Source organism: Chanos chanos, chromosome 14 (assembly GCF_902362185.1).
Source record: "Chanos chanos chromosome 14, fChaCha1.1, whole genome shotgun sequence".
Classification (NCBI taxonomy): domain Eukaryota; kingdom Metazoa; phylum Chordata; class Actinopteri; order Gonorynchiformes; family Chanidae; genus Chanos; species Chanos chanos.
In genome coordinates, this window is record NC_044508.1 from 11,790,934 (window position 1) to 11,843,623 (window position 52,690).

General features: G+C 41.0%; 2 protein-coding genes across 4 annotated transcripts; one reads left to right on the forward strand and one right to left on the reverse strand.

Moving 5' to 3' along the window:
* Positions 1–2,712: 2,712 nt before the first annotated feature.
* stk25a (serine/threonine kinase 25a) lies at positions 2,713–8,650 on the forward strand. 2 transcript variants are annotated; one of them, XM_030791314.1, is made up of 11 exons: positions 2,713–3,051; positions 4,820–5,050; positions 5,285–5,341; positions 5,467–5,575; positions 5,858–6,015; positions 6,214–6,399; positions 6,736–6,881; positions 7,106–7,214; positions 7,305–7,376; positions 7,740–7,876; positions 8,337–8,650. In XM_030791314.1, the coding sequence occupies exons 1-11, from the start codon at positions 3,022–3,024 to the stop codon at positions 8,374–8,376; spliced, it is 1,275 nt and encodes a 424-aa protein (XP_030647174.1). In that variant the 5' UTR covers positions 2,713–3,021; the 3' UTR covers positions 8,377–8,650. The 2 variants fall into 2 exon arrangements, with proteins under 2 accessions (XP_030647174.1, XP_030647175.1); XM_030791315.1 differs by lacking the exon at positions 2,713–3,051 and having other exon boundaries at positions 4,862–5,000.
* Positions 8,651–11,332: 2,682 nt separating this feature from the next.
* On the reverse strand, positions 11,333–51,616 carry farp2 (FERM, RhoGEF and pleckstrin domain protein 2). 2 transcript variants are annotated; one of them, XM_030791322.1, is made up of 28 exons: positions 51,573–51,616; positions 49,794–50,030; positions 37,431–37,535; positions 33,043–33,085; positions 32,870–32,948; positions 32,538–32,635; positions 32,202–32,316; positions 30,831–30,978; positions 30,648–30,743; positions 30,324–30,487; positions 30,046–30,114; positions 29,861–29,918; positions 29,332–29,587; positions 21,448–21,629; positions 21,043–21,132; positions 20,784–20,917; positions 20,308–20,389; positions 19,452–19,689; positions 19,087–19,217; positions 18,611–18,679; positions 18,402–18,491; positions 17,723–17,743; positions 17,076–17,158; positions 16,648–16,766; positions 16,032–16,195; positions 12,220–12,327; positions 11,880–12,031; positions 11,333–11,423 (listed from the first exon to the last, which is right to left on the reverse strand). In XM_030791322.1, the coding sequence occupies exons 2-28, from the start codon at positions 49,992–49,994 to the stop codon at positions 11,333–11,335; spliced, it is 3,186 nt and encodes a 1,061-aa protein (XP_030647182.1). In that variant the 5' UTR covers positions 49,995–50,030; positions 51,573–51,616. The 2 variants fall into 2 exon arrangements, with proteins under 2 accessions (XP_030647182.1, XP_030647181.1); XM_030791321.1 differs by lacking the exon at positions 17,723–17,743.
* Positions 51,617–52,690: the final 1,074 nt, after the last annotated feature.

Sequence of the window (52,690 nt, forward strand, 5' to 3'; positions counted from 1 at the left end):
AAATATAAGTTGGTTGAGAAAGGTCTGTAAAAGAAAATAATGATGAACAGCTGATGAGGACAAACTCCTCTTCCACCCCCACAGAATAAAAAAAAAGATGTGACTGTGTCTCCAGGAAACAGATCAGTAAAAGTATTGAGTGTATCACTGTAACACAGACAACTCTCCTCTTCCCATTCCTCCCAGCTTCAAGCAGTGTTATCTTTGGGGAAGGGCAATTTCCTATTCACTCAGTGGACTACTATATATATATAGCTTTGTCATGGTTTATCACTGGCCAACACACACAGATACAGACCACTCCCCAGAGGCATCTCTAAGGCCGAAAATATGGGACGCTGATAGTTTTAGCATGTAGTGGAGAGAAAATAAAAGTCTGAATGAGGTTCACAATGCCAGGAATACGAAATATTTATTTGGAAGAATCAGTAATATGATGTGTAATATAATAAGGTTCCAAACGCCTCTGAAATGTATAAAATAACAAAACATAGTTCATGGCTTAAATGTAATGTAGCATGTTCCTGAATGGCATAGACCTAATGAAGATCAGTAACCTTTGTTTAGGAGGACTCATCTGTGTACAAATACATGAAGTATATATTTGGTTATCATTTTGTTATCTGTTATCTTATCTTATCTGACATGTTCAAGTCAACTGCACATTCTTCAACTCTGCTGAATGTTTAGAATGTACACAAACTCTTACCTGCTATTCATAGAATAAGAATAAAATTCTTACAGTGTTATAGTGGACTATTTATAGACCGCTATCTTCTTTCATATAATATTTGTTTTTCACAAATGAGGACAGATACAGTATCCAATAAATATGTAAACATGTTGAGAACATATCAGTGTCTCACAGTGACTGTGTCACACAGAGAATGATTTAGCTATAGGTAAGGATTGAATTCACATTCTATATTGGAAATGGAATACCTTGAATTTCATACATGAGCTCTAAAATAAAACTGACAGTAAAAACTGTATCTAACTCACAGATTCATTGAGAAATTAGAGTCATTACTGAAAAATATCATGAAGGCTGCATGAAGTTTCATAAATTTTTTGGCCTAAAAACACAGCTGGAGTAAGTTGTCCTCTGATGACTTAATAGTCTACAAAACATGTCTTCATAATTTGACTACATAACTTGCCTTCAAATGACTTAATAGTCTGTTACACAAATCCATAATTTTAGTTGTAATAGATGGATTCTGATTGTGTGATTTATATAATTTATTATGGTTACACATTTGTCTTAGAGACAAACAAGACTTTCCTGGCTGTTGTCTAGGAAACCAGAGGAATGGTCTGTGTGTGGGCATACAAAGTACTCAATTCATGAATGAGAGAAAAATGACACAAAGTACGGCCCACTTCAAATCTGCACAACTTCTAATCAAAATCAAATGGATCAGTTTACCAGCTGAGGCTTTGAAATGTATCAGTTATATGTGACTGATGCTTTTAAACAAAACTAGGAAAAGGAATTTTAGCTCTAGACCACCATAAAATGATATAAAGGCTGTGTCTACATAATTAATTTTCAAAGCAGATTGCTTCCAACAGTGGGGGGGGGGGGGGGGGGGGGGGGTGTCCTACCAGAGTGTACTATGTGAAAAGATGTTTAGCCATATCACACTCATGTAAAAATTAGACAAATTTGTGCTTTACTGATTACACTGTGCAGAGTGAAAAAATATGTGTCCATAATGTGTTACAGTTGCATATGTGTTACAGTTGCATAAGTGATGGTTTCAGTGCATGGAACTCCAAAGAAACATGCATGAAATAACAAGTCATCCACACATTTCCTTCTTTGCGGAACCTGATTGAACACAAACAGGCGGAACCTGATTGGACGAGAACAAAATCTGTTAAAACATAAGCACCACACCCTTTTCATCCCTGGGGGAAAAGCAGCATTGGTTTCCTCAAAACAACAAACTCTCAAGGCTTGTTAAGGAAGGAATGCCTTCTCTAGGACTCACCATTGCCCCTCATATCATTTGCAGTTTTTCACTGGGTGTTACATTCTCCTGCACACATTGACTGAAACCTCTACTTTCTACATATGAGCTTCACTGGTCCAAGACACCTTCTATACAAACACCAGGGGAGAAAATGAATATGTTTAAAGGCTTTTGTGGTGCCACTAAAGCACAAAAGACCAGAGGTCTTTAAGTGCAGTGCCAGAGGTCCAGAATAGTGCTGTTTTTGCAATCACACATCTATCTCCTAGGTTAAAAAAAAAAAAATCCCATTATGATTTTGTTTGTCCAATGCTGCAACCTACAGGACTGATAAGGTACTGTACTTGGTACGTGATTGTGTGGTGCATTGTTTGGTTGCATATTCGAAAAATCAAATTCTGGCTGAGCTTCTCAGCGTAAAATTAGTCAAAGGAAAACCTGATCTCGGATATCATTTTCACGCTGAGAATTAAAATTTATATAGTCTCTAAATAGGTAACCAGCTGATATGTGAATCTATTTTCCGAATAATTATATTGCAGTTTGATAATGAAATACAAATAATAGTTCGGTCGAATGATAGAAAAATAACCGTTGTTGTAACGTGCATAAAAGAGTGACGGCACGAAGTTGAAATACAGTACCCAGAAGTCTACGTAAGTTTAGCTATATTCTTGCGCATGCGTCCAGTGATCTCTTCTTCTCTTGCATAAAGTAATGTAGGTGGCTGAGATGAGGGAGTCTCCCTCTTGTGAAAATAAAATACAGCCGTTAGAGAAGAAACTCCGCTGACAAACACAGCGAATGGATATAAATGTATGCGGGCCCGCCTCATATTAATGTTATGGAGCAGCCGCTGGAATGGCTTTGTTAGAAGATAACTGAATAGCGTCCTGTGTATGTATGTTTGACAGTGGAGAAGTGTTCGTGTGAAGGGGTCTCTGACAAAAAGAAGAGGAATTTTTTTCTAGAAGCCTGAGAGACAACCCCCAGACCAGACGGGAAGGGCTTCGGTTACCTCTGCTCTGGCTTAGCGGCCAACATGGCACACCTTCGGAACATTCGGAACCAGGTAATACGTGTGGTTGTCTTCTGTTTCTGATGGCGAGAGAACGGTCCAGGCGCGAAAAGGGAGACACTGTGGTGTCTCTCTCTGGTATGGGAGTTTAGACCACCCCAGTATTGTCCAAGCAAGTCAGTGCATTGTCCTGTTGTCACCCGCTAAGCTAGCTTTATTAACCAAGTTACGAGAACTTAGATGTTCTACGTTACTGAAAATTGCCGTTTGGACAAAAGATAATTTCTTTGTAGGCTGTGCAACGGGAAATATATCTGTTCCGAAACAAAATGAATAGCATGAATTGTGAGTGCACCGTTACTGGTACAACTTTTATACTATTTGAGAATGGCATTGAAAAGACAGATAACGGTCTTGTATCAGTACCCTAATAACGATGTGTAGCTGAATTGGGGGTCTACGACTTTAAATTGTATAGTCGTTGAACACCGAAGTGATGACGAGGTTGAGATTACAATCTTGAGGAGGTTTGTGTTCAGGTGTTGCCATGGTAACAGCCACCGTGGAAATGGGGGGGGGGGAAAAGTTGTTCATCAAAAAGTGGTGACCATGGACTATAGTTCTTGCGCTTCGCCGTGCTTGATAGTATCAGTAAACCATGGCCAGGTGTTAATAGTTAGATTATACAGGGCGTCACTACTGTAACACAACCTTAGAAGTGAGGTCGTCGTAGTAGATCTTTGCCCTGAATTGCAGTGACACAGCTGGCAGGTATATGGTGTTTAAAGTATAGTATCTGAAATGATGTCTGGGTAGTGTAAAGAAGTGGACACAGGCAATCTTAATGTCTCAGTGTGACATATACTAGTGTATGTTTATTGTAGGTCTCACAAACTGATGGAACAGGGCCAACAAAGTGAAACTGGCACATTTTCCTTAATGCCCCCCCCCCCAAATAAACCATTTGATATAAAAAATGACTCAGAAAAGGAACTGTTTGGATATAAGGGCCATTTTGAAGTTAACATCTAGTTATTATCTCTCTAAGATGGATACTTGGATAATCAACTTAAATTTTACTCTAACATTACATGATAGGAAAGGTCTGTACCTTCTTAGCACCGTTTTACGTCATCCTGGGTGTGGTGGATGTCAGATAAACCATTTAGACAGCTCGGTGTCGATTTTTTCCCTCCAATTTCATGTAAATCTAAGCACATTCGTATACCGAATTAGATTATTAGGCTATAGCTGAGTGGTTGCCTCATATGTTGTCTTGTTTCACATGACACATGCATATAAAATTATTTCAGATCACATAAATATAATTCTACAAGTCTCATTTTTGTTGAAACTAATTTAATCTCGTCTAAAATCGTTGAAAATCATTACTTTGGTTCCAAAACAAGCATCAAGTGGAGTTTCATAACTGGAGGATTTAGCAGGATGAGAGTGAAGTCAAAAAATCTTTACAGTTTTTTCCAACTATTTTTCCCCCAAATGAGTTATCATCGCTTGAATTAGCATAAGTGCAGTGGAATTCATTGACAGCTCTGGGTGAACCTGTTGCCTGGTAACTGCCAGTTTGCATTTTAAAAGCTGGGACATCACATATTTGAGGGCCAGTCACCATTGGTTTGAGAGGACTGTTTTGCTCGTTTCCAGTAAATATAATTAGCTGTTATTGCAGTGAATTGGTTTGACTTTTTTTCTGTTATTCCCATCTGAGAATCATTTTTCAGTTATGCATGAGAGAATGTTTTAAAGTTCACCTGGGAAAGACTAATACGCATGACAGAGTTTTCATGTGTGATTTCAATAGAATACACGTCTGGATCCTGAAGAGTACTTCACCAAATTGGAACGCATTGGTAAAGGCTCTTTCGGAGAGGTCTACAAGGGCATCAACAATCGCACCAAGGAGGTGGTAGCCATCAAGATCATCGACCTGGAGCAAGCTGAGGATGAGATTGAAGACATCCAGCAAGAGATCACTGTACTCAGTCAGTGTGACAGTCCCTTTGTCACCAAATACTTTGGCTCGTATCTAAAGGTCTGTACCAAGACTGCTTGTATGCCTTGCCTTTTTCCTTCGACATGCCTGGGCAATTACTAGGCCTATATATTTTCAAATCTTATAGCTCAGTTCATCCTCATTAGGGCAGTCTTTCTCAGTCCTCCTGTTAACTGCAAATCCACATGCAACAGTGTGGCATTTTCAGTAATGCATGTCTGCAGCCACACTTATCTGGCCGGACATTATTAAGTGAGTCTCTGTGTTCTTTAGGGTACCAAACTATGGATCATCATGGAGTATTTAGGGGGCGGCTCAGCTCTGGACTTGGTGAGTGGATGTTTTGTACATCTCTGCATTGACTGGACCCTGATCATTCATTCGTAGAGTGTGTGTGTGTGTGTGTGTGCGTGCGCGCAGTGTTCAACTCAGGTCTGTTTTCTTTGTGCATGCAGCTGAAGGCAGGGCCTCTAGAAGAGGCTTACATTGCCACCATTCTGAGGGAGATCCTGAAAGGACTGGACTACTTACACTCAGAGAGGAAGATTCACAGAGACATCAAAGGTCGGCGTCTTAAACAAAACAAATCTTTACTATAAATTCCGGTTTAATGGCAGTGAAGGACATCTGCATCTTTCCAAATGAAAAACATGATTTTGAAGCATCCAACATGAAACCTCCAGCAGTTTAATCGTTTGCAGTTCAAAATCTTTGAGTTCCTTCAAAAGTCACCTTTGAATACATCAAGTCATTTACCACTACCAAGCAGAATCAAAGCTTCTAGGCATGTCTCCGCATGCTAATGATCTTCGTGTTTTTTTTTTTTTCCCCCCCTCTCTCCACCAGCTGCCAATGTGTTGTTGTCAGAGCATGGAGAGGTGAAGCTTGCAGACTTTGGAGTAGCAGGCCAGCTTACAGACACCCAGATAAAGAGGAACACGTTTGTGGGCACCCCATTCTGGATGGCTCCGGAAGTCATCAAACAGTCAGCATACGACTTCAAGGTACAGCTCTCATTCTCTTCTCTCTCAGCTCATGGGTTTTTTTTCCATCGAGCTGACAAGTGACATACTTCAGTGTTGGTTATCAACATCTGTTTAGTGCTGAAGATTCTGTGGCGTGGTGAAATTAGCCCCATAAAATATTCAGACAGTAACAGATGGCCAAAGCAGTGAGCACTTTCTCACTCTCTCTCCTTCTAGGCTGATATCTGGTCATTGGGCATCACAGCTATTGAGCTGGCCAAAGGAGAGCCCCCGAATTCAGACCTGCACCCTATGAGAGTGCTTTTCCTCATCCCCAAAAACAACCCGCCTACACTTGAGGGCTCCTACAGCAAACCTTTCAAAGAATTTGTGGAGGCTTGTCTCAACAAAGACCCTCGATTTGTGAGTATTTGGCAAGGTGCTGCATTCCATAAAGGGGATAGTCCACAAAAAAGTCTGTTTTAAATGTTTTTTTACATCAGTGCAATGCTCATCATTTTCAAGAGCTTTTTCAGATGTGTTCTGTAACCATCGGTTAGCTTAGCATCTCTGATAACTGGCAGTGGTGTAAATACAGAGCGATAAGATAGTTAAAGACAACTTTAATTTGAATTTTGTTGTATTGCTTAAAAACAATGGTTGGCCATCATATCCAGTCCTTTGACCTTTGTGACATTTCACTGTGGAGCAGTTCAGCTCCATACCTCTGGAGAAAGAGCTAACTGGTGGTTTCCACAGAGACCAACAGCCAAAGAGCTGCTGAAGCATAAGTTCATCACCCGATACACTAAGAAAACCTCCTACTTGGCCGAGCTTATTGACCGGTACCGGCGCTGGAAGTCTGAAGGCCACGGGGATGAGTCCAGTTCAGATGATTCTGACATGTACGTGATAAAACCTCTAAAGTGTTAGCCTTTGTTCACACACATGTGAAACTGGTGCAGAACTGAAGCCACTTTTTTATGTCTGCTCCAGTGCTTGTCATCTCAGCTGTTATGACTCACTTTCAGTGTCTGACTGTGTAGCGGGTTAATGGTTAAACAAGACCGCCAAATGAAGTGTGTGTGAGTGTGGTGTATCTTATGACTGCCTTTGTGGATTTGTTCAGGGATGGAGAGGGAGATGACCGGGACCAGTGTCCCATGTGGACTTTCCCCACAGTTCGACCCAGCTCAATGAGTAAACTACAGAGAGGCCTCAACCATTCAGAAACTAAGGTAATGTTTTAGCTGTGTCCCATACAGTAAAAACACAGCTTTTATTATATTCAGCCATGTAACTACACTACTGTGTTTTTTCCCTCACAGACAGCAGATGCAGTGAAGAGGCAGCCAAAGTCATCGTCACTCACAACACTGATTGTGCCCATCTTTAGAGAGGTATACCAAACAACTGTACTCACACTACTCAACACTAACACTACTCATGTGATCTGTACATGTATACTGGTCGTTAACGCAACACCAGGCTGGTGGACTCTTTGGTTCTCACAATTCAAAGATACAGACTAGAACTCAAATATAAGAGACCTTTCACATACTGTTGTTTAATGTTAAAGGTAAGGTTGGATAAAAACAATTTAACATGAATGATAATCTCTCATGGTCTTAGTGCCCAGCATTTTAGAATTTAACCCAGTAACAAGCGGACTATAAATTCTCTGTAAAGCTAATCGACAGCTGTGCAAGTCTGCGGCGGGCACAGTGATGTTAAGGTCCGCTGAGTGTCTGTGTTGTGTTCAGTTAAAGGAGAAGCGTCGTGTTAGTGGGGGGAGTGTGGGAGCTCTAGAGGAGCTGGAGAATGCCCTTCATCTGGCTGAGGAGTCCTGTCCAGGCATCTCGGACCGAATGCTCACACACGTGATTGACAGAGTGTGCAGGTGAGGAACATGACACCGTCACTGTGGTCGAAACTATGAAGCGTCAGCTTGATCTTGGATTTGTTCATATGTTTTATATGTATAGCTTATTTTTTATGTTACATAACTCTGCACAGTGTACACAACCTAATTATTCTGCACCTGGTCGTACAGCTTGTAAACTAATCAAAGTGACAGTGTATATTTATGACATAGATGACTTTGTTGTTTGCACTTATTTTATTAATAGAGAGGTGTGAGATATGGCCACGTTATTTTGCCTTATTTGACTATTTAAACTAATTTTTTATTAATATTTTTTTAATCAAAACTGCTGTGGATGGTAGAACACTGAAGCATTGTGTTTACATCTGTTTGAGGGAGTTGGCTGGAGTGGGTGTCCAATCAAAAGTTGCAAGGGTGAGGTCTCTTTTTTTCGGTTCAGCGAGTCTGATTTCCTGTTCTGTTCACACCCCTCTAGGTTTACACTCAACGGGAACACTGTATCCTCCTCTCGATGAGACCTGATTGGCTGCCAGGCTGGATGCACTTGCTCCTGTTCTTTAGTGTTTACCCTGCTCCCTGTGTCCTCTGTTTTATTTGCCTGACCATGCTAGACCTGGATACAATCCAATGCCACATATCTTTTAATTAGAGCTAATGATAAAATATTTTTTACTGTTTTCTTTATAGAATAATGAATGTTTTAAAACAACAAAAAAAATAAGGTCTGTGTATTTCAAAAAAAGGTATGTTACACTTCGTCATGTTCAATAAACTGCACGCATACATGAAGCTGTTACGCTGTTTACTTAATGAAGGGCTTTTTGGAAAAATCCCTTGTACAAGAAAGAGAATTCAAAACAAAGGTGGAACATAAAGGGAATCCAAAGAACCACACACCCTATATTGTCTGTTAATGAAAGACTAGCATACTTGTCATACAAGTTCAATTTTATTTGTTGTTATCCTTTTAATGCAATAACATGGAACTTACTACATGCAGGGCAAAGCTCCATCAACGTGCTACATAATAAATAGGAGTAACGTCAAATTTTGAAAAAGAAGATGGGCTTTTTTTTTTGGTTGCCTCAGTAAGAGTGCACCAAATGGTTTGGATAAGCCCTGTAACAGTTTAGGAAAGACGTATCCCATATCTCCCAGTGATAGAGACAAAGAAAACAAGAGAAACAGAAAGAAAGTGAACAGCTTCCAGTCTTCAAACAAAATGTACAAAGCAATGAGACCATAGGCCAACCCAGTGATACAGAGGAATACAAAAGCCAGTCAGTCATGAACAGTAAACCCGCAGGTCTGTAAACCTTTAGTTTGCCCTCACAGAGCAAGATATTCATGTACTGATCCTGCTTGATAAATGACTGGTTATTCTCAGTCTTTTATTAATATGTTGTTCCTGATGAGTTGTTTTAAGTAATTTTGTATCACTTCAACAATGCATCAAATGGAGTCAGGTTGTTCATTAGAAACCCACAGCTGTTTTTATATGGATGTACTCATAAACATTAATCTCCCAAAACAATGTAACTGTGTGAACCACCATGCTCCTATATCTCACACTTCAAAAAAATCTCAAAAATCAATTAAAGAACAAAAACAAAAAAAAACACTCAAACTTCCCTCAGCTGAAATAAACTTAGTAGATTTGAACAAAGATCAATTCCATGCTCAATACTGTTAAGAAGAGCTGTCGATAGTGTTGCATAATGGTGTCCAAGGTCTCTTTTTGAAATGAAAAACGGGACCTCTTGTTTCAGTTACTGCTGTATTTGATCTAATTTAAGGACTCTATTTTTCTTGTGGTTACTTCACCCTTCTTCTTTGACAAAATGTTGAGTGAATTAGATTAGTGAAATGTTAATGGGTCCCTCTAGTGGTGGCAAAACATTTTACAATAGAAACCCGTCCCTCAGATAGACTCATAAAATAATTGCTTCAGCCTTCAATTAAATGGAGAAACGTGCATTCACATGCTGTTTGTCACAACTGAAACATTACACGTGAATTTAATTAAACTGACTAGTCCCTTTCTGGTCAGTCTGGAACACTGTTAACACTGAATCTAAAATATGCAACTGTTAACTCACTTAACGTTTCCAAAAATACCCAGACGGTTACAGTCAAAGGCTAATACCGTTAAGCACTGAGAGAAAAAAGTGCAGACCAGAAAACAGAACTTAATGGTGAGGCCGGGAAAATCGCAACCACAGTAAAAAAAAAAAAAAAAAAAAGTAATAAAGCATCCAAGTCCGTAACAGAGAGCTATGAAAGCAAATATCACATGGAGGTCTACATCTCATTCCAATGTTCCAGACTGTTGCACGACAGATTCTAGAATTTTCTGTTTGGCTGCTTTACCTGACCCACTTTAACATCTTACAAGCTCCTCACAAACCCTCAACGTACCCCCTCCAAAACCATCTTGCTATAATTTTCATGCTGAGAAGCATGTTTCACTGTGCCCCCCCACCCACTGTTTCACTTACTGTGGCAATCAGAATTTTCATATCCCAAACCTTCACTAATAACCATTCATACAACCCCTGTGGTAATGCAGCCACATGTATGTTTATTGACCTTACTGTGTGTCAAGAGCGCTACAGTGTTGGTCTCTCTTCTTTCATGTTCAAACAACGGTTATAACCAAATTTCATTCTACCTAATGGGAATGCAGGTTAAACACCTATGACAAAGATTAAACAAACAGATGTTTGATTCGTGTACCCTCTGTGGAACCACTGTCACTGACAGAGCTCCTCAAAATACAAACAACTGTTTACGTCCCTTGTACCTGTTTGACAGATCCTCTTTTTTTTCTCGCCTTTCAGTCAACACTGCTTTACAAGTTCTAGTAAATTTGAGAAGCTGGATGATCAAACCCCCTTCAGCTTTACTACAATATACTTCATCTCTGAAATGGCCATCCATTGGTCATCACCTTTAAAAAAAAAAAGAAAAAAAAGAAAGAAAAAAAAAAAAAGTGACAATATGAACTCAAGTATGATAAGAATAATAATACTCATGAGTGGTCTCCTCAATCCCCTCTCCGGCTCGTTCATAAACAGTGCACAATTTCAGTAAGAACAAGGGATGGAGTGGCATTGATGGCTGTTAGACTGTTATAGTACACATCCTGCTCCCAAACTTCATAAGCCGTCCGAAAGCGAATCCATCTGCGAAGGCTGAGATGTAGAGTGAGAGGATGAGCGCAGAAAGAGAGAGAGAGTGAGAGAGAACGTCTGCCGTCTCTTTCAGTCGGGAGAGTCGCTGAACAACCGCTGTGAACAGAGCTCTCCTGGGGGACTCTAGAGTCGATAATCAAAATGCTGATAATAAAGGAGCCAAAAAAAAAGAAAAAAAAAAAATAGACAATAAAATAAAATAATGCCGTATTCTCCTGGGAGTCCGTGAGGCCCCGCCTCCAGCTCCAGAAGTTCCACCTGACGCGAGATGATTCGCTCAGTTCCCGTTCATCTGGGCGGGACTTTTGGGTATGAGCATGCTCATACGACCTGTAGTGCTGGCTGCACTCTTTATTACCTCCATCCACCTGCACAAAAACACCACAAGTAAACCGACGCAGGGTTTTGTAGTCTCAGTAGAATTAAGACTGAAAATTCATTTCCGTTTGTGAATAATGCTATGATGTTTAGTATTGTTTTGAGCATTGGCACTTTCCGACTTCCTCTGTTATTTCAAATTTCTGAGGCAGGTGCAAGACAGACACTTACAGGTTATGTCCTGAAAGTGATCTTGTTTGAATTACAGTCGTTTCTGAGAAGTTTTTTGCATACAAAGAGTGCTCTAAACTCTTTGTCTAGTAACTCATACATTCTGTGAGTTAAAGCTAAAACATATACAACTGATAAAAACCGATTGCTGTAATGTATGTATGTATGACTATATGCATGACACTGGAACATAAGATGTTTTACTAAACGTGCTATGACTGAAAAACACACACACACACACACAAACACAAAGCATTGTGGGATGGGGATTTTACCTCTCAAAAGTATACTCGCTTTCAGCTCTGAAGAAGTAAACATGAGATTTAAACTGCAGCTTGAAGACATACTCTTTATGGATGCTATCAGATTCCCCTGGTGTGCTGACCGTGTAACCTAGCAACGGGAGACTGGCCAGGGGAAAGTCATCCTGAAGAGAGAGAAAGAGAGAGAGAGAGGAAATTAAATCTGTTGAAAGGGCCTGTGGAAGAGTAGATCCTGATTCATTTTAAAACCCCAACAGCAACTTCTAGACCAAAACAATGAAATGGATAAATTATTTTCTTTGTTGTTTGTCCTTCCAATAGTGAGCTGTGAGTACATGAATAAAGCAGGTACCTGATGGGTCTTATAGAAGAAAAGACAGAAGTTGGTGAAGACTACCCAAAGCTTCTGCCATCCATTGCTGTTCTTGAACTTTCTGAGAAGGTAACCCGACAACTGGTTCTGGAAAAAGAAAAGAGAGATGAGGGGGTAAAAAAAAAGAACACAGACCCAGACCTGCTGAATACTAATGTGCTCACTGGTAAGCTATGAATGAGTCAAACCATTTTCTGACCTCAGCTGTGAATACTTTTTTCGTCGGATAAAAACTTTTGTTTTCTTAACCAGGGAGAGTATGAAAAAATTCTTGACTGAGTGAGTGTGTCTCTGGTATTAAGGGTGAATATCTCATATTGCTTATATTGGCACAACTCACACACTGACCAATCCAAAGCCTTCACTCCCTGCTGCGGCTTTGTTATTACTGAGGGCTGAGTAAACAGCTAAGAATCTAACCAGACTGCACAGTCCTAAAAGGTAGGACCCCCCTTCAAAATACACAAACCACTCCGAATGGTCAGACTATATCTAACATGTCTCTCGCAAATACTTATTCAGTGGTTACAAACTCTGACTAAAACAAATTATATTGGTGAAAATGGGACATCGGTATTTGAAAGACTTGTCTTCTTTTTCTTTCCTTTGGAGAGGGACACGTGGGGGTTAGGTAGGCTTTGTAGCCAAAATGCCAGAACAAGCTGACATGACCTCTAGTCTTTGGGAAGGCTGTATCCCACTGGTACCTGGTTCATGCGGAGGTAATCAGTGAGAGAGAGGTTCTGGTTTCGGTACCAACACACATGAGTGATGGTGTTGGGTCTCTGACCCTGACCCAGCAGATAACGAGGGGGAAGCTCTGGGGAGGCAGCAGGAGAGCTGAACACTGAGATGCAGGCGTGGAGACAGAGCGTTAGAAAGAAGGAGAGAAAGCCAAAGGAAAAACGAGAAAAAAAAACAAACATAGGAAATGGTAGAAGTAAAGAAACAAAAGAAAGGAGAGACACAGAAAATGTGTTAGCTTGTCACCATTTCAGTAGAAGACTGAGGGGGGGGGGGATGTGTTAAAGATTTAAGTTTTGCAAAGTCACAGCAATTGGGTGTTAGATAAAGAAATGCATTCCCGTGAAAAAAAAAAAAAAAATCCTAAAAGACAGCTTTGTTTCTCTGAGATTCTAAGAAACAGATATTATAAACTTATTCCATAAAACTGAAGAGTAGAAAGAGCAGAAACAAATGCTGAAATAAACACACATAAGTGGAAAACGAGAGGGGAGAGGGTTAGATAAGGACAGAGGGGAAGAGGATAGTAGTTCGGGGCAACACATGAATGCTGGAGCTCTGGACCATGCATGAGTCAGATGTGTGAGTAAGCAGAAAGCTGACCGTATGGGGACTTTGGGGGGGGGGGGGGCACGTTGGTCCACGTTTGTGTATGTTAGGCACTAAAATGCTATCTTTATGCTTTGTATTTGTGCATGTGCTGGGCACAGAGCCTGCAGTCTTCATGGAAAGCTGATGTATGTGTTTCTGCATATAATCTATAATTTTACAAGTGCTTCATTACTGTACTATCTGTCTGAACGTGTGACCACTAACACCTTGGTTGAGCTGGTTTGTGTGTGTTGGGTTTCTGGTGTTAAATGACACTTCCTCCATGGCTAGGCTCTGTGTGTGTGTGGTGTGTGTGTGTGTGTGTACCTGTACAGCTATTCTTGTGAGGATCAGTTTGAGTTTTAGACCTTGGGAGTGAGGACATTTTGGGAAAGTTTTGGTTGGTTCCCACTACTTCAAAGGGCTGTTTGAGGGTTAAGACTTGGTTTTAGGGTTCAGGTTAGAATTAGGGTTAGGTTAGGGTAGTGGTGCGCCGATCCGATACTCAGTATCGGTATCGGTCCGATACTGGCCAAAATCACTGGATCGGATATCGGAAAAAAGTAGACTATAATCTGATACGATCCATTAGCCTAAACTATCACGTAAATGCTTAACTAAACTGTGAGTGACATGCCGTAAGGAGAGACAGACATTCTAAAACGCTTAACGTAAAAAGGTTTAACGTGGCTTAGAATAGCGTCCAATGATCACCTAATTTCACTCGGACATGTCATCAACACTTCCACTGGTCAAAAAATCAAAACCGAAATCCTGTGAGTATGGACGTTTTCTTACATTAAGCATTTTCCTCTCCATTGACGGCCATAAGGAAAAGGCTTAACGTGGCTTAATGTTCCAAAATCCAAAAAACAAAACTAAAATCCAAGGAATATGGTAGTAAGGCCGTTACGTTCAGTGCTGTCCTCTCCATTGCTGTCCATTATGCAAAGGAAAAACCTACCCGGCTTTATACACCAAAAGTACGATCAAAGAGGACCAAATTTCTCTCACACATCTCTTGTCAATCTCTTCTTGAAAATCAAAACAGAAATACAAGGAATAATTGAATTAACTAAATTAACGTACGTTAAGTGTTTTCGCTCCATTGATGTCTACTATAAGGAAAAAGCTTAGTGCAACTAAGAAAGAGAGTACAACTCCAACTGGCAAAGGCTACCGCTAAATCACACAAACACTAAGAACTGGACCTTGTGCTATTCATCAAAATGTAAGGGTGATCCAAAGTACAGGGACGAGCACATTTTGTGTGTTATTTGTAGGCGGTGGTTTCACCGTAAGTGCATAAGGTCAGCTGATCGTTTAGTCATTGCCAACTACCACAAATGTCTTGTGTGCTCAAACGTAATCAGTAGATGTGGCATTTTGGCTTGGAACACTTCCCAATACATACTATGTGGGTTGAGGGGACATAAGAAATTTGGTGATCACTGATCGCTGTTTTGGGACATTAAGCCTTATAATGGGAATCAATGGAGAGGAAAATGCTTAACGTGAGGTAAAAACCACACTTCTAGGATTTCGGTTTTGATTTTTTGACAGGAGGAAGTGTTTTGGACAAGAGATGTCCAAGAGAAATTTGGTGATCACTGATCGGCATTTTGGGAATTTAAACCCCGTTAAGCTTTTTCATGTTAAGCGTTTTAGAATAGCCTAGAAGTGGCTGAATTCATTGTGTGAGAAAAGGTTTAAATAAAAAGAAGCAGCAGTATTGCATAATTGAGCCATGTCGTGGGCTATGTATTTCTCTCTTTAGGGGAGTAGAATATTTGTTTCACAGTTTGATCATGATGTTTTTTAGATGGCTTGGTTAAGCAAAGTGCATCCAGACAAATGTATTATTAACAGCTTAGTTGTTTAAGAGAGGGAAAAGGATCGGATTGGTATCGGATTGGTACTGGTATCTGCAGATACTCAAGGTTGCAGTATCTGTATCGGACATGAAAAAGTGGTATCGAGCCATCCCTAGGTTAGGGTTAGGGTAAGGGGCTAGGGAATGCGTTCTGTCAATGAGTGTCCTCACAAAGTTAGAAGTACAAGTACGTGTGTGTGTGGCTTCTTGGTTCAGAGGGCACTACGTCAATGGCAGGGCTGTTTGTGTTGGGCGGGTGTTTGTGATTTTTAGGCTGGTAGGGACAATACCTCTCCAGCGAGACAGTTTGTGTGCATGTGTGTGCGCATTTCCTTGGCTTGTGGTCGCTTACCTCCACAGCTAGGCTGGTTTTGTGTGCACGGGTGTGCATATGTGGCTTTTTGATTTAAGTGTGGCTACCTTCTGGGCTAGGTTGTTTGTGTCTGGTACTTGGCATTGCCACCCTGCCTCCATAACTGGGCTGTTTGCGTGTGCATGTGTGTGTGTGTATATATATATATGTGTGTGTGTGCGTGTGTGTGTATGTGTGTGCACGTGTGGTTTCTAGTCTCGGGGGCGCTACCTCCACGGCTAGGCTGTGGTCAGACATAGACACGCTGGTGTTGCGGTGCCAGCACACATGCATGGTGGTGTTGGCACGGTGGTGTGTCTGTTTATCCAGAGAACAGCGAGAGGAGTTCAGATCATCCTCTGACTCCTGCTCCAGAGAAACCTCATCAGATGACCCTGCCACAGCCAAGGAACAGGAGGAGAAAAGGGTTGGGGATGACAAGGAGGGAAAGGAGAGGAGAGGAGAGGAGAGGAGAGGAGGAAGGGTAACAAGGGAAGGGTAACAAGGGAAGGGTAACAAGGGAAGGGAAGTAGGGAAAGGGTTAACTAGGTGTGGAGCTATGGGAGCACTTTACATTCATCACTACGATATTCCAAAGGAGAATATACTACCACTCATATACCCCGACCCACACACAATTCCACAATGAATCCCTTTAAAATGGATGAAACTTAACACAGAGTGACACAACCTAGACAGAAAATCCAACTAATCAGAGATATTACAGGGTGAACAGGTCCTGTGATGTACGGCTAACTGGCTTTAACCCATCTAACTTACTGTGACACAAGTCTAAACCCGTATAGGGAGAAATGAGTCATGTGACTGTATGTACAGGAGCTCTTACTGTTGGACCGGTCACATAGGCCAGGGTCAAGCAAAACATCAGACTTCTCCTGAGATTTCTTTGCCATGTCAATTGCCATATTCAGATCCTCAATCCATTTATTCATCTCCACTTTAGAGCTGAAAGAGAAAGAGAGAGAGAGAGAGAAAGAGAGCGAGAGAGAGAGAGAGCCAGAGAGATACTTATGACAAAAAGGTTAGGACAGTTAGACTACCCAGATAAGGATAGTGGCAGTTTTCAGCTTTTCTGTATGCCTGATATTCTTTATAAAGTCATCATAACTCAAGTAATTATTATTGAGATAGACATATCCATCTGTAAATGCACAAAAATCTACAGTGCTTAATATGGCATTCAGCTGAAGCGTTATGACACCTTTATGAGACTACTGCCTTCTAACAGCTCTAGTCAAAAGCTCCTCCTGTTACCTGGCAGCAACAACAATGGTCCTCTGAGCAGAATAGATGGTAAAGCAATGGGGCACCGACCACTCATTTTCACTCTCCTCCACCTGTGTGATCACACACACACACAGACAGACACACACACACACACACAGACAGACATACACACACACAGACAGACATACACACACACACACACAAAGTTATGAACGCTTACACTGTGCTTGGTCATTTCTGCAAGACACCGCGGTGCTGGAGAGAACAGGAGGGATAAGCATGAAAGAAAACAGGCCACAAGACGGCTCTGCCAAACACTGCTACAAGAATATCTATATTTGGAGCTTCTGACAACTTGGTCCTCACGACTATATTTGCCTCTTCACTATCTAGTGGGTTTCTAAGGAGGTGTGTGTGTGTGTGTGTGTGTGTGTGTGTGTGTGGTGTAGTGTGTGTGCGTGTGTGTGTGGTGTAGTGTGGTGTGTGTGGTGTAGTGTGTGTGCATGTGTGTGTGTAAGTTAATAGACTGTATAGGACTTTAGTGAGTATTGTTTGGGAACAGGACTTTTATATAAAGGAGTGAGTGTAAGGGCACGGGAGGGAGCAGTGGGTGCTGGAAACAGTGGCTGGCACTAGGTGGAGTATGGGCATCTGAATTTCGGAGTTATACTCACCGGTGCATCCAGCACAATAAGCTGCAGCCAGGAGTGAAGCAGAGACACGCAGGTTAGGAGGCCATGGGCCATCCAACTGCCAAACCAAGCCACCACTCAACCTACCCTACCCCACCCCCATCTCCAACCTCCAGACAACATATCCTGGACTTATGAAACCACCACACAAAGCTTTTACTGCCGACCAATAAAACTCTTCAAACTTAACCTCACACATGGCAAACTCTCCCACAAACTGTCAGAGGCCAATATACAAACACACTCAAAACTACTCAGATACTCTCTTTGTATGCTTTTCAAGTGAGTTTTAGCTTATCTTCCAGTGAACCTGTGGGCTTGTTTAGAGAAAATCTTTCATCAACTACATCTTTTAGGCAACGGTATTTACATTAGTGATGAGGCACAGCTGATTAGAGGCTAACCCCTGATGTTTCTCCTCCGAGCATAAAATCAGAGTTCAGCTCTCCACGTTAAAGTAATTAATGCAAAGTACCATCAAAGAGAACAACTATTCACTTACTGAACAACAAAAACAGTTCCAAGTAACAAACGGTTCAGTGCTGCTAGCTCTCTAGTACAGAGGACAAAACTCCTATTCACCTGATGCATGAGACAGATGAGAAAATGACAAGCGTATTGTCCGTGCGCCTAAGACAGAGAGAACGTCAACTGTACTCACAATCATGCCATGCAGAGGAAGCTGGCCATGGACTTTGAACTGGTTGGTTGCCGTTACACCTTTGCTTGTGTATAGCAGCATGTCTGAAAACTTAAGGGAATGGGAGAGGTGGTTTAGAAGAATATACAGTACGTGAGGAGATGTCATTCTGCTTGTGGTCTGGATGGATATAACATGCATTTGAATCTGGAATGAGATATATTACTCACCAGGAAAAACATCCTCTGCTGAAGGCCTTTCTTGGTCAGCTTGTACAAACAGCCCTCTCTGATGAACTCCTAACAACCAGAGAAAAACATTAAAACAGAGAGCCCTCAACATCAACTGCTACTACAAAGCATACCTAATCCATTTATCCCACTTTGACCCTCTTTACTTTTCAAGTATTTCTTGGCCTTATTATCCTAAACCAGTTATGCAGTTGCTTTTCTTCTTGTTTTTTTTTACTGAATTCTTTGAATAAAATGTACAAAAAGATGTATGCATCAAATGAGATGTGTAAATTAAATTAAAAGGACTGAAAACATAAGTTTCTAGGCTCAGATGAACAGATTTCAAATGTCAACCTCTCAAAGTGTTAACCACATCGTAAGGAGCAGTGTGCACAGATGCAGTGTTACAGTCATAATTACGTACATGTGTGTGTGTGTGTGTGTGTGTCTGTGTGTAGGGTGTGACGACTCACACGGCCAGACGCAGTGAGATTCTCGATGCCGATCAGATCTCTCTGGAGCTCAGTGAGCTTCTGGAAGTTCTCCAGCCTAATGAGACTGCTCTGGAGCTGGGCTGCAATCTCTGCCACTTCCTTCAGAGCCTCTGTGAGGACAGACACATACATGCATGATTTAAAAAAAAAAAAAAGTACTTCAAATTCAAATTTAAAATTGTTCAAATAGTAAATAACTACTATTTAATGACAAAGAAAACTATTTCACTGAAATTTGTTCACTCTAACATTGTTTCAGCAGAGCTTCAGCCAGGTTAACTGTGAACCTGTAAAGCAATGTCAAAGACCTCAAAACCCAGGCCCAAAATGTCAGTCTCACCCACCTTTGCAGTCATGGTAGTCGCGGTGGTCTGGAGCGTAGTGCTTGCACAGACGTTCCAAGATGAGCTTGTAGTGAACGAGTCTCTGGATGGGTTTCAGTAGAAATGTGTTGAGAGGCAAGTAACAGACCTTCTGCAACTCAAACTCCTTGTAGACCATCTCCAACTTTTTCAACCGCTTGGTGGCTTTCTCCAGCTCTGTCAGCACTTCATCATGCTTCTGTAGGTAGCTGGTGAACTCCTGAGCAGGTGCAAGCAGGTAAGGGACAGAGGAAGGTTTCTTATTACTTTCATTATGATTAATAATACCAGCAACAATCGCGATTAACACTATCATCTTTAAACGGCTTCACTTTTGTGAAAGGATGTACGTGGATGTGAAAGGGCAATTAAACCAGTCTTATTGTTTTTTCCTCCCTCGTACTGGCTTTATAAGACAGATTCACCATTTTTATCCACCTTCTCCATATTCTTTCCTATTCAATCCTAACCACAGGCTATGATGGTTGTGTCAACATAGCCAACGTATGGACAAAGTCTTGGTCAAATTGTTTCAGAGTTTAATTGCAAAATGACATATAATCACACGACTGGTTTGATGATTTCAGCATGAAATGCTTGTTCAGAGCTCGCCACAATTTTGTGCTATTATTACCAAACAAGAATGCCTTTGAAAGTTTGCCATTTGAAATGCACCCATTATTGCCACTGAAATGCACCATCTATGAATCCCACTAGGCTTTCATCTCTCTGTGTTGCTTTAATGTAAGATGAACATGGCAAACAGGTAAGCAAGGATGTAATAATTATTAATAACTGTCATAATTCAAACATATTAGTGTCTACGTTGACATCTCACCTTCAGGGCACACATATTCTTCAACATGATGTCCCCTATCCTCTGGCAGTCACCCTTTATGTGAGCATTAGAGCGCCCCTCCCTGGTAAAAAGAAAACAGGAAACAGAACAGATTGTTACAATGTCTACACATGCACCGTACCAACCTCACAAATGTAATCCCTGTATTTTGTCAATAAAAACTGACAAACACCAAATATCTGTTTTGCTAGAGGGCTATCATTCCATTTATGTGTCAAAGAGTACAATGTTGCGCTCTAGACTCAAACATGTTGCAGAGCTTGGATATATTGTCATCGTTCATCCTGGGTCACACTGCTGTAGGTTTTTGTTCTAAAACAACCTTACTAACATTCAGGGACACCTCAGGTCCTTGATTAGCCTAATCAGGTGTGGGTTCTAGTGTAATCACCCCACAGCCCCTCAGGGAGGAGAACTGTCTATTCCTATTGTGAAAGATGAAAAGAGACACTGACCAGAGAGCCAGACGCTGGTCAATCTCCTTGAGGAAGCCGCGGTGAAACTCATAAATGGGGTCAATATTAGAGAACAGAAGAGACATCAGCCCTTCAGGCATGGCGTTCTCCTTAATCACCGCGCTGCGAAACCACTGATGAAAAACATAGATACACACACGCAAACACACACACATCAATGTGATATAAAACAGTCCTTGTTTTGTGAGGCACACTGACGCATCATTTTAACATAAAACACACGCGCGCACACACTCACCACTGTGATGACCTCCAGGTCTTTCAGGTAGGTCCTCTCTGTAGTCAAAATCTCTTTGGCAATGAAGTAGGCTTTATCGGTGGGGTATCTCTGAGTAGGGAAAGACAAAGAGTAAATCAACACCAAGTGCAGTCTAAACCTCCAAACACAGACACTGTTATTCCAGATAACAGAGGAATTCATCAGATGCTCATCTAAAACACCCTCACGCATAACACGCAAGGCTAGCCTCCACTACAGTAAGACTTTAATGAAACCAACTCCCTCAACAATATAATCTATGCTAACTTCCAACCCTGCACTGGATGAGCTCAACGTGCATTTAGTTGAGCTGTTCATAGTCATTAGCCAAGACTCCGTTATGGCTCAGCTTTTGACTGGCATGACCGAGGCGGAGCGGTGTACCTTCCTCCTGCCCTCGTCATCCTCCTCTAGCCTGCCAGTGCCCACCTCACTCAGGATGGGGCTCTGCAGGGGAGAGGGGGCCTGGCCAGGCAGGCTGAGCGTCGACATCTGGAAGGAAGGAGACAAGCAGAGAGGACTCTTGGAGGTGAAAGGTGAGAGCTGAGGGCTATCCACCGCAGAGCCTGAGGGACATGAGAGAGAGAGAGTGAGAGAGAAAAAGAAGGAGTTAGAAAGAGAGGAATTAAGACTGAGAGAAGCAGCAGACTAAGGGAAAGGATTTAGGGGTTCTTCCTGTCAAACGTACGGATTGTAAACACACACATATCACACTGGATATATAAATGAAATCAAAATAGGTATGTATAAACTGGAGCGGCTAACCAGTGATGATAATAAAAAGTGGTTGGAATATAAATAAAATAACACATCTCAGAACAGGGGATTAACAGGTTATCAAAATGACAAAGGTCTGGAAATGACTACCATTCTCTCACGGATTCATGGCAGACTCCAAAGCCCTTTTATAACTTCAAGAAATACTTCTGTGAAGTTATTTTTATCAGTTATCATATGGAGAACAATTTCTCACAAACCAGAGCAAAAATCAGACGCCAGAAAAATCATAGCCAGAACTGAAACAGATACTGTCTGAGGTGGGTGTGTCCATTGTTTTGATTTGAATCTCACTGGACAGTCAAATTTAGTCTCTGTCCAATAGGCTGAGAGGACAGCCCTCTCCATATTTTGACAGAGATCAGCCGTTAAACGCTCAGCATTTTTCCATGCTCTCACACAAGCTTTCTCTCACTGAAAAGAACGAGAGGGTGAGGCAGCTTAGCAGGGTGTTCAACATATTGAGAACTGCTGTTTGCTGAACTGTCTGTGTCCACAAGGGAGGTGAGAGATTTATATGTAGATTTCAGTACTGTAGAATGATTGGAGTGTAGTCTGGGTGACTGATTAGCTTTTTAAAGGGAAAAAAAAACTACTTCCTCTTTCTGACTGGATTGACAAGAAAGCCACGTGAAATAAAGAGTATTGTCTCTGAGAGGCGCTACATACCCACAATATTCACTCACACACCAAATACACAGGCGGACACATACACACAGACAAAGTGTGATAAGACACAACAGCTGTTCCACTACTGAAATAACAACAACGAAAGTACACCAAAATAAATAAAAAGCCAATGAAAACAGTCCAAAGTAAAAAAAGAAATAAGTAAAAATTTAGAAAAAAAGAAAGAAAGCAAGAAAAAAAAGAGAACGAAGAGAGAAAAGGTGACTCCACAACCCGGAAATGATTCTGAGAAGAGGGTTACTGGGAATGCAGTCAGCCTGGCCGGCCGGCAAGCGGAGGTTTACAGTATAACTGCACTGTCCCCCTGGGAATAACAAGGGGGGGGGGGGGGTGGGGATGAGGGAGTGGGTAGAGCGGAGTGACTTGGCCGACAGCCAATACAAACAGAGAACTAACGCTGAGTTTGAAACGAGGCTATGGAATGTAGCAGTGGAGGTGAATCCCCTCCCCGAAACTATCCTGGCTCAGTCTGCCCCCTATTACCTCTAGATGAGAGGAGAGGTCATGAGTGTTAAACTGAGTGCAGGTTTAAAAAAAAAAAAGAAAAAAAAAAGAAAAAGAAAGAAAAGAAAATCAGGAGCTGAAACGAACATGTTCAGTGAGCCGTTTTGGCCACTTCAACATACAAAGCGAAGGTTTGCAGACCACGAGCTACAAACAGTGCCAAAGTTCTGAGTTACAACTTTTATCAGGACTACATAAGCACGAAGTGGACACGCCTCTATTTCATCACTCAAAAGAAAAAGGGAGTAAACAAAATGGGTTACAAAGAAGTCTGGGCTGCCGAGTGCATCCAGAAACATGTGTCGCACTCAATAAACCACTGTACGAGAACAGACAGCTTTCCGAAACGTATTCATGCTGACATATCGAGAAACAGATCAAACCATTTGAAGTTAATTGTTGTGTACCAGAAACTGGACCACCAGAGGCTAAATTAGAGAATAATGATATGAATGTTTAGATTTGTGAACTTGGCTCCTCAGTACCCATTTCTCTGGCTGCTCACTCATTGCAGATGCAGAGTTCAGTGCACAGTGAATTTCAATGCTTCAATGTTTCTCAAGCACTCCTCTGCTTCACCGTTTGTCCTCAATCTCTCTATCACCTCTGCTAGCCTGCTCTTACAGACTGTGGAGTATCTACTGATTTAAAGATTAAGATTTAGTGATAAACAGCAATCACTGAGCGGTGATGACAAAACATTTTAATATCTAGACTAGTCTTTATTTTTTGTGGTATTAAATTCAGTATTCTGAATGATAATCTTGTGAGATGGATTCATTAGTAAAGAAGTACAAATTCCTTGTGTTGGGAAAAAAAAGACAAGATTCCATGATCTTAGCTCTGACACAGCAAAGCATGTTGCATGGGTTATTAACAAAAAGAAGTTCTTCACTCACTAGAGCAAAGCAATCTTATTAATGATGCAATTAAGACTAAAACTACGCAATGTTAGTTGGCTGTTGGTATGGAGTTAAAGAAAAAGATTTCATACAGTTAAACTCTTAACCCTTAAACTCTAAAATTGAAACAGTATTCTTGCTTTTTCTCCTGATAAATGATTTTATCACAACTACAAAGAATGTTTAGTCTGAAATTCCAGGTACCCAAAAGTGATTATTTTATTTTAAAAGAAGAAAACACATACACATACACATAAGTACACTTTGATTTCACATTAGTATTCATACAATAAGTGATTTGCATTGCATTAATTTAGATATAAGAGCTAGCTAAGTGGTCTCAACAAAATATCTTTTAAACCAACCAAACAAAAACCAGGGCGGTTTGGATTTGGAGAGTCAGAATCAAAGCAAGGCTGATCTTGAACCAGGCTGATACACAATTTGTCTCTTTTGGACGGGTCACCAAAACAGACATCCAGGTTTTCGCTGTAAAAGAGTAATTTCTATTGCATTCACAGAAACTGACTTAAAATGAGGGATAAATTACCAACATCCAATATACATGAGTATGTCTAGGTGTCCATGGTAGTTAGTGATGGTTTTCATACGACTGGATGATTAAACTCACTTGGATGGAGAGATGCTATGCAGCAGAAAACACAATTTGACTTGAGAACGTCTGGTAATGTGTGTAAACTAGAATTAATTTGTTGCTAAGAAACTTTTTTTTTTTTTAAATTTAAAACAAACTATCAACTAAACAAATTAAAACTTTGTCTAAATAGTCCCTAGCTTATCTCTTTTATTCGGAAGAAACTGAATTAGTGAATATTTACAAAGTGTTTTGATTAAATCCCTAAATATGTCCTCAACATGAACAAAGACCTTTTCTGTTTTAGACTCACAACTAATGCAATTTAGCAGTTACTTTTAATATGCAATAAAAATATTCAGAGTATTTTCTTCTAAGCAAGAGAGATAATGCAGTACAGTACAAAACCCAATTACTTTACTGCATGCTAATTATTTAAGACAATTACTGAAATGCCTTTAATTCATATTTGAAAAGTTCTTAAGAATGAAACATAGAAACACTGATTTTTGTCATTCCGGTCCCGCACAGTTAAGATCCCCTTGCTTTGATCCTAACACTCACAGGACACTGTGTGAAACTCATTTGTTACATGAGAAAGTGCTGCGTGATGAATGTGCCTTTGTAAATTGAAGAAATTGATGCCAGTCCACAAATATTTTTGAAAGAAGTTTTCGGAAAAATCTAACTGTCTGAAGTGAGGGCTGCAGATCACTGCCAAGGCTCATAACACAGTAAGTGAATCTACTAATGAACTATACTGAATGCATTGTATATATTACACACATGACTTCAAATGAGCAAGTGAAGTGTGGCCCAGGGAAACTCAACACTCAAGCCTACAAACATGGGCATGTGAACATGTTTCCTGAAAAACTCGTAACCATTCTCTTAAACGGTCCCTCTTCGGGTTCAAAAAGTTCAGGCCTCAAACAGGTTTCCTCAAGTTATCATAAAAAAAAAAAAAAACTTCATTCAAGCGATACTATGTGGAAGCTCGAGCTAATACCACGTTGACACAAAATCAAGCGAAAAGACAGGAGAGAGGGAGGAGCTCTGAAGTCCATGGGGCTTTGGACTGCTATGAGGTGATTGTGGGGGGGGGGGGAGACCTGACAGACAGACAAAGAGAACCTAACTCTGAATTTCTGAATGGAGTTGCCGGGTTTCATCTTGCCATCTACCAGTGATTTCAACCCAGACATCCTGACCTGGCAGGCTAAGAGACTGCAGTCGGCTTACGCCACGGCCTGGTACATCTAACTCGCCCACCCTCGCTTGTGAGAATAGAGAGAGGCTCTGATGGAATACGTTAAGACTGAAGGGGCATGTTCCAAGTTTAAAAAGGCCACGTTTTTGCCTGTTCACAAAATGACAATGAGAAGGGGTTCATCTACGTTCCGAAATCCCACAAAATCTTGGACCTGCTTCCTTCCTAGCTTGTACCATTCCCCAAAATGGTTTTCTTTACTTTCACTCCTGAACAGTAAGGGGTGTCAGGTTTAAGATAAAATAAAATTTAAAAAATGTATATATATATTTATATATATATAAAGCCATACCTTAAAGTCTATATTGGATATTTACCCATAACCAAGTGCAGAAATCTCAGCTAGTTTACAGGAAGAGAAAACTTACATATGAAATAAAATAATTAAAGAAAATCAAATGATAAATAAGTGGTAACAAGTGCTACAACTGCCAAAACCATTATGAAAATAACAAATGAGTTCCGTGCCAAGATTCCTGGGCGAAAGCAGTCTACTTTTTTGACAGGCTTTTTGACAAGAGACAGCCAGGGGAAATGACATCACCATGGTAGTGAAACACTGCCGATAATGCACCTTCTTGTGGTTAAGAACTCTGGAACTCAATGTTCCATATTATGCGTTTCATGGCACAAAATCAACATTCCAAACACCAGACCCCAAAAACAGAGGGGACGAGAAGCATTCATGCGGTCTGGATGTCATACAAAAGCATCACTGAAAAGAGTTAGTGTGACTTACTAAGTGCCATCTAACACTTAGAGTCAATCTAACGGACACGCTCATGAATGCTTCATATAGGGCTGTACAAAAAGGCTAAATACCACAATCTGAAGGGACATGACCCTCAATGCAGTTAACTGAGGCTAAAGCTTCAGTCATTAAGTGCTTATGGAAAGTGCTTCAAAAGCTGCTAGGTGCTACTCAATAATCAACGGGAGTAAGAAAATCTGAAAATAAGACATAAAAATGAACCTTTGACTTTGATTAACTCTACCTGGATAAATCTATACCACACAAGTACTCTGCAGGAAAGCCACAATGCATTAAGTAGTGGCTAAGTAAAGAATACCATATGATTCAAAAACGATAAAGAATATATACTGAAGAGGCTGTCAAAGTCTCAGACAAGCTTAATTTGATTCAAGAAACCTTTGCAACAGTTTGCACTATCACAGTATGAAACCACATTCCAACATTCTTAACTGACCGATTTCTACAAGTTGCAATAGGAATTCAAACCTCCGTTCTGCATATGCTGTATCTCCATATACAACACAAAGGCCTTTAAATTTGCTGGAAAATATTTAAATTTTTTCTTACATTCACGTTGTTAGCAGTGGTATGCTGTGTACATTCTTAAATTCCTAGAGACAATTAACACAAACTAAAGCTATGTTAAACTCCTAATTGAACCAACATAAGCATCATGGATTTGGACTACAGGTTGAATATAGTATGGCACACCAAGAGGGGTAAAGGTTAACAGATAAGGCCACTAACCATCAGGGGCCACCCTGTAGCAAAAGCACAATGAGGCTCAAAGAAATTTTGACTTGGGCTCTTTCAGCAATGATTAACTACAAGTAGCACCTGCCAGCATCATTTCTTCGCTTATTCAAGATAAAAAGCCCTGAGTTGAGTGGTATAAAAACAGGTATAAAAATTATTCATTGCAAGTATGTAAAACAAAAATGTGATATTAATAGAGGTTTTTTGGTATATGTGTATACACATAATGTTGACAATATTGAAACACATTTCAGAATTTTTTTTTGTTTTGTAAATGGGTGAAATGTCAAATTAAAGGCTTATGCATTGTAAACATACAAAACATTTGTTATTTTCTGAACAACTCTAGAAATGGTATTTTGTAGTATTTTTGCCAAACTGTTTGCCATTATATTCCAAAAATAAATAAAAGAAAAATCAAGTAATTTAAACTCTACTCAACAATCATTAGGTCAAAGCTTGAAATACATTTAAGAAGACTGGTGTTGCTTTAAAACACCATCCAAATTGGCACTTAATATATGCATAAATAATGCAATTTCTATTTCACAACATTGATAGAGTACATCCTGGAAAACCTCAAGACATTATCCTGAACAATTAACCAATAGTTTCCTTCAAATGTCCTACAACGACCTTAGCTTTCCAAAATGTGAGACATTTACAAGAGGCACTGGAGATCTACCTTGAAAGCCGAATACAAACGAAGAGTAAAAGTGATGACATAAGACAAAACAATAACCAGTATCAAAATTTTTCCTAGTGCTCACTATAATGGGACAGAGTAACTGTTTCAGGAGACTTGTCCTTACTGACTCACAATACAGTTACCTTAACATGCTACATGAGCTAGCAGAGTTATGCTAACACACAGCCTCAAAAAAAATGTATGGAAAAATGACTGAAAAGGCATCTCAAGGTAAAGTGAAAGTAAACAGTCAGACTGTCTGCAATGATAAAAGGCTAATAATCATATTAGGAGTGACTATGTAGCTTCAAATTAAGCACTCAAGGCAACAGCTCAATCTACACGCTCAAGGATATTGCCAATCAATGGCAAACTACTTCTGTAGAGGGGACGGAGGGACACTGAAGGGGCCCTACATTTTAAGTTGGTTGGGGCCAAGTGGATCACCTAGAGCTAGGTCCCTGAGGTTGTGGCACTCCAGGAGGAAGCCTTCTACCCCATCAGCCCCAGTCAAAGGGTTGCTATAAAACAGGTTCTGATCAGGAGGCAAGCCTCCATCAGAGCCCCAGTCGGAGTCAGAGTCCGAGCTACCATTACCCGAGCCCTCGGTGGCTGTAGGTGGGTAGCTCAGTTGCTCCAGCTGTTCCACCAGGTCGCTGAACTGCACAGCTGAGCTAGCTTCGGAGCGCACGGAATACGCCGGAAAATTCACCATTGAACTTGCCTCCGACAGGTTCTCTGAACCTGGAAGCCGGAGAGACGAGGACGAATCGGGCCCACCAAAGCCCAATGAAAGGGAGTCTCCAGCAGAGCCTAGCTGTAGGTGATCAAGTGAGCTACATTCTGAACGGTTGTTAACCAGCGAACTGGTCTCTGAACGCCCAACTACGTTCTCAGAGAACAGACTGGTGTTCCCATTCAGCTCTTCTAGGATGATGTCAAACTCTCTCGTGGGAGCAGGCTCTTCATCCTCGTAATCATACTGACCAGATTTCTCATCAAATGCGTATGAATATGCTTCTGCTCCACCGGCATAAAACGAGATGTCAGCGGGATCGTCATCAATAAACTCCTCGCTCACCTGCAGCTGTGCGTTAGCCAGTGGAAAGGTGGGCACTGCCCTGCCTCGCATAAGCTCGGCCTCAAAGGCCTCTGGAGTCAGTAAGCCTTTCCTGTCCCCACTGCCACCCCCAAGACCTTCCAAACCCACTCTCCCACCCCCTCGCTCATCTTCCTCATTGCCATTTTGGGAGGGCCGCAGATAGGCAGGGCTACTCTCTACATACACAAACGAGGGGCTGCAGTCTCCTACCGCCCTGGTACTAGTGGCACCTTGGAAAGCGTAGTTAGATGGGGAGTTGGCCTTGATGGGATCCTCCTTCGGGGGGCTGGGTGGCCTGGCTGACTCAGGGTGTCGCTGCTGCTGCTGGTGATGTGGCTGATGCGGGGGAAGCTGGTTCTGCAGGACCTGGGGTTGGGAGTAGGGCTCCAGTCGCATTGGAGAAATGGAGCTGTGCATGGAGTGGAAGGAGACTGTAGCCGAGGAAGGAGAGCCTGGAAGCCTCAGGCTGTCATTGAAGGACAGACTCTGACAGAGAGAGAAAGAAAACAAAGGTGTGTGAACAAGAAAACAGGGAAAAAGAGAGGGAAAGAATGTGGCGACAGAGAGAAGGAGAGGGAGTGTGAAGGAAAAGAGAATGGCAATCAGTAGGAGAGAAGAAAGGGAGACGTTAAGAGATAGGGGGTAAATTGAGAGGGGCAGATGTTGAGAGGTAAGTGAATTGTTCAAAGGATGAAATTATTCTCTCATAAACTCATCAGTGTGTCATGGAACCTTTAACCTTCAGATCACTCTACTAACCTGTTTTGGCACGTCTGGGGCCAGGGAGCGCGAAGACATTCGAATCTTACTGTTCCTTCTATCAGAGACAATACATCAGCACAGACTTATAGAAACAGACATACACAGCAAAACCAAATCATTGACAAATCCCAGATGATGATTAAAAATGTACAAAATGTCGACATTCTATTTGCCAAACTCACCTCTGATAGGGCGTCCGTCTTGTTCCACTGTCCCTCACATACTCTACCAGCTGTTTTTGTGTCCTCCCACTGTCGCACAAAGACATAAACAGTCCATATACTACAAACCTTCTACAGAGCCTTCTGGTTTGTCTCACTGTGGTCACTTTGTACAAAGTGGTGTGTGATGGATCATCTAATGAAGTACGTGTTTTTCAAAAGCTACATCTAGACTATAATACAGTGGGACTTAAAATGTGTGCATGTTCATAGGATGAAAATTGCAAACACACACAGACCTGTATCTAAAGGAGGAGCCTCGACTAAAGAAGATAGGTTTGGCTTTTGGTTGTGGCTGATCGAACAAGCGGAAAAAGGAGTGATGCTCCACGCAGGTCTTCCAGAACACCTTACACTGGTCTCGGCTGCCCATCAGAAATTCCAGTGTGTCCTGATGAGGACCCTGAATACCAAGGGGATAAAAACCATAAAAACCAGTCTTGAAACCAATTTCCAACTGTTCTGTGTGCAAAATGATCATTCAGAGTCTCTGGGCCAATTTAATTGAGATTTTCCAACTGTTGAAGTATCCTTGCTACAGAACTACGTAGTATGATACTCACATGAACCTCTGGATGCAACTTGATGAGAAACCTCTTTCTTTTGAAACTCAGCTTTCGTATTTTGGACCAGTTGAAGGTATTGATTTTGGTATTGCCCTGAAAGAACATGATATAGTTAGACATATAAAGAGACTGGGGACTTGCTCACACTTCTCCAGAATTTTTAGGGAAGGTTGTATTCACCTGAAACACCTGCAGACCCATGTGGGCCACAGACAGGTTGATCTTGGTGCCTTCCCGGTCTGCTGCAGGGTGGAAGCGGACCCCATACATTTCCAGTTTACGGGCAATTTCCAAAACCTGGAAATCTGACTCTGCAGGTGTCTGTCCCCTAAAGAAGACAGATAAGAACAGTAACACAAATTAAGCATGTTTCAGATCTTGCTGAGCATAGTTCAGAGATTATTTGCAGATAGTATTAAATGCCAGATCATTAAACGATGTCTTCAGATTAAATTTTTAATTCAAAGAAAACAACGGACCGAACGGAGAGTTGGCTTTGAAAACATTCAAAGCAGCATAGAGCTAAATGTCTTGCAGTGCACCTGTTCAATTTCAGCAGCAATTTTGCTTGAAAAGTCTAATTCATTCTTCACTGCCTCGTTAACTTTTATGAAAACGAGGAAGGAAAGGATGAAAACTGCCTGATCATCTAAACCATTACTGAACAAGTCTGAACTAATCGGGGGCAGATTTGGCTACGGGTCAGATCATCAGCGCATTCTAATTTTGCTCATCCCTTAAGCTGTGAAATCTCCTTAGGTCCTCCCCTGCCTCACTGCCCGTATGGCTAATAAACACAGCACGGGTCCAGGGTTACAGATACAGGCCAAAGGCTCTAACCACCTCTATTGCCTCCACAGCCTGACAGGCAGATTTGCATAAGGACTATACTGTAGAGGAATCCCTACAAGAGGATTTACCATGGCACAGACAGTGGAGGGAGGGGTGTGGAATTATGATTCCAACACAGTATTTACAACCATTCCATGTCGTGGTGAATACTAAGATACGATGGGGGGAAAAAAAAAGAAAAAGTTTTTTAAACATCTATCACGTACGTTTAGTTTAGTTGCAAAGAAAGAAAGCAAAAACTACTGCCTTGTTCTATTTGCGATGAGATGAATGTATGTATGGTTGGTGGTGGAGAGGCTGCATGATGCACAAAACTGAGCCACTTTCACAAATACCACATTTATGCTTCCTCCAACATTCAGCGGAAAATTCCGGCGAATAGTAGCATTAAATCATTATACTCTTCCGCCAGACCAAGCCAGCCACAGACAGACACATGCAGAGAGGTTTTTTTGAGTTCTGGCGTGTTCACGTTTTTCAAAATGAGTACCAGGGAGAAACCAGAACTCAAATGTTTTGTCTTCATTAAGAAGCCAACACCTTATAAGCGCATTTGTGTTGGGCTCTATATTCTAACACAAAACCAGACTATAAAGTTCCTCCAAACAGAAGTCAATGAAATTTGGCTTGATGACGGGCCAGTAAAATGGCACATCACTGCTGCAGGGAAGGGGAAGGGAGAGAAAGGTGGTGTCTTACAAGTGTCCGCGGTGGAATTCCAGGATCTTCTCCTGCAGTCGCTCCTGGTTTGGCAGCAGTTTGTTCATCTTCAGAAACTCCCTGTCTGCCAGGTCATCATAATCCCCAATTTCCGCTGCGTTATTTAAGACAACAGACAGATTTGCACAAACAGAAAACTGTGCGCTTAAATCCTTCTCGATTCATTTACAGCTCTTCCTGAGAGTTAAATAGTGTTCTCAGTCATGGCTGTCCTTTAGCACTGTTCTAAGAACAGTCTTATTTCTGTTTCTGGTAACAGCTAAAATTTAGGCCGTACTAACATTTACTGATCTTAGATAAGTAGTGCCTACATACACTGGACCAGGTGAGAAGCCAGCAGAGCTGCAGTGTTCTCTGTGCAGATCAGTCGGCCTTCCATCAGGTCTCTCTTCATCTGCAGAGAGAACAAGTACCTGAGGGAGACACAAAAATACCATAAACACACACACGCACACACACGCACACGCACATGCACACGCACACCAGACTGAATGGAAATCTGAGAGGGTCAAACAAAGCAGCATTCTTCTAATCCCATTAAACCCAGCCCACTTACTACTTCCCATTTTCAAGGAAACAATATTTTCGTCATTTTCCAATTTAACAAAACAAAAGTGGTGTTTAGCTTTTCATGTGAGTGTTTTTACCTTGTGTACTCCTCTTGAAGCTGACCAGGATCTGGAGGGAAGAACTTCACTGACAACCTGAAGAGTGTATTCACGGGCCCTTGGAAACACACATATACAAAAAGCTTGTGTTTAACAAACTCTGACAGCTCCCATTGACGTGCTCTGAATATGACAAATGTGTCTTCACTTACGTCTCACTTGTTTCACAATGAGCTTCGTGGGTTCCAACCAGACCTATGGACACAGATCCAGAACACTGAGATTAGCTTTTCAGCATTGTTATAAATAAATAATTATCTGGTTGAGAGATTGTGCCTCATTGGTCTGTTTTCTTCATCGTTGCTGTTGCTGTGTTACAATGATACCATTGAGTGGGACAGAGCGCGCACGCGCGCGCGTGTGTGTGTGTGTGTGTGTGAGAGAGAGTTTCAGGAGGGTTGGGGGGTTGGCAGAGTCCAGGCCTTTGGTAAAATTCATAATATCAAGTCAGTCTTTCCAGGAAACATGCCCTACTATTTAAAGAAAAAAATGTACGAAACCCTTGATGGATAATGTCTGGACAATGTAACGAATAAATTACAATTTCTTGGTAAGGTTTTCATGGAAGCCATGCTTGCAGTACTATTATAAGCATGTGTGTTCTGTGTGTACGTGTATTTCGTAAATTTCTTGGAGCGAAAGTGTGTTTGTATGCAGATATGTGAGCCAGAGCGAGACCCAAGTTCCACTACTGTTAAGCAGGGGCCCCACCCTCTTCTGGAAACATCTGGGGCTGATTGAGAGAGGAATGCACCTTTCATTACCACACCTCCACACCACAGCGCAATCTAGATATAACGCTACAGAGCAAAACAACACAGAGAGAGACCACAGAGCACGACACAATATGATGGCCTACTGCAGCCTGATATAACACAGCCCGGCATAACAGTCACCTTGACCCTCGCTGCCCATTCATATAAAGACATCAACCTGAATGATCACCGACATAGACAATTTACAATTTAGCATTTAGCAGACGCTTTTAGCCGAAGCGACTTACAATCAGTGCATCAGTCGGATTCCTAATACCTCATAAGCATATATCGCTAAAAAGACTGATAGTCAATTTACTCCTTCGTGTTGCGCCCATAGAAACTTGTGCCCATAGAAACTTGCGCCCATAGAAACTTGTGAGTGGAGATTTCTTATGTGCTGTATGTATATTAACAGCTCGACAGAACAGAAAATATTATTTGAAATCTCAAATAATATCTCTTTACTCCTGTAATGCGTCTATTCTATTCGATTTAGCCAGTAGCTACAAAATCAGGATATTATTTGTTACTATGTGGCCACAATGATTCATTTTGTCAATAACATATTGAGATCCATATATATTGTACTTAAATTAGGACTGGATTCCAGTCACAGGGAACACATCACATCCGATCTGAATATACTAATCCTTATGAACTCACAGAGAAACCTGAATTTGCCAAAAGCAAATAAAGCTTTTACAGTTATCACAACTGAACATTGTTTTTTGAGTGTTTTTTTCTTCTTCAAAGTGTCAAGCTTACCTCTGCAAACCTAAGACACTACACAGAGGTATAGGTATTTTAACACTGACACTGTCACACATGTAAAAGAGAAGTGTGGCCAGTAGGGGAGTAATGGTTTCACTTTGTACCTCAGCTTTTGGGCCATGGTTTGGTTTGTATTACATTACATTTACATTTTATTCATTTAACGGATAATAACAGCAACAAATCTGTTCAAAAATGACAAGAAATAAAACTAATCCTCAGTATCTCTAATTTGAAGGTTCTTCTTTTAGAAAATGAGTGTAAGAAAACTAAACTTGAGCAACAGTAAATTTAGGGCTCACCTCCATGACAATGAGTAAAATACATCTAAACATGGGTATCTTTGAAGGTCCTTAATCAAGAAACTGCTGCTGTAATTGACTGCAAAACTGAGATACTACCATACCTTCATCTCTTTTTTCGAATTTCGATAAAGTGGGAGGGTTCTCAGTTTGGAAACTGCCTCTCGAGATGCCCCCCCAAAAGGGAGTACATGACGGTTGTAAAATAATGAACAACTCTGATATAAGAAAAATATATTACTGCTTCAAGAAGCCCAGAGATTAGGTGTACTTTATTCGTTTAAGTCAGGGCTGCCCAATATGGGGCCCGCGGGCCACGTTTGGCCCTCGCTCCCTTTGTTTTGGCCTGCCATGGTGTTTGACAAGCTCATGCTTATTCTCCTCTTCTTTTGAAAGTGCTGTAAAATCCTAACCGTAAGGATTAAGAAATAGGGGTGGGCGGTCTGACTGTCTGATATCGTGGACAATCTTAATTTGGCATATGATCTGCTTTTCAGGGGAATCGCACAGATTGCGTCATTAAACAAATAAAAAAACAGCGCTGTCCAAACTTTCCTAGTCCACATGAACTACACAAAAGCGTGATTGGTTGTGACACAATTAGGACAATGCTCATTGGACGCACTACGCATCTTGGAGGTGTAACTTATTTTGTAAACAGAAGACAGCATGGCGGACGAAGAAATGGTTTGGAAATGGTTTGGTTTCTCCTGATCAGATGTTCAGCAAATATCATCTGCAAAGTTTGCAGGGACAACTGGAGGTAATACCACAAACATGTTCAACCATCTCAAAGGAAAACATCGCAAAAAACATGTCGAAAGTTTATCTTTGTGGACGGTAATAAACGTAGCCCTTGAGAAGAAGACAAAGTACAAATAGAAAAATTCAAAACTATTTATAGTTTGGTTGTAACTAGCCAACATTTTAAAAGAGGTGAGAAAAATTGTGATTCAGATTGTGGATCGAGATTCTACTCCTAAAGATTGTCATAAGATCTTCTGGCCAGACCACCCACCCCTTCGTACGAAGTATAAATTTTGTGCAGCTAAAAAGTACATAATCTGAGTTTTACAGCAATGTACAGCACAGTGTTGTTAAACTTCTCGGTATTCTCACGGTATTCTCTCTTGCTCCCTCCCTCTCCTCTCCGTTTTTCATTTTTAACATTTTTTTGTTTTCAGTATAATTTTTACACAACACCAGAAGGGAGTGATAATCATAAAATAATACTCAATTTTTCAAACTGAAGTCAAATTTCCACTTAATTTTCTAAAGCACCCTGTGTTGCATGAGCTTTCTGTGAGAAAGGTGTCTTTCCTTTTAAATATGTTCATGCTCCCAAAAAGAAGCATATGGGTGTTTTATGTTTTTGACAATTATCTCTGCAAATGAATAAAATTACTGTTAAGCAGATTAAAAAACAATGTTTTTATTATTTTGAAATTTTATTTTTAGATTTAGAATGCTAATTATCTATAAAATATAATACATTTTAATGTAATGTAACTTCACATAACATCAAAATTTATTTTTGGGCCACGGCCCTCCATTCAGATTAATTTTTGGCCCTTCATAGGAAAGAATTTGGGCACCTCTGGTTTAAGTGGATTCATGAGTTCCAATATTCAGATAAATAATTTAATATTTAAAAAGACATTATTTACACATAGGAGTTAACTTACACATAGGAGTTAACTTACGGTAAGAAAAAAAACCCCAACAGTTCACTACGCACTTGCCATGAACCATACTGAGGACTACAGAACCGTGGTCTTCACCCCTAGTGGCAAGGCGTCTTGATTTTTAATTTTCAGAATATTTTAGATCAAACTGCCTTAAAGTCTCTTTTCATCTCTTCTTCTTTGCATCACTGTTCCAAAACATCTGATATCCTTTGGAAGCAACACAAAATCCTATCCAGGTCTCTTCTCTTTGATGTAGACGTTTTTAAGTCCTTCACATCTGTCCACCACTCCTCTATATACTTCGACCTCTACAATCTTTTCTGGAAAAGTCTGCCTTATTTTTAAAACGGTATTTTAGTGGTTCACCCAACAGACAAATGAGTTTATACTTGAGTGTTCAGGCCAAATTTTAGTCCATGCTTTGTTTGGATCATACACTATTTGTTTTTATTAACAGCACATGGTCATAATGATCAGCTGTGAATGGTGGTAATAAAGGACAAAACCACTGGCTTAAACTAGTAACACAGCCAAAACAAAAATCACTCTGATGAGAAAACAAATGACAATAGCTGCGTTGTTGTAACTAATTTAAATCAAGTTATGAAATAGTATTTAAAGATTTCCATTGTTTGTGATTCATGGCTTCCCTGCCATGAAATTCTCATTTAGCTTTGCTGTGGAAATGAAAACAAAACAGCAGTTCACTATCCACATAGCACGTACAAAAACTGTAGGCTGCAGAATTGTGGATTTGGTTCAAAACCAGGACAGGCTTACTTGTTAAGTTATGTTTTAAGAACATGCGGGACTGTGTTTCGCATTCTGACTTTTCTGTGACCGCCAGGTTTAAACTAACACTCTACAGAGGAGGGAGTGGCAGTAAGAAAAAGGACAAATGGCAATATGAAACCAGAGATCTTTTCAAGATCTTCAGGGCATTTTGGTGATTAACTGTTCAGTGTCAGTGCTTTGTAGAGACTAGTGGTACTGCTTTGCTGATTGTAGAATCGCTACTTACCCAATTCATTTGCATGTTCTGAAACTCCAGCCCAAAGTAATCGCTCTCAATGAGGTTGCACCTCCGGAAAACTTCGGAGAGGAGAGCCTGCCCATCTGCCTTGGCCTGGAAAAGAAGAACAGAGTTTAAGAACACTATGCTTTACAACAAATACTATTTTTCAGGGTATGTGAGTATAAATTTTTATCACAAATGTAAACCCAATGAATATAAAACACAAGGAAACATTAGGAATAATATTAAGAACTTTAATTAAATAGTTTCAGGTTTATGCATTGTCGGGTTTGATCGATACAGGAATATGACCCATCATAAAACGATCAAGACAACGTTGTCCATGTAGCCTATACTATTTAGAGTATAAAGTCCTGCATTACTGTGAAGGCAGGGTTATGAGAGGTCATGCAGATCTGAGGAGGAAGAGGTTTTGTCTGCTATGAGGCAGCCGGGAGAGCTGGGTCTGATGGGTGTTAGCATGACATATCTGTGGGCTTCGTGAATGATTCCGGCCAGTGTACAAGCGCAAAGGCAAAGCCAGAAGAGAGGCCACAACTGCAAAACCCCATAACTACGGCGAGTCCAGCTGCCAAGCAAGTTGTTTCCCAGTATTTAGTTTATAAACAAATGGCAGAGGGAGGTTAAGCATACAGACAGAGGCTTTAACAAGGCCCAAAAGGGGACAAACTCATCAAGGGGAAAAAAAATGACCGTAGTATACCTTTGCGACGGGCTATGGTCTGTTCTCATTGAGCGAAGGACTAATTACTATGTACCAGGGACTCATGGTACTTGAGGTTTGGAATCTTTCTCTATGTCTTTGGGAGAAAATTATACAGTGAGGCATCTGTTTGTAATGTAAAATGTATTTTTAAAAAACCTAAAAACAATCTGGCTTGTGTTGGCAAGCGTCGATCTTTACCCCCTCTTCTAAAGTGACTCAAGCTTTGCAGGAGTGTGTTCTTTGTTGCAAGTTGATATACACACAGACACTTTCAATGTCTGACTCATAGCTCCTATTGCAAAATAAATACGCTGAGTTCTCTCAGGATACAACAAGTCTGGAACTGGGTCGAAACAAGGAGGCTCAAATTTAAAAGATTTGAGCCACATGGAAAACAATGGTGCAATGCAGCTGTAACACTTTTTTTCAAACAAACAACACTAAACAGCAGCATGTAAGCTATAGTAAACGTTAAAGAATTTAAGAATATTTCTATATCAAAAAATAAAACAGCAAGACATTTTGGATTTACAGTACAGGTTAACCATTATCCAGGATAGGAACATATCAGCAATATTTAAATCTGGTGCTGTTTGCAAATTACATAGCATCTATGAATGTTTTTTGTTTTTCTCTCCTCTGGAAAAGTGGCACTGTTCTCAGCAGTGAGAGGTCTGACATACAGATGAAATTGTTTCTGGAGCTTAAAATTGCTTCCAGATGGGGGAGTCGCTTTACCAGATGACAGAAAAGGTGTGCCACAGTGAGATCATTGATTACAGGTACAAAAAGAGTGAAGGCCAAAGCTAAAAAAAAACCCCAGCCAAACAAACAACAACAACAACAACATCAAAAAACAGGAAAACAAAACGGGCTGAAACAGGCTTGTTTTCACTGAAAAATGCTAAAAAGCAACTACTGGTCAAGCAAATGACTTATGTTGTTTAAATTTTTTTTTTAAAAAAAAGATCAAAACCGGTTTTGTCTCTGCGTAATGGGACACATGCTTGGCGTGGCATAATTAATACAGTGATGTGGAGAAAAGTAATTTACAGTCAAAACAGCAGTTCAAAGGCATGTCTGACTAAATTAGGCCCAAAGAGCACTGACTCCGTGTTTGGGAACTGCAGTTCCTGGCCCTCAACCTACAAGCCCGTCGCTATTTCACTTTTCACACACACTCCTTCATATGTACAGCTATTTCTGTGAAGAATTTCACCACCATGCCAAAATGACCAGGTAATAACTCTACCAAATGGCTTCCTATTTCCCAAGCCAAGACTGGCCCCACCTTGTGCAATCAGTCGGTTTTACTTCGGAAGCTGGTGCTGAAAAACTTTGGTTAAGTGGCAAGTCTGAAAGCACATTTAAGGAGGTTAGTGTAATGTAGTGTTAAAGCAGACTAAACAAAGGTGCATTTAAGGATATGCAGCAGGTGAACTAGGGACTCAATTCGCAGAGCTGTGATTTAAGGATTAATTGGATTAAGGGTCCTACCTTCAGATTTGTCCCAGTTGACAATGTTAAGAAATCTACTACAATGGACGTATTGAAAATATATCCAAGTTGTCTGGACTGCCTGAAAACTGAATTTTGATGCTGGCTCTTCCATACAGTACACTTTTGGATATTCCTGAGAATAAATCAGGCAGTTCTCACTGGTGACTGTGAAAATATAAGCCCTGACAGTCTGCTCTTCACATACCGTGATCTGTTAGGATTAGGGGTGTAATGAGTTTTTGCCAAAACTGAAAACTACGTTCCTATAGCCCTTGGTTTGGTTCATGGTACATCTGTAGTGAACTGTGAATTTTTAATCACCCCGGCCCAGGCGAAAGGTTTTTTTGTTGTTGTCACTATGTCACATCACAGGGAATGCATAGTGTAGAACATGCCACAGTGTTTGTGTTTTTGATTTTTTGGAATAATTTAATAGAATAATTCGTGTTAAAATTGTTGTTTTATTTCAAATGTATATCAGTTCAAATTGAAAAAAAATAAAAACGTGGCAATTCTCTCTCTGGCCAAACCCTGGCCTAGAAATCAAGATGCAAACTGAACCACATAAGGTGAACCATTATAGTTTTATCGACGATTACTATCACTCAACATTTAAATGTAAATAATCTTGCTCTGCATAAAAAGAGAGTCTACCCCTTGCAATGCCACACTGAAAATGTCTGGTTACAAAAGTAGTGTTCAAGGTGACTACGGCCTCTAAGCCAAACAGAGGATATGCTAAGACTTGTCAGTTGAAGTTCGTTTGCCACAACCAGTAATTGTCACTCGAACAGACGACACTAAACAATTAAAATGAAAAAAAACAAAAAACTGCAGACAGAGTGAACCTCTGACATTTTCATTTGCATGTCACTTGCGAATAGACTGTTAGTTTAGTCGGTCAACCAATCAAACTGTGTCCAGCTACAGGAAAAAGACTTCCAGTCCAGCAGCTGTTTCCTTGTCGGGTGAATCTTCCCCTTGTTTAGACAGCGGAGATCCATGCAAATCTGACTTGGAGAGAGATCTACTATCACACATTTGTAGACTGTGACTGGAGGTCCAGGAGAATGCAACTGGGCCTGTTCTCATAAGTGGGTTTGTAGGCCAGAGTCCCTGACCCCGTTCTTCTCCCTTTCACTGCATCTTGTTGGTCACTAATGGGTCAAGCGCCTGGATGTTTCTCAGCAGATTGTCATGCAAATACCACTCTTGTGTTCAGCAGCTTGTAGTGCGAAAAGATGAAGTGGGTGTCTTCACTGTGGATCTCCAGAAGTGTGAGACAGTCTCACTTAACCAGGTGGTTCCCACGCGAGAGGGAAACTTGGCTCTTACACTTACTCATAAGTGTAGGGGCATTCCAAATTTGAAGGAAGATAATGAAAAAAAAAAAGGATGTAAGGTCCTGTGTTAAAACTTAAAAAAAAAAAAAAAAGGCAGGGCATTTGGAGCAGACAGAAGTACGGTATATATAACACGATATGACAGTGAAAGTTGTGTATAGTGCCCAAAATGACAGATGAATGAGTGTGGATCTTAGACAAAATCTTGGTAATCCAACACCAGAATGCTATAGTGACAGGGCTCTGTTGAGACTTGTGTCGTGAATTAAGGGAGGCGTATAGTGTCTCAGTCTCTCGTAAACCTAGCCTGAGATTTCTCAGGAACACGCCCTTTGTGACACACACGCACTGCAGCTTTCACCTCGCGTTCATGCTTCCAGACCACATATTCACAGAGAGATAAGAGCCACTGCCGTTTAGAAATAATTAACTTTTAATGCGCCTTTATTTGCCCATTTTGAAAAAAAAAAAACAAATAAAACAACGACCAACCCTATTGTTAAAGGAGTGGTATTAGGTAGCTTAAATGTAGGCTTACCCTTAATGCATACCTTCCCTCCCTGATGATTTGATTTTCTCCTTTATTTACCTTGTCAAATCTGGCCAATCGGATCCAGTGAAATACCTTGAAGTAAATGAGTCATGCTGCCCGTATCTAAATCCAGGGTGTTCGCATTTTTTTTCACCTGAGCCAAAGGTTTGAAACATGCACTTTTGCATCTTGTGGATGGAAATAACCATACACATATACACTTCTGTTAACGTATGAATAGACATGCATTTACACTAATTACTTAGTTCAAAGCTTGAGGTGCTAAATGAGATTTTGCACCGCAGAGTTGAAACGCAGGTTGGCAGCTAGTCCAAATACTCCTTCTCTGCTCCTTAATGACAAGCCAGCCCTTGTGACATCCACACGTGGCCTCCGCGAAGTATGATGACTGAACGAGAGGACATTTCTTATACATAACCAGGTAATCAGCGTATATTGATTGAGCTGAGATCCTAATAGAGCTTAAGATTCAACTGATTCTTATGTAAGGTTCCACTGCATTTCTCTATGACATCACTGTCCTCTCTTCAGTTTATTCTTCTCGTTGAGCTCCAGTGGCTCGTATGCTCTCCTGTAAACAGGTGGTCATGAAGAGTTTGTCAGCAGATAAAACAGGTGATAATAAGGATCAGGTAGAAAGGATTAAGTGTACCTTGGGCTCCCTCTGAGCCAGCCAGGCATTACTGACCAACTGCTCTGGTATGGTGCGTCACTTGAACAACTCACCGCTAACCAACCAACAACCTGCTACGATGTAGCGGCACAGTGGGAGGGATGTTTAGATGGGTTTATGATCAAGAGGTTTCCGCTTCATACACGAATACGAATGAACAGAGTGTTTATCTTTAAGGAAGCTTGATATTGTTTGGACAGTCACTGCCTTTAATCACACATGAAAGTCTTTTTTCTTTTTTCCCAAATAGCACCAAATTAAACTCGTTGTTGGAACGGCTGCCATCCATGAACAGTACATGCCAATTTAAACGTTCCAAACCAACCTCAGACCGCATCTTGGCTCAGAAATGGCACAAGTCCACTAAACCAAAGGACCGTTCTGACGCGTCTTGACCTCGAGTGGTCCCAAAGTAGGCTAAGAGATGTAAAGAACTTGGGAGAAGCAGGAAAACCCCTATAGCAATCAGCTAACATGCCTTCAGGATTTTCCTGCAGCTTGCGGGCAACACTTTCTAAGCACAGGCTCTAATTTGTTCCACTAATTGTGTCGTATGGCAGGGCTTAAGCTTGGATGGGGGGGAGGAGGGGGGGAATTGTGGGGTGAGATGGGAGGCCGAGATGTAATTAGAAGCAGTGAGTGTGTTATTCACACTCAGGACCAGAGCTTAAGACAAATTCTAATACAATCCCTGCATTAGGGGACACATGTTGTACTTACACATGCAGCTGAATTGACATGGTTTCTCATGAGAAACCAGGGCTTTAATAGTCACACTATCCCCCTCCTCTTCCACTGCGACCTCCTTTAAAATACCACTCGCAATCAAATTCAAGCCTAAAAACTGTGCTGGACCACAATTAAAGTTAATCACAGTTCTGGTGTAGTAGTTAAGACATGTCTTCAAAATTTACACTTCCAGTGGTCAGCTGGTCACATACTTCAGTCTTTTTCATCTCATCTTCAGTTCATTTTTTAACTGTGAGCTACACATTTCCAGCACTTTCTGTTCATGGGACAAACATGGTAATATTGTGCTAATAATGAAATAAACTTCAGAGCACATCAGGTGAAGGTTCCAGGATAAAGGAGGCACTTCATTGTGACTACAGCTTGTAGTCATCCAGAGGTAGTTAAGTATACCCATTTCTGACATTTAAGCCCACACTACTGAATAAATACCATCAGAGTGACGTCAAATTCAATATGAATTAAAACAGTTTGCTTGCAATGTGCCTCGTTAATAAAACTATGCCAAAAAATGAGTTCCGCAAGACAACAACCTCGTGAAACCATTTTAAGTTTGCTGACCTTATGTTCACAGACTGGTTGAGGCAGACCTTCTGGGAGTTTGTCTCTCCAGGGGTTAAAAGTTAAAAGGCTAGTTGTTGAAATTCCTGGGCAAGAGTACTCAAGGCCCCATACTCCTCAAATACCCCTTTAACCCCCCTCTCTCCTTCCACAAAGTCCACATCAGACACACACTGCTCCTTTGACGCCCTGTAGCCAGACCCCCCCCCCCCCCCCCCCCCCCTCCAGTTGTCAACCTTGCTATTTATGTGCTTGTTTGCGAAAGCTCTACAAGGCCCTCCCTACCTCCCATCTAGTGAGCAACTCAGTCATCTAGTCAGTCAGTCTGTCTGTCCGTCCGTCTGTCTGTCCACTGTACTGCATTCTCCTGCTGCCTGGCACCACACACTGAAATCCCATCTCTCTTTTTCTTGCTCTGTCTCTCTCCCTTTTCGTCTCTCCTTTTCTGCCCCTTGCCTTACTTTGCCTGTCTTCTGCACTGCATTCCTCTGCCGCCATACCCTGTAAACCAAACCCTATCTTTCTTTTCTTGTGTCATTCTGTCCCCTTCTCTCTCTCTCTCTTCTCTTTTTCTTTATTCTCATTTCTTTTTCTTTTTCTATCCCACATCACTCCGACTGTCTTTCACCATCTGTCTGTCAGTGGGATTTGCATTCCCACTTGTGAGTTTTTTTTTTTTTAGAGTTTAGAGCAAAGTGAATGCTTGCAGAGGAACTGGTTGTGCTGAACTCTACAGCATCAAAGAGACCAGTGTTCTCATTCCTGCTCCCTGGACACGCAGCACAAGGCTAGGCTTTCTGCTGCCGTCGCAGAGCGTAGGCGGAGCCTGGAGCCCACAGAATCACACTAATCCAGGAACCAGAACTTTACCTGGGGTCACTGAACCTATGAACTCACAGCAAAAGGAAAACAGAGTACAATATTAAATAGCTACAGGTTAGGACCTGACACAAATGCAGCTATGTATTCTGTATATATCGGAATGTCTCTACAATAAGTCACTGAAGTAGCTTCTTTTAACAATCACAAGATCTTATTAAGTACTGTAGGGTGACTGGCTGAGGTTCCACAATTACAGTGAACAGCAGATACAGCTAAGATTGCCACGAATACAAGACTTTCTGGATATGAACATTTCATAAACTAGAATGTAATAAATGTAGATAAATAATATCTATTTATCTATTCATAAACCTAAAAGATAAATGTAAATAAACAGCACGTAAATAAATAAATGCTGGTGTACTGGATGCAGCAGCAGTGCTGTAATCATCTGTTCTTGTTTTCTAATGAGACTGTGACCACCTGCTACCAGCCTGTGGAGATTTTACAGGTTCAAAGTGAAACCAGGTAATGCAATAGGTACTAAGCATGTTCTGCATGTGTGCTATGAAAGCTTTAGCCAGCAAAAACATTTAGCGCTGCAATTTGCATCTATTTTTGCTCACATACCCAGAGAGAGAAAGACCAAGATTAAATTACAACTCTGCAAAGACAGGGAGGATCCGATTTATGGGCATTCTTCATTAGATCATGTCCCACATGTCACGGGGTTTTCACAAACGATCTCCATAATAACAGCAAAAATTCAAAATAGACTAGATACAAAAAAAGATAAGGATTTAAAATCGAATAGTCTTTGATCAAAATGCAGAAATGCGCGACATGCCAACTTTCAACTTTCACGTAAGCGTTGGATAAAAATACTTATCCAAACAAAGAGGCCTTTCATTGGTCTAGGGAGGTGTATTTATATCCCATTGGACTGTCACTGAGTGTATAAAAGGGATTCTCCAGCCCTTCTTTCCATCCTTCCCTCTCTCTTTGTCTTTCTCACCCTCGACTGAATTCACACTGCCGTCAAGCAGCAGTAAACAGACCCTCATTGGCGAGGTCTTGGCTCCAAGCCAACTCTTGGCAAAAACCTTGGTATCCCTTCCACACTGTGCTACTTCTTTAACTGTCATTTAGTCTTGTTCCTCTACAAGACTGGAACTAGGAAGGTCTGCTAAACGCTAACATCTGACAGAACCTTTGAGAGGACGCCCCTTTTGGTGGTTGCCGCTCATTCCCAACCGTTCCCAAGTATGTGAGAGAATCTTTGAGAGGTCATGTAATTTCGTCTTTACTGGATCGTTTTTACTGCACGGCTGAGAGAAATATCTGAGAGACCACTCATTATGTCGGACATTTTGGAGGGTGCCCACTTTGGTCAGCCAGAACCCCACATTCGTGGGATTCCATGCAACTTCAAGAAAGGCCAGTTAGACGTCTTTGTCCAAAGAGACAACATATGGCCCATAAGATTATGAATAATGTCCCTCTCAGCAGTGCCCCAGAGGTGCAGCTGCCTTCCCTGTTATTGTTATGGCTGTGTGTCTGGGATTAAGGTCACACTGTAGCTTCACGCATACTCCACAAATCCACTGGAAGTGTAATCAACAAATCCAATTTCTGTGCGCTCGGGCAGAGATAAGAAAGGCAGGCAGGGCAAATCATGTGGACGGGGACCCGTTTGTTAACGACACAACCAGTGATTATTCATTAAGGGGAAGCACACTCTTGGCAGCTACTTGCAAACATGACAGGAAACCTGGGCTTCTGTAGTAGTTTCCTCATTGCTTCCTATTGGTCTTTTGAAAAGGGGCTTGTAGATGCTCCAAGGAGTAGATAGTGACAATGTTAAAAAAAAAAAAAAAAGAAAACAAAAAGTGCAGCTTGATGTCTAAAAAAAGACATAATTACTCAAGGCTTAGAAAGTATGGTTATATCATACACAGCCATTCTTGGCAATAAAACCTAGATTTAGTGCACAAGATGTTCATTTTTAAGTGTGATGTATTCAAATTGGACAGGACACCCCCCCCCCCGAAAAAAGGAAAACAAAGCGACAATCGTCCATAATATCCTCTCATAGTCACTCGATTCAGCTTATTGATCGCTGCAACAAGCGCAGTGATCAATGGGGGGGAAAAACTCCAAACCAGGGTCATCATCCTATAACAGTCTAGCCGATGCACAAATCCTTCAAGTAAAGGCTCATAAAAATATATTCTCTGATTATCGGGCTGTTGAAAGGAAATTCAAAACCACGGCAGACGTGCCGGAGGAAAGGACAAACCCATTGCCATAAATATATTAGGAATCATGGGTTTCTCCGAGGATCTGGTGTTTAGATTGCGGAGCTAATTACACGCCGCTCCGCCAGGAACGCGGTCGGGGGAGGGAGGGACCAGTAGGCATGGTTTTAGTGGCAATGACTACGACTTGGCCTCCGGCTGACTAAAATGAGAGCCCTGCCCAGTGCTCCACCGCACACACCGACAACCAGTAGGACCAGGCTACAAATTCAAAGCCTGCACCACTCTACCTACTCCAGCTTTGAACCCCGGAGCTTGTTCCTAAAGCCATACATCCAACAAGGCTGCTAACTATAGTATAGTCAAAATATGTCTCGAAAGAGCCTTAAATTAAAAGGCCTATTAGAAGTCACAGTAGAGACAATAACAATAATCTTGAGCTATAACAATAACAGTTTATAGTTGGTGGACCATTCTCATTACATAATGATGTGCCATTCCATTAGTAAGAACAGGCCATTGGAATAAATATTTATTTCACTCTGAGAGCAAGTGGAACATAGAGACTGTCAAAGCGTCTATTTGGTTTCTTTTCATTACAAAGAATTAAAAAGAAAAAAAAAAAACAGAACAAAGAGGTGCCAACAAATCACATATGAAACGAGAATCAAGATGGACATCACTATAACTTTGAGTTCTGGCTTCTTCTTCAAAACACATTTTTAATCAATTTGAAGTGTACAACCATATTATTAAGTACATCTGCTGGCAATAGCATGCATGAATTCACACCACACAACATGTCTTTTATAGTTGTTATATGACTACAATAAACTGCTTTCACAGTGATTCGAACAAAAACTATTGTTATTGTTAGCCAATGTTGTTTAGTTGTAATGTGTAGAGTTCTATTCAATTACAAGTGATTTTCTTGTTCTCAGCAAACTGTTGGAGACCATAGACTGAATGGACCTTAGGACGGCACTGGCAGTAAGGTTTAGGTTAGGAGTCTTTCATTTATATATGCATATAACTGCAACATTCTTTTCATCTGCTCAGCTGAACTAAGACAATAATGAAAACTACATGCACTTTTAATAAAGTCAATTTAACAAAGGCACACAGCTTTCCCAACTAGCCTACATGATACGCAGTCATGAAGCGCATCCATCAATAGTTATTTTGACAAAAGAGTTCCAGATGTAGCAAACTGTAAATATGCTTGAATCTCTGGATTAAACTTGAAGTTTGCCTCATTTCTCTTTTGTTTTGTAGGTCAATTTGGAGGGTTTTCACCCAGCCGTCAGACTCCTAATGTACATGTGGTTGTGAAAAATCCATGTGCATCTTGGAAACAAATGCTGCCAACATGACAGAATGCCTGGCTGGCATTGCAGGACGCACACTTTCCCGTTCTCTATTCCGTGTCCACAGGTTCATTATCCTGTTCTAACAGTAAATAAGGACCAAACCTTGCGATGTGATTCTGGGAGCACCATAATTGAAGGAGCTGAGTGTCTAAGAATATCAAGGAAGTGACCACTTCAAAGCTTCCACTGATTTCAGTCAAGCTGAGTGTTCAATTTAAAGATTAAAAAAAAAAAAAAAAAGATTAAATTAAAGTTGGCTTCCAACTAAAGCTCCATTGCTTCCTCTATGACATCAACATCCTCTCCTTCTTTTCATTTTCCCAGATGCTTCAAACAATGCTTCATAAAACATTCTGGTTTAACAGGGTTTTAACACTTAGATGGAGGGTTAATGTCTTTATACAAAAAAGGGAATGCATGATTGTAAAGCCAGTTTGTCTTTCAAGATTTCTATGTTTTCTCTTTCTTGAACATAAATTACTTGAATAGCATGTTTATGAGCAGACTGTTTGGAACAGCAACTGACACGCTGAACACACCTGCAAAAATGTTGGGACTACATCCAGATGCACTTGTTGGCATGTGTGCAAGGCTGAATAAATGTTAAATACAATACAATGAGCTCTAATACACGCTGTAAGATCCATCCAAGAATCTTGAAAAGAAACAAATGGCACAGTCTCCCATTCCAGCACCAGAACAATCTATACCATGTTTCTGTAATCAACAAAACAACAAATGTATCAGTAAAAAAATAATTCAACAGATAGTTGAACTGTTGGAATAGTTTGTTCCATAATTCTACTGTATATCGGGGCACTGCAAACCTAACGGTAATTTTAAAGGTACAATTTATCACTAGGACTTTGTTGAACAGGATAAAACGCTGTCATTCGTCTGGGCTTGTCTGTGCTTGGTCACTTGTCAGTAGAGACAAGGTTAGACCGCAGCCCTTCAACCACAATCTTGACTGACCTGTTCTGAGATACAATAGAAGCATTTCATTTATTCAGCACAGCTAACAGCGTCTTTCTTTCCATAAAACGTGAACATACAAGGTGAAAAGCACCATCAGCAGACTGAAACATTTACTCAACAGCTTCCTCAAACTTTCTTCAGTGAAAGTCGCTTCAACTGTGGCACAGGTTCAAGGGTGAACAGGTTCAGAACTGTGCAGCGTTTCAAAACAAGGGCTAAATACCTTAAGAATGACCATGAAAGCCTTTAAGTCTGCTCATATAGAGTAGTGCTCCATATGCTAGAACATTCAGGAACTTTATTTTTTCCCCTGCTCTTTCTTTCTTTCCGTCCCCCTCTCTATTCCCTTCTTTTCTCTGGCATGTTCCGCCCCCAGCATGGACGATAAGGCTGTACAGCGACTCTCCTTCACGACCACACTGAGAGCATGTGTAAGCGTTGAGAGTCAGGGCTACACGAGGCTTCCTGCTCAGAGAGTTACTCCAGGCCACAGCAGTAAGCAGACTTAAAGAAGGGGGATTTGAGGACCAAAGCCACGAAGCAGCTGTCACATACTGCAGCAGCACGCAAAGCGAGAGCGACCGGGGACGCAAATGACACAAGCTCTTGGTCAAGAAGGGCAGTGTGTTGCTATGTAGCTTGAGAGATAGAGAGAGAGAGAGAGAGAGAGGAAAGAAAAGGGAGAGAGAAATGGAAGGAGGAAAAGAGGTACAGCCCACATGGAGAGGGCTTCAAAACTAATAGACACACACAAATTTATATGTTTCCAAACGGCTTTGAACTCTCTGCCATGGGTCATTGTGAAAGGGAGTCATGGAAACGCAAGTCACTCACCTCAAGGTCATAGAACTCCTGCGTGTCATCCAAGCTCTGCACGCGGATCTGTAAACCCCTGCTGTAACCTTTTCCCCCTGCTCCTGCAGATGCACTGAGACTCTGGCCAGGTTCTAGAGTGCTGATACCAGCATTAAACTGGGCACCAAGTCGGGTACCAGGAGTCTGGAGGACTCGGTAGGTACCCTCAATTTCACCCATTGCTGCTCAACACGCAGCCCACCCTCTCACACGCACCTGTCAACACACACAACCAATCAGATGCAATTACAGGCATTTTACAACACATGGAAAACACAAACATAACAAATCAGTCACAAGCACAAAGTCAATTATGATCACAAGAAACTTTGTGTAGACAGCTAATAACATAAAACTTCTTTGCAATAGCTGGAGGTTACCAACTGCATTTTTTTTTTTGAACACATTCATTTTCCTGGTGTAGTTGCACTGAGAACGAAAGTCCTCAAAACAATCCCTCGGTATAACAAGTTCTGCAGTTATATTGAGAATGACTGACAATGCCAAAACCAATCACAAAATATGCGCTGCTTATGAAAGGTCTGATGGGCCGCTACTCCAAGCAGTGCCTTAAATGCTTTTCTACTGACTGGTTGTATTCTATTCCCGACTTAATGATTTCCGTCACTGCATTTTTGTGGCAGGGTCCGCAGTTCGCACGCATGAACCTATTCAAGAAACCCTGAACACGTCGACACAACCAGGCTAGCGTAAAATAAGGAGAAATCCTAGAAGTTCGGAGGGTCTACTTTGAATGAATGTCCAACCACTACAGTGGTAGTGTCCCGGGCAAACAGAGAAAAAGCCGAATAACAATCGAATAAAAACCCGATCTGCACCGACGGCGTATCCACAAACTCGCACTAAAAGTTGACGTATTTTCAAGAGAAAAAAAACCCTCGTTATTACTGACTTACTTATTTAACATAACAACAAGCCAGCCACGTTAGAGTAAACGGTAAAATGTGACGCAACAGGTAGGTTAGCTTTCTCTGCGGGGACATGAGAATAAAAATTTAATCTTACAACCAAGCAGGCCACTTTAGGTGCGCCATTCAGTTTTCCTCTTGAAGTAGCCTAGTTTTCTTTTGTACGGAAACAGGGTAAGGTCCAATGGCACAGATCTTAAATCAGTAACAGAAATTAAATTTTGTACAGTAGTATGTGGTGTCATTTGAAGTTGTTATTACTACAATGAAGTGATTAACGCTGACGTTATCATGTTTATTATACAATATAGTAAACAACACTCGCCCCTCTTTAAACCAATACGAAGAATTTATTTTAAAGAGGCTAAAAAACTATATCATGCTAGAACAGGGAAAGCTATAGGTTTCGATATGAAGAAACAAAAACGGAATGCAGCTAGCAAGTGAACTATCGACAAGATAACTTAATAGGCACGTAAGGACAACAGAACCTTCTCAATCAAAGCGATTAAGAATAAGAAAAAGTGTGGTTTAAATAAAAACTCGAGAATTCAGACCAATTCGACGTGTTTTAATGTAAAATATATAGATTTTGCATGTATAACTATCAATATGGCACAACAAACAAAGTTAAACTTTCCTATAATACAGAAGTTTGCGCCGAACAAATGAGCTAGCTATCTCAAACATACGTTGCCTATCATTTACAAAGAAAAAAAAAAGTTCTGCAATTTACGAAATTTCGGTGCACCGTGTGAGTTAACTTATACTACACTTTCTCCGCAGAAACTATTTTATCTACATGGATTTAAATAAAAGTAGACCGTACCTTCTGTTTTCTCGTTGTGTTTCTCCAACTCTTTTAGGTGTACCTACGACGGTCATTGCGAACGAGCCGCAGACCAATGTGTTTTCCTATTGGTCAAAATCGGCTGAGATTCGCATTTCTATTGGCTCAATTCCTGTTGAAACTGTCGCTCACTATTGGATAAAATGACTACCTGTGACATAATTCTGGTTGGATGAAAAGGAGTCGAGAAACGATGTTTATTGGTTATTCATCTATTTAATATTTGCTTCGTTGATGAATTTGTCCCCCGTAAGTAGACAACTTTTGGGGGAAATGTAATGTGAGCCGGACCTCAAGATAAAGGCTATGAGGCAATAGGAGCAAAGTTCATCGAAGCTGTCTTGAAGTTCTGGTTGTGTTTGCTACCATACGTGGGCGTGCGGGCGTGTGTATGCGTGCGCATGGTATGTGTAAATGTGTATTCTTATAAATCTAACTTCGCAAACTGGACGAACAAAGGCACGTTGTTTAGTATAGTACGAGGACAAATATAGACAAATGTGCACATCCCAGGTGTCACTCAAGAAGTCAGAAGAGAAAGATAAACACAGCACCCAGGGGTTTAGGAACCAGGGTGTCTGGCATAAAACATGAGCAGTGATTTGAGCAATCTGAGTAAATTCATTGACATAATGGTGGACTGGGTCGTGCATCATGCAGTTAGCCCTCTAAAAGAGAGCCATTCACGTTTTAAATGTCATCCTTGAGGACTGCAGCTTAATTCCACCAAATGAACAGAGACCCTGAATGACAACGCCTCCTTCTTCCGACATGAATGGATTACACAGAAAAAAAATACTTACTTAACATGTTTTATTTAACGTTTTTTACTTTTTTTTCTTTTTAACATATACAAGACATACTGCTTATAAAATGACCAGATCTTTAAATTCTCCAAGCCTAAGCTGTCAATGCAACTATATATTTCATTTCAACAGTGCAATATTTGTGTCTTTCACAATGACATGTCTCTAGAGAATCAAGTGTATTCAGATAAGTGTCACTGTCGTCACAATGGCTCATTTATTTGCCTTACAAGAGGCTGAAAAGCATGGGGAGGCAAGTCTCTTTAAGAGTTTAATATTTACAGAACTTAG

Excerpts from the sequence above, each read along its gene's own strand:
- farp2 (XM_030791322.1), bottom strand. The coding sequence starts at position 49,994 with ATGGGTGAAATTGAGGGTACCTACCGAGTCCTCCAGACTCCTGGTACC. Across the intron at positions 19,218-19,451 it reads CGACTACCATGACTGCAAAG|AGGCTCTGAAGGAAGTGGCA; the intron begins GTGGGTGAGACT and ends CTGTCCTCACAG. Across the intron at positions 17,744-18,401 it reads TTCCTCTGCATGGCATGATT|CTTATTGTGCTGGATGCACC; the intron begins GTGAGTACAGTT and ends TCCTGGCTGCAG.
- stk25a (XM_030791314.1), top strand. The coding sequence starts at position 3,022 with ATGGCACACCTTCGGAACATTCGGAACCAG. Across the intron at positions 3,052-4,819 it reads TTCGGAACATTCGGAACCAG|AATACACGTCTGGATCCTGA; the intron begins GTAATACGTGTG and ends TGATTTCAATAG. Across the intron at positions 7,377-7,739 it reads TTGTGCCCATCTTTAGAGAG|TTAAAGGAGAAGCGTCGTGT; the intron begins GTATACCAAACA and ends TGTTGTGTTCAG.